The 72,089-nt window shown below is 40.0% G+C and overlaps 1 protein-coding gene and 1 long non-coding RNA gene across 3 annotated transcripts; one reads left to right on the plus strand and one right to left on the minus strand.

The window, feature by feature from the left end:
* Nucleotides 1–19,108: 19,108 nt before the first annotated feature.
* Nucleotides 19,109–27,352, minus strand: LOC18440949 (sulfite exporter TauE/SafE family protein 1-like). Its single transcript, XM_088860094.1, is given in 5 exon segments — nt 19,109–19,535; nt 25,756–25,905; nt 26,065–26,199; nt 26,425–26,720; nt 26,723–27,352. Coding segments are annotated over 5 exon segments (1,356 nt in total). The 5' UTR covers nt 27,219–27,352; the 3' UTR covers nt 19,109–19,256.
* On the plus strand, nt 19,532–23,869 carry LOC148783219 (uncharacterized). Of its 2 annotated transcripts, none has more exons than XR_016050571.1 (2): nt 19,532–19,731; nt 23,473–23,869. It is a non-coding gene; the product is annotated as an uncharacterized LOC148783219 (long non-coding RNA). The 2 variants fall into 2 exon arrangements; XR_016050572.1 differs by lacking the exon at nt 23,473–23,869 and adding an exon at nt 22,442–22,752.
* Nucleotides 27,353–72,089: the final 44,737 nt, after the last annotated feature.

Genomic DNA, 72,089 nt, shown 5'->3' on the forward strand with positions numbered 1-72,089 from the left:
TCCCCCAATGAATCCATTCCTTTCATCATCCTATATCATTTCCCAGTGAGTCTCACCCGTGCTCACAAAACGGCGAACCATCCTGCCACCTATACTCGTCGTAAGCTAGTGGGTCACAACTTTCCACATTCCATCCATACATCATATATCTTTCATTGGTAGCCTCGTGCCATCTCCCCAAAAGTGAGCTAAAACCACTATCATACTCACTCCATGGCCTCTACCAACTGCCATCCATCTCCATTATGGTCCAGTTATGTGATCTTAAACTGTAGTGCATGTCCTGGCCGCATGACATTAAAAGGCTTCGCACAGGTCCCGAAGGCATGACCCTAAACATGCCTTCACAAAAACAAAAATAGCGAGCATGGTCTATACCTTAACAAGAGAACGCCATAAGTAAAAATGACGGACGGGCATGGTCACGAAACCATGAGTAAAAGAGTTCCATGAATAAAAATCGAGAACGGTCAAAACTTGAAAGGCTATCGTGAGTAAAAATGGAAGAATGAGGGTGGACATGGCCGGAAGGTCATGGGTAAAAGAGCCCCAAATAAAAGGAAGTTGGTGAAAACCGTCTCTACGGCACCGCTTCCCAAGTTCAAGTAAAAATCTGCAAAGGACACTTGGACTAATAAACAGGTTGATGTAGCGTTCACCTCAACAGGTGGCCTCAGCCCACATTCAAAATAAAAAAAAAATTCCTGATGTCGCAATACCCGGGCTCCAAAAATACAAGCTTCAAGGAAAAGATTCTGACAGCCTGAGTCCAGTTGAAAAAAAAACTCGATGGACAAAAGATTCGCCAAGAAAGCAAGACAAGTCTCATGAAGAAGAGCATCATTCCCAGGAAGTTATAAATACACTCCACAGTGCTGAAGACGCCCCAAGAAAGCTAAGTCAGCCATAACTTTGGACCTGCTATGTAACAAACTGCACAGCAGTGGGTAGGGGTCATTGTACCCAAAGCTGGTCATGTCGATAAACTGAGTACCTTACCCGCTAAGGAACAATTGGTGCACAACCAGATGAGAGCCGACAAAAGGCTCTTCAGCAAAACAAACAAATAAGAACGTCATTCTGATAAACCAAAGATGCCCACGAAGGTAAGAAACCGACAAAGCCAAGGTCAAACCTGCAAGATATTTCAGGGTGACGCCTCTTCATGAGGCCGCCTCGCCAAAATCCCTCTCTAACCGACAAGCCCAGACTCTCAAGACTAGTTAACAAAATGCCCACGACTGGACCCGGCAGATTGGGATCCACAGAGGTACCGTGCTTGTCAATAGCAAACCTGGTGTAGCAGCAAATTACACCAAGCAATGGCCCATTAGCTGTCTATTCAAAGACAAACAAACCCAGACCAAATGGGAACAACGCCCGTCGACATGGCACTCAATTGCTGACAGGTCTGGTTCTTACTGATGAGGTCCGTACAAAATCCTTGGCTTCTGAATCACAAACAGTCTGCACGAGGGTGAGGACGTCGATAAGATCCCTAAAAAATGTCTCTTCTCCCCCTAAAGTCTCCATGGATGGACCCTCGAATAATGCAGCCCAACGTTTGAGCATCCTAGTTACGCCATTGCGTGAATCTCCTCGGCGTTCACGTGGTCCTGTGGCTAGGAAGAAAAAAGGAATAAAGCTGAAGGAAATTTTTTGAATGTTGTCCTTCTCGCTCCTCTTGAAGGGCAACATTCGGTGCGACAAGCTGTTTGAACACATTTTTAAGCACCTTGGTCCCCGATGCAGAATAAAGAGGAAGCACGTCAATAAAGCCTACAAAACAATGAAAATTTTGAAAGTCTCATAATTTCCCCAGAATTGCTCAAGATCTTCATCAGCACTCCAAAAAGCCACCTGCCAAGTTTTATCGCAATCAGATATGTCTAACGCAATGAATACAAAGAAACAATTTCGAAAAAATTAGCCTCTAGCACCTTGAAATGGACCCCGTAATTAGAACTATACTTTTGGTGTGTCAAATTATTATGGGACCATCACCATTGGATTCGAAATGGTTGAAAATTATGGGTACTCCAGAATAAAGTTATGGGTAAAATTTTGAAAAGGGGTAGGTCGCATATTATTCCCGTGTGGCCACCCTGCATTAAAACACCATTAAAGGTGGTTGTTTTTACAGTATATGAAGTGAATTTTTGGGCCTATATCTCACTTTTGGTAAGCATGTTCGTCTCATCAAGACGAGCATTTCGATATGTGGTATGCCCCGTGAAGATACCCGAGCAGGGAGAAAAAGTAGAGAGAAATTGCTGACCCGTGAAGAAAGTTGCGAAAAATTCAGCAGCAGCATGCCCCACTCCGGAGGCCAAATCATGACGCTCGTATTCCCGATCTACACAAAACAAATTTCATTATGTGTGTGAGGTCCATGGCTATCTCTAGTCTGATCCCTGCATCTGATGAACGGTTGGATTTCACATACAGAGCTGCCGAAGCTGTTGTAAATTTCAGCCGCCCGCCAGATTTCAAGATTCCTGTCAAAAACTCAAGATGACGAAATCTTCATCCGGACACAAAATTGAGCTGCATTTGTTACAATGTAATCGTGAAAGCATGCTCAGTATGATTCAACGAAGAAACTAAAGAAAAACATTAAGAAATGAGCACACAATCGATCCAAAGTTTTCAAGATTCAAGCAAATTTCAAGTTTCATGATCATGGCTCAAAAACATGATTCATGGCTCAAAGTTAGTATCAAAAAGATCGCCATGTCGAGCCCTACAAGAAAACAATCATCTTTTGATCAAACGGGCATCAAAACGATCCCAGATCAGTCATGGAAGATCATGTAAGTTATTGATCAATAGCAGGGACTGTTCTAGAATTTCACACATTATTAGGCAGGGGAAAAACAGTCCTTTTACACCAATTTTTAGAATTTATTTTATTTCAATTAAATTTTAATTATCTTCAATTCTAGGTAGTTTTTAGACGTCCACCCATGTTTGGGCCCAATTCTATATAAGCATATAAAGCCAAATTATAAAATCCCCTTGGGTTCATTCTTAAAGATTCAATAAAGACTTCATTTTTACTGAAGCTCGTGGGTGTGTCCTGGAGAAAGAGAGAGGAGAGAGAAGAAAAGGGTCGATACCTTTCGATAAGGTAATTTTCTCTCTCCTCCCCTCTTTCTCTCCTTCCCTCTTTCTCTCATCTTTATCTCTTTCTCTCTCCTCTTCTCTTCTCTATCTCTCTTTCTCTCTCTTCTTCTCATCTCTATCTCTCTTTCTCTCTCTTCTTCTCATCCCTATCTCCTTTATGTTCTTCTTCTTAAAACACAGCCGGCAATGCCTAGCGTCAAGTGTGTCTTTCTCTCTCCGCTCTTCTTAAAACACAGCCGATAATGTCTAGCACCAACTGTGTCTTTCTATCTCCTCTCTTCTTAAAAAAAACACAGCCGACGATGCGTAGCGCTGACTGTGTCCTTCTTGCCCCCTCTCTTTCTAACACAACCAGCGATACCTTGTGCCGACTGTGTCTTCTCTCTCTCCTTCTTGCCCCTCTCTCTCTAACACAACAGGTGATACCTAACAATGATTGTATCCTTTCTCTCTCCTTGCCCCCTCTCTCTCTAACACAATCGATAATACCTAGTACCAACTGTGTCCTCTTTCTCTTCTTCTTCTAACACAGCTGGAGATGCCTAGTGTCGACTGTGTCTTCTTTCTCTTCTTCTTCCAACACAGCCGGCGACGCTTAGCGTTGACTGTGTCCTTCTCCCTCCTCTCTCCTTCCTTCTCTCTTCACTCACACTCTTCTCCCTTATTTCTTTCCCTTCCTCTCTTTCTTTCTCTTCTCCTCTTTTTCCCTTACTTCTTATTCTCTCTTTATGATTTGCATGCCTTCTGTTATCCTTTCATTTGACTAAGAGGGGTTGAGATTAGCCTTTTATGGTAGCCTTGTCTTCTAGTCGTAATGTTGTTGCGCTAGAATCATTGTGCCTACTTTATTGCCACGACAGACTAACCATCGCGTCTAGCTAGCCAGTATCGGTATTGACGTCTAGTAGTAACTCTGTTGAGCCGGTCTGAGTTATCGACCCTGTTTTACTACCACATCAAAATAATTACCTGCCAGCTTAGTCATTGTGCTGATCTCCTTGCCTAGTCAAATTCTTTTCTCCCCTATCTTTCTTCTCTCATTATTCTTTTCTTCTTTGAATGTGTATGCATGTGTGTATTCATCACGAAGGCAAGGTGAGGTCTACTGACCCACTAGTCTTATAACCTTTGCCATATATGTGTGATTGCAGAAAATTGGAGAATACAAGCCAAGGGAGCCAATTCTGAACCAGTTTTACAACTGGGGGGCTTTCTTCGTGATCTAAGAGGGCTCCCACGCTAGCCAGCCTGAGTAAATCCCGAACCCACCTTAAATTATTTTCTCATCAGTTGGTAATACCTGCCCTTATTCTCAAATGAGGTTCCCGAGAGAGAGATCTCAAAACGTCTTGGGTCTCCCCTGAAACCCGAGATACGTGCTGCCCGATCATCCAGATCCAGAGGGTGAGATCGAGGCACCTAACCAGCCGTAGATGGAAAGGCCTCGAATAAAGATGACCGAAGGAGAAGATGTCTACACGAAGAAAAGTTGAAGCCTTATCCCCTCCACCATGTGTAAAGGAGCTGGATAGTCCTGCCAAACGATCACCATCATCTTCTAAGAAAAAGAAGTGGGCCTGGTCTCAAACGGACCAACCCAGCGGCCCTCAGCCTGAACCATCGCGAAGTAGGGTAGAGGCACGCCTTCCGCCGTATGGCCTCACCGAACCAGTCGACGGCCATGGCGATCCTTCGGCCACTCCTCACCGAGCTCGCTACTCCTTCCCAGCAGCAGAAGAGTAGCCAAAAAGCCTCACACGCCCACGAAAGCTTCAATGATATTCCTTTCTAGCGAACAAATGCGAAGACAAGCCTCCACCACAAAAAGAAGAGGAGACGGCATGAATCCATGGACGTTGGAATCTTCAGAAGGACATCTTACCCCCACGCAGAGAAAACTCGGCCACGCGAAAGCTAATACCGAGAAAGGAACTGTTCCAAGAAGAAAGCCCAAGTCAAAATGCGACAAGCAACTTTCAAAGAAAAAACAAAAAAAAAAGGCCACGAAACCCCAGGTCATAGAATAAAATCAAGAAGATCCCCGTCGCCAAAATCCCTTTTCCGATTATTCACCGAAATCCCAGAAGATTGAAAAGCAAAATAAGCATGTTGGAAAGACACTCTGAAGGACCTGCACCAAGCTCGCAATCAACACAGAATCGCCACGGATCAGAAGAAGAAACCATCGAAGTGTTCATAAAATCTAACCGGATTCCTTCACTCACGAAGTAGGTTGCCGCAGTACGATCAAAAGGGATCAAAACGATCACAAGCAAACATACGACAAGAATACAACAATAGATCAATTGATCTCATGCTACAAGTGCCTAGAAAAGAGCTCTCGAAGTTGACAATGACAGCGGGCTCATCCGGAAAGGACGAGTTTGTTATTTGTGCGAAAGAATCTTTAGGGCATTTTGGTCATTGTACCTAATTTCAGGACTCTATTTTAAATACTTTTAATTGTATTCAGGCTTACTTTTTTAGTATCCACCCACGTTTGGTAAGAACTCTATATAAGCAAGCTTAAGTCAATTGTAAAAGGGGGATTACAATTCAATAACGAAAAAGCATTACGTTTGATTCTGCTTATCTTTTCTCTTAACCCTAGCGTCTCAAGGAAGAGGAGGGAGAAAACTTTTGTAAGAGAGAGAAGTACCCCAACTGCGTGGGTACGCACTTCTCTCCTCTTAAAGATGTTTATCGCTTTCGAAACTTTCTCTCTTCCCTTCGAAAACACGTAATCCCATACACGTGCAAAACTGCACGGACCCGAGCAAACCAAAAGGGTTCAAACAAGCACGCGCCCTATGCTTAATCCCTTTTCCTCACCTAGACAGCCCGACGAGGTCAACGAAGTACCCCACTCAAGACATCCATCGGAATTTAGAATTGAGAGAGGAGAAAATGGCCGATAGCGTCTGAAGAGAGTCCCTGACCAAACAGCATTGGTGAAGAGCCGGAGGGCTTTTATAACTGATCTAAGAGGGCGAGCTGCCCGGACATGTCAACGACGAGGTAAGTGAATCAATCTTCTCCCACCCTAAATCTCTCTCTTTGTTGGTAGCCTATCCGCACTAAAGAAAGCAAGCGCGCCTGCTTCCCCTGATGCCACACAAGCACGAGCCTTCTGCGGTTGTTTGAGAAAGGATCTTCTCCCCACACCCACGTGCAAGGGAACTAAAGAAAATCAAGCCCCGACCAATGTACACAACAGTAACTTGTTAATTGAAAACAACTACGACAATCCAGTCATCTCAATCATCCTCTTCACTATGATCGATCGCTAGACACATTTCAGTCTACATCTCGCAATAGCAGGAGATAAGTTAGTTGAGAGAAAGGGAGAGAAATCAAACTTTAGTAGCAATAAATGTTATCTTTTTAAGGCGAAAATACTGAAAACTTACTGGAAGGGGTCCTTGTAGCAATAAATATTATCCTTGTTATCTGTGGATAGGGAAAGAAATAGAGATCAGCCACGTAAGGACACTTTTAAGGGTAACATGAGTAGACAATACAATTTCTATTTATGAGCTTCTTAATTCCATGGAAAGGTTGGTACTTGGAGCAATAAGCAGAGTTTAGCCTAGCAGTGAAAAAGCCAATTATCGACCATGTACCCCTCTCCATCTTATATGCTCATATGTCTAAAGCATCTTCTTCAAGACTTTGGTTTTCAATTCGTATAATCATTTAATTCTTAATGATAAAAGCTTGGTCCCTGACAGGGCCAGAGCCGGGCTTGGATCTGCTCAATGGGACAAGGTCTGGGCCAGGGCCAAGACTAGCAATCTAGATAAAGGGCGCCGCCCTATACTGTAGAAGTAGGGTGTATAACTAAATTTTGTTGAAAAATGCACTGGTTGAAAACTTTATAATAGTTTGAAAATCTATTTTTACCTCTAGTTATGAAATTTATAATTTTAAAAATGGTACGGATCGAATAGATCTATAAACATTAGAAAATTTTGAAAGTAGCCAGTCTAGATAAATTTCTTTTTCTCCTTTGAGGTTTGTTGCCGGGTTCTCGAAATCACATCCCCAAAATTTGGGATGTATAAAAGATATTATTAGGGTATGTTTGTTTTTCTAAAAGTATTCTTTTAGAAAGTATTCTTTCGTATTTTGAAAAAGTTATGCATTTGTTTCACACTTTTCATGAAAAGTTCAGAAACTAATCTTCCAACAAAAGTTCCCAATCTTTTTTAAAAAAATGAAAGATTAAGTTCCTAAAGGGGGTAGGAACTTAATATTTCATAACTTCTTTTGTTGATCATTATTCTTTATGCATAATATAAATACATAATATTAACATTATTAATATGATATATTATAATGTAATATAATATTACTATAAGATAATATATAATTTATAAGTATGTAATATTTATATTATTATCTTATATATTATATTATATTATATTATATATTAATATTTATATGGTTAATATATATATGTGATCAAACACAGTACCAAGTACTTATTTACATCTTCCAGAACAAATTTTCAGAAGATTTAAAATCAGTCAACTTTCCAGAAGATATCTTTCAGAGAAACAAACGCGCTCTTAGTGTAACATTTGCCCAAGTGAGTAGATAGATAGTGTATAAAATATCTCTCTAAACAAGCATTTTCTTTCTAAAAACCCAATCTCTCTTCCACTATCGCTAAAAACCCAAGCTCTCTCTCTAAAAATCATTCTCTCTCGAGAAACCCATTCTCTCTCTAGAAATCCAATATCTCTTTTCCTCTCTAAAAATGAATTCTCTCTATAGAAACCCAATCTCTCTTTCTCTATCTAAAAACTCATTTTCTTTTTTCTCTCTGAAAACCCATTCTCTATCTAGATAATCAATCTCTCTCTCTAAAAACCAAGCTCCTCTCTAGAAACCCAATCTCTCTCTCTCTAAAAACATATTCTCTCTTAAACCCAATCTCTCTTTCTCTCTCTAAAACCATTCTCTCTCTAAAACCGAATCTCTATATCTCTATAAATCTCTCTCGAGAAACCCAATCGCTCTTTCTTTCTCTAGAAACCTATTCTTTCTCTATTGAAACATAATCTTTCTTTCTCTCTCTAAAAATCTATTCTCTCTTTCTATCTATAGAAACCCAAGATTTCTTTGTCTCTATAAATCAATCTCTCTTTCTCTCTCCCAAAACTCATTATCTATCCTATCTCTTTCTCTCTCTAAAAACATATTCTCTCTCTCGAGAAACCTAATCTCTCTCTAAAAATTCATTCTTTCTCTCTCTAAAAACTCATTCTCTCTTTTTCTTTCTTAAAACCCAATATTTTTTAAAATTTTCTAAAAAATATTTTAGCATATGTTTTATTTTTCTTACTATAAGCAATAGAAGTTTGAACAGTAAAACAAAAAAAAGGAGGCGATGCTTGGGGGGGGGGGGGGGGGGCGCTGCTTCTTAATGGTCATGTTAGGCCCAATAGATTCATTTTTTGGGTCAGGCGCAAGCCCGGTCCCAATAGATTCTTTTCGGGGCCGGTCGGACGAGCTTTAAAATAATACATATTTCGGGCGCTGGCCGGGTCTTACTGGGCAAACATATTTTTGGGTTTGCCAAGCCTCGGGCTGGCCTAGTTCGGTGGCAGCCCTACTTACACCCCCACCCATGATTATTTTACAAGAACTTAGAATCATACCTATGTGGTTATCATTCAAATTTCTTAGATTTTGAATATTTTTTATGGAAATTAATTTTAGTGGTACCAAGATTTTCTGAATCTTGTTATGAATCAATCGTGAGAAATTAGTTATTTTTAATTAAATAATTTTTAAAAAATTATTTTAACCTCCATGTACTAAAAATAAATAGTCTCATAGTATATAATCCCATCTCCACTCCTGGGAGTACCCTTAAAAAAAGAAGCTTTCCCCTCTTCAACCATTTTTTTAGTTGAGGAAATGATGTGGAAGCATGTTTCTCTCTATAAGAATAATGTGTTAAGGGATTGAAGTGGAAGAGAAGGTATGTCTCCCTTCCTCTTTTGCCCTTTCTTTCTTTCTTTGTTTTTTTTAAGTGGTTTGTGTTGCGGGGGAACTGTGGGTTGGGTGTTGGGTGAGCTGAACATGGCGAGAATGCTAACAAGGAAGAGCGAGAGAGAATATGGAAGTTTTATATATTCGGAGAAATAAGAAATAAGGGTATGGTTTATATCGAGCCGAGGCTCTAAACAATCAATATAAAGCACACCTTCAAATAGGGTCGAGATAGGTAGTATCAATGTTAGAAATCTTTGTGATAGCTTTGAAGTATACTTTCATCTTTAATTACAAAATTTAAAGCTTCAAAAATAGCATAGATCGATGAGACTTGAAAATCTTGAAAATGAACGGTTAAAAATGCGTTACAAGATGCACTAGTTGCAAAACTTGAAATCCATTTTTTTCTCATGTCCATGCATCTTAATGTCGAGATGATCAATTTGAAGATATTTGAGCATCAAAACAACCTTTTCTAATGAAATTTTTTAGGTGGGCTCTAATTTGAATATTTAGAGCCTTGGCTCTATATAAACTTTTTCCAAGAAATAAACGACATGAGAGAGAGAAAAGATGTAATTATCATTTGGCAATTACTTAAGGAATCAAAGAAATAAACTATGAAGAGCATTATACTACGCTCCAACGAGAGCATACTACCCATCTACTCCCTCGGAGATTTTCTGTGATTGAAATCTTGGGATGCATCTAATTATAGCTAGATGATTATTTAAATTTGGATTTTGAGTTCTTGAATATCTTCATCATTCCTTTCAAAAAGTGGATAACTATGGCAATGAGAGTCAAAATTTTTTTTTTTTTTTTTTTTCTTTGAGGTTGGTTGCTGGGTTCTAGAGATCACGACACTAAAAATTGAGATGTAAAAGATATTCCTAGTAAAAATTTTGGCCAACGGAGTAGATGGATAGTATACTCCCAAAGAAGCAGGAAATCTTTTGATAAATATAGAAATATAGTAAGTACATGAGGTTTATATATATATATATATATATCGTGGCGGGGTGGAAGAGGAAATATTTTTAACCGTTGCAATTTCGCACGGAAAAGGAGCCAGTTTCCCATGGAATGAATGAGAATTTTAGGGGTGTCCATGATATTTTCCAATTTAAATTTATCAAAAGAAATTTAAATTGTTCATAGAAGTTCTTTGAAATCTCTACAAAAATGCTACCACTTTTTCTTATTCTTATAATTACTTAAGCAAATTTATTATTTAAGTGGTTTCTCATATTTTGAAATTTAATGAAATTTTTCTTTTAGAATTTTTAAAATACTATAATTTTTTCTCCAAACTTTAGTGATTTAAAATAAAAATTATTCTCTTTGTTTAAAAAATAGCAGTTGTATTTACACAAAAAAATCGCTTCTTCTATTTTCAACATTGAACTCTCACCTTTTTAGGTTCTTTTTCATTAGTTATGTATAGCTACAAGTGCAATTTTCCATAAAACGATCATTTGAGGGATTTATGCTTTTTAATTTATTTAATTCAATTTATGACAATAACATTGGCGGGGCCAGTCCGCCATGCAAAAAATTTGAATCGAGTCACCCCGATTCTCCCACGTGAGAATTGGTCCATAACAATAAAAACAATTAAAAACTAATAACAAACAAAGTAGCAAAAAAAAAAATGTGCAGAAATTGGCCCTTTCGACTGGTCTGGATTGTGCTGACGAAACCGTGTGCTGTTAATCCCAATGAAAATAATAATAAATAAATAAAATTGAAATCGTTGAACAACTTACTCGAATTTGTCCTTAAATCACACGAGGGACCTAAGATTTCATACCAAATCCTATAGACCAAGCCATCCAGTGACAGGCTACCTTGAGAATCCTCTCCGTGAATCTCCTTCACCTTTTTTCTATCCTTCTCTATCTACTCTAGAGGGGTTAACCTCCTTTTATAGAACACTTTTATTTAGTGACTCTCACATTTATGGTCTATAGGAGTTAAGATCCAAATATAACTTCTACCTTAATTCCCGTAAGTGCAGCTAATTAGAATTAACAAGTTGTCACCAAACTATTAATCCTATGTAATGAGCTAAATCTGTCATTAATTCACTAATGACTCATATAATGGGATGTCATCTAAGCATTCCCACAATTTACAAGGAATCCAAACACACCATTGAGTTTTCCCTCCACTGATACTAAGTTTTTTCCTCCAGTGATACATCCTATTAAAGCTACAAAATGGATCAATATATATGGCATTGACTCATGTTAACCACATGGGATTTCACATATACTTCAATATGGCTTTTATATCATTATTGAAAAATAATGAATTTTTGACAGAAAAAGGGCCTGATAGGCCACATTTCCAACAGGTGCCTCCTTTAGAACGATAACAATTGGTTGTTCCCACTAGTAACAAGGTTGGTCTAAACTGATTCATAGTCCATATTGGTCATTCCCAATCCAGATTACCAAGTCTTGAAACACTCTTTAAGAACCTGATAAATAATTCTTAGAATCGTAGTAGTTTCAAGTTTTATCTTCTTAATTTTGAATAATTTATGGTTACTACGTGTAGCGTTGAAGAAGATACTACAAAACACCTATATATATAGAAGATACTACAAAACGTCTATAGACGAAAATGAACAGTAATTTCACCTACCTTCACCACCGTTCAAAGTTCATCACACGATCACGATTGTCAGGCAGTATTTCATTTTTAATTTTTTTTCTAAAAATCAAATAACCTAAAAAACTCCTCCCAACGCCTATAGGCGAAAATGAACAATGATTTCGCCTACCCTTATCGTCATCCAAACTTTATTGTACGGTCACAGTTGTCCGGTAGTGTTTCAATTTTCATTTTTTTGTTACACTATACAGTCAAGTAATTTGGAGCATGTGTACATCTTAGTGAGGCGTACTTAATAAAAATATGAAAATAACCCAAAATTTTATGAGGGCATTTTGATCAATTTATTTTTTACAAATTATTTTTTTATATTTTTATTTGGCTCTCCTCACTAAGATTTCCACGCGCTCCAAATTTCAGATCATTTCGATAAGTAAAAACAAAATGAAAATTGAAATACTACCGGACAACTGTGACTGTGCAATGAAGAATGAATGGTGATGAGGGTAGGTGAAATCGATGTTCATTTTTTCCTAGGGTGAGCCCATGAGCTCATGGAACAGTGTAAGCTCAACAGCCCAGATTGAATCTGGGCCGATTTGACAGTCAAGATTGTATATCGGTAATATAATTTTAATATTTTTTATATAAATCTAAATAGTACTAAATTTAAGGCATAAACTCTTCTTATCAACTTGCACCTAATAAAAATATTAAAAACAATAATTCACATAAAATACATTGACCAAAATACCTCCAAAATTTTTCAAGGGTATTTTGGTAAATTTCATATGTACGAATTATTTTTTTTATATTTTTATTAGATTTGAATGTTCTTGAAGAAAAGACGCTCCAAATTTCAAATAATTTGTATGTGTAGAAAAAAACAAATTAAAATTCAATTACAAAATACAATTATAATCATTGGATCTGTCCATATTCAATTTGAGCCATTGGGCTTATACTGTTCCATGAGCTCATGAGTTGTATATATATATATATATATATATATATATATATATATATATGTGTGTGTGTGTGTGTGTATGTGTGTGTGTGTGTGTGTGTGTGTGGAAAAGATAATGTCAGCCCACGGGTTGATAGCTATAGTGTCAGCCAATGGCCCAGATTGAATATGGGCCGATCTAACGGTCACGACCTCATTTCATGATTTTTTTTATAAATCTAAATAACTTGAAATTTGGAGCGTTTATTATTCAAAAATAGAAGAATCTAACAAAAATATAAAAAAAAATAATTCGTAAAATATAAATTGACCAAAATACACCTAAAACGTTTCAGGGTTATTTTAGTCAAGTTATATTTTACGAATTATTTGTTATATATTTTTATTAAGTGCGTATTGATGAGAAGAATGAATGCCTAAAATTTCAACTGATTTGGATTTGTAGAAAAAATATAAAAATTCAAATACGCCGTCAAATCAGCCCAAATTGAATCTAGGCCACGACTAACATTGTAACAGTCATCCCTTGGGCTGACAGAATCCATCCATTCTTATATATATATATATATATATATATATATATATATATGGGCAGTGATTTTATGCAACGGTTGTATCATAGTATAATGCAACTACACTACTAAAAAACCATCTTTGTGGCATTTGTATGACCCAACATTTTGCACACACACTCTTCTTAAGTCAATAATCAATCCAAAAACAAAAAAAAAAGTTCAATTTGAACTCTAGATATAGTCAAAATGAGTCCTCTCTAAAAACGAATCTAGACCGTTCATTTGGTGAATTTCAAGATCTTAGCTTTATAAACTAAAAATCATTTTTTTCTTCTTTAACATTGTCCATCTAATGATAATAAAACCATCCAAAAAAATTGAAAATGAAAAATTCCTTCTAAGGCATCTCACCAAAATGAATGGCCTATATTAATTGGGCTAAAAAAATACTTTCTAAGTTGTGTTTTTAAATATTTCTTTTTTGTGATTATCCATTAAAATGAAAATAGTGTATATTTCAAATTTTGGATCAAACAAATGGCCATACCATAGTTTTTGAAGGTTTTTGTATCATATTACAATACAACTGTTGCATGAAATCATTGCCCTATAGGCGAAAATAATCAGTGATTTCGTCTACCCTCATCAACGTCCAAAGTTCATCGCACGATCACGATTGTTCGGTACTGTTTTATTTTTCATATTTTTTTTACCTATCATAATGATTTGAAATTTAAAACATATATGCATCTTAGTGATGCACACCTAATAAAAATATATAAAAAAATAATTTACAAAAATAAAATTGACCAAAATATCCCCAAATCTTTTCGAGGGTATTTTAGTAACATTTTTTCATGTAAAATATTTGTTTGATATTTTTCGTAGATACGTTTATTTTTTATGAACATACGCTCTAAATTTCAGATCATTCTGATTTATAAAAAAAAAATGAAAAGTAAAACACTACCAAACAATCGTGACCATGCGATGAACTTTGGACAGTGATGAGGATAGGCGAAATCATTGTTCATTTTCTCTTATAGACGTTTTGTAGTATCTTCTATATATATATATATATATGGAAAAATATTTTGTATGCCCATAGGCGTATTGCTATAGTTAACGCCCATGGCCAAAATTGAATTTGGGCCGATCTGACGATTACGGATATTCGGTGGTACTTGAATTTTAATTTTTTTTGTTTTACAAATCCAAATCACTTGATGAGACGAACACACGACTAAAATTTCAAGTGATTTGGATTTATAGAAAAAAAATTAAAATTCAAATATGAAATGAGGTCGTGACCATCAGATTGGCTCAGATTCAATCTGAGCCATTGGCGTTTACTGTAGCAGTCAGCGAGTGGGCGTACAGAATCGAGTCCCTATATATATATATATATATATATATATATATATATATATATATATATATATATAGGAAAACAATACTTAATTCCTTTAGGCAAAAATGAACTGTGATTTCGCATATGTTCATCACCATCCAAAGTTCATCGCACGGTCACAGTTGTTCAGTAGTGTTTTTAATTTACATTTTTTTTTCTATAAACAGGAATGATCTGAAATTTAGAGTGTCTATTCATAAAAAATAGGAGAACCTAAAAAATATATAAAAAAATAATTCACAAAATATAGATCAAAATACCACCTAACATTTACAGGGGAATTTTGGTCAATTTAAACTATATGAATTATTTTTCTTATATTTTTATTAGGTGCGCTTCACTAAAATGTACACACGCTCCAAATTTTAGATCATTTCGATTTGTAAAAAGAAAAAAAATTAAAATTGAAACACTACCGGACAACTGTGACCGTGCGATGAACTTTGGACAGTGATGAGCATAGGCGAAATCACTGTTCATTTTTACTTATAGGCGTTGGGAAGATTTTTTCATATATATATATATATATATATATATATATCTAAGGATAATCTAAACTTCACAACCCCTCAAATTACAAAGGTTAAAGGTAGAGAGATCTGTGAAAGGAAGATTTACTAATTTATAGTTTATTTTTTAAAAACAATTACTTTTATTCATATCTTCATCATTACGTAAGGCCAATTTTGTAAATATTACTATCAGACAAAAGGTACTTTTGTCATCTTAATAAAAGGTAAAGTTGAAATTTTTGCTAAAAGACAAGGACACTCTACAAACAAAATTCTAGGACATTAATTTCTAAAATGCCATTATACTTTGTAAAAATTGCAAATTTGTCCTTTCTTAATGGTTAAATAACCTATTAATATAATGTTTTAAACAAAACGTAATCATCTTTTTTATAAATACACCCATTACACCCCTTCTAATTTAACCTTTGTATTTTGAGGGGTTTTTTAACTCTAGACAAACATATATATATATATATATATATATATATATATATATATATATATATATATATATATATATATATATATATATATATATAAAAGAAAAATAAGATACTACAAAACACCTATAAGCAAAAATAAATAGTGATTTCGCTTACCCTCATCACCTTCCAAACTTTATATATATACGAAAAATATTGATATTAGCCCATTAGCTCATAAGAACATATGAGCTCAACTGGGCCAGATTGAATCTAGATTAATATGACAGTCATAAACTCATTTTGTGTTTGAATTTTATTTTTTCTATGAATCCAAAGTACTTGAGATTTTAGGCGTCAATTTTTCTCATCAAGGCGCACGTAATAAATAAATTCAAAAAATAATTCGTAAAAACTAAATTAACCAAAATACCCCCAAAACAATTCATGGGTATTTTGATAAAATTATTTGTTGCAAATTATTTCTTTGATATTTTTATTAGATTCTCTTATTTTTGAAGTACACACACCTAAAATTTTAAGTTATTTGGATTTGTGGAAAAAAATTAAAATTAAAATATGAAATGAAGTTGTGACCGTCAGATTGGCCCAGATTCAATCTGGGTCGTTGAACTTATATGTTTATAAGAGCTAGTGGGCTAAGCTTAGTATTTTCCTATATATATATATATATATATATATATTCAAACACAAAATGAGGTCGTGACCGTTAAATCGGCTCAGATTCAATCTGGGTCGTTAGGCTCATATATATATATATATATATATATATATATATATATATATATATATATATATATATATATATATATATATATAATTAATTCTGTCAGCCTACTGGCTAACAACTACAGTATCAGCCAACAGCAATTTGGGCCGATCTGACGGTCACAACCTTATTTCGTATTTTCATTTTATTTATTTTATACAATTTCAAATCACTTGAAATTTTTGGCATTCATTCTTCTCATCAAGGTGCACCTAATGAAAATATAAAAATGCCAATTCGTAAAATATAAATTGACTAAAATACCCCCAAAACATTTCGGGGCTATTTTGATCAATTTATATTTAACGAATTATTGTTTTTATATTTTTATTAAATTCTTCTACTTTCTAAGAATAGACATTCAAATTTTAAGTGATTTGGATTTTTATAAAAAAAATTGAAAATTGAAATATATGTGTGTGTGTGTGTGTGTGTTGGGGGGGGGGGGAAAGATCTTGACAGCCCACGGGCTGACAACTACATTGTCAGCCAACAGCCCAGATTCAATCTGGGCCAAATCCAATGGTCACGACCTCACTTAAAATTTGGGGTGTCTATTCTTAAAAAATAGAAGAATATAATAAAAATATAAAAAAAATATTTCACGAAATATAAATTGATCAAAATACCCCTGAAACATTTCGGGGGTAGTTTGGTCAATTTATATTTTACAGTTTATTTGTTTTATATTTTCATTAGGTGGGCATTGATGTGAAGAATGAACGTCTAAAATTTCAAGTGATTTGGATTTGTTAAAAAAGAATGTAAATTCAAATACAAAATGAGTTTGTAACCGTCAGATCAACCTAAAGTTAGAAGGGGTTGTGATGAGTGTATATATCAAAAAGATGATTAGTTTTTATTTAAAAAATTAATTTAATAAGTAACTAAACTATTAAGCAAGGGCAAATTTGAAATTTTTACAAAAGCACAATGACATTTTGGAAGTTAGTGTTCTAGAATTTTATTTGTAGAGTGCCCTTGTCTTTTAGTAAAAATTTTAACTGATGACAAAAGTACCTAATGTCCTGTAGTAATATTTACAAAATTGCCCTTACTTAACAATAAAAGTATCACAAAAACTAACTGTTTTAAAATTTTTTTTATAAAATTAGTAAATCCACCATTCACAACTCTCTCTATCTTTAACGTTTGTAATGTCAAGGGTTGTGATGTTTAGATTATCCTATATATATATATATATATATCGAGGAAAAGTCTTCCTAATCCTTATAAGCGAAAATAAATAGTGATTTCACCTGCTCTCATCACCGTCTAAGTTTCATCGCATGGTCACAATTATCTGGTAGTGTTTTATTTTTCATTTTTTTCTATAAATCAGAATTACCTGTAATTTGGATAATACGTACATCTTACTGATGCGTATCTAATAAAAATATAAAAAAAATTATCCGTGAAAAATAAATTGACCAAAATACCTCCGAAATCTTTCGGGGGTATTTTGGTAAATAATTTTCATGTAAAATTTTTTTTTATATTTTTCGAAGATTTCCCTATTTTTGATGAATACACGTTCCAAATTTTAGGTCATTCCGATTTATAGAAAAAAAATGAAAAATGAAACACTACCGAACAATTGTGACAGTGTGATGAACTTTGGACGGTGATGGAGGTAGGTGAAATCACTGTTCATTTTCGCCTATAAACGTTGCGTAGTGTTTTCCATATGCTTCTTGTCAAAATCGCTAGTTTATGACCGATTTTAAACTTCCACCATATTTTAGATTATTGGTAATTGACAACCATCTTTACTTCCCTATAATGTGTACAATCAAAGTAACGCGCACCTGTAAATCTTACTAAAAGATGCAATTCTGGTGCCGTAAGCTCTTATAAAGACTTGAAAATCAATTTTCGTGACTAACTAGAAAAGGATGTAGTTTTTATAAAGTTGAGGCCCTAAATTAAGGAACACCTTTAAATAGTGTTGAAAGATGTCATTTCAATATCAAACATCTTTATTATGGCCTGAATTTACGTTCTTCTCTAAGTATAAAATTTAAAGCTTCGAAATAGGGTCTATGAACACTTGAAAATATTGAAAATCGGTTGTCTAGATAATGCATTAAAAAATATAATATTTCCAAGTCTTGAAATCCAACTTTTTTTTATGTCCATATATCTCAAAGCCAAGATGATCAGATTTGAGAGATTTTTAACATCGAAACAACTTTATCTAACGAACTTTTTAAGGTGCCCGCCCCTTTTTTTGATTATTTAGGGCCTCAACATTATATAAAACTTTTTCATTAAAAAAATTATAGCTAAAAAACTGGGAAAAATCAAGCATATATATAAACACTTGAACATCTTGGAAATGGGCGGTCCAAATAATATATTATATGTTGTGCTATTTTAAAGACTTGAAATACTTTTTGTTTTTATTCTTTTATTTTTTCATATTCATATATATTGAGGTCAAAATTATTATTGGAAGGCTTTTCACTTCTTGACACATTATATAAACTTTTTTTTTTCATTATTTTATGAACAAATGTTTCATGCGGGCTAGACCGCATTTCTACAATATGCGGTATAAAGCGTCCATCTTAAAGATGGATGCAAATAGGTGGTTCATCTAAAAACAATTATAACTAACGATATAAATGTTATCTTAATATAATTATTATTCCTAGCTTTCAATTTTTTTTTCTTTATAATCATGATCTTCATGTTAAAAATTATATATTCTTTAAAAATTAGGATCAAATTATATTTAAAAAATATATTTATTGCCAAGCCTGCGTTTCTACTTGTGGGCCAATACATGTATGGGCTTGGGCGCATGCTAACCGTGTCCATATTTATATACTTGTAACGCATGGAAATCACTTTAATAACTTGGTACACTAAGTTTCAGCTCAACTTGGCCCACTTTGTGGGAAAAGGGAAAAGAGAACAAGGTGGTGATTAAGAGTGCTTATTGCCATGCCTGTCCCAACTGAAAATATAATGAGTGAGACCCTCCCATACTTTTGAATGGCACTTTGTACCAAAAGGAGTCCCAACAAGGAAGAGAAGAAGCACATGGCAGCAAAACACAGTGCATGGTCTAAAGGTTGAAGGCCAAGCAACAGGTATAGGACCGCTAACATGGAGGAAGAGAACAACACCATGAAAGAGCATGTGGCCGCTGTTACCTGCTCATCAAACAAACTTTAGCATAGTGTTTCGTCACAACAACAAAATAAGTATCTTTGTACTTTTTTAAATATCTTTGTATCACGATCCTTCAACAAAATATTTCTTCCCAATGACAACTCTTTATCCTCGTGTTTATTTTTGGGTCTAAGGAGATTGAAGAAAATGCAGAGATAGCACAGAGGATTGGGTCAGGTAAAAGGGCTTATGAAAATTAGAATAATTCTGGCAAGTTTTAGAAAGCAGTGAGGTCCTCTACTCATTATGCTGTAAAACCGGTAATTATTGGTGAAATTTTCTTTCTAAATAAGGATGAACTTCAATCCTGGAGAAAAATACTTTTTACTATGGAATACTTTTCCTCAAATTTTTCTTCCAACTACTATAATTTTCTTTCTTGTTTGTCTCGAACTAAATCAAATTCAATAAAATATGGCTAAAATATTGTACAAAAAGTTTGGGCGATTGCATCCAAAACTCGCCCTTCGTTTAGTTATTTAATTGAATTTGAACTGATGGATAATTTTCGTTTAGTTATTTAATAGAGAAATAGCTTATTAGAAGAATGTGATTTGTTCCATCAAACATTTATAATTTTTATTATTTCTAACGGATTATTTGCCTCACTCCTGTGGACATAGCCCATATGGGGATGCACGTTAAATCTTGGTGTCCGGTGCTTGCTTTTATTGCTTGTTTCTTATTCCCACTTCTCCACATAAGCACACCAAGTGTTTGATAATTAATCCCAAGGGCACAAGCAGACATACATATTCCTTTGCATGTATACACAATGTTGCAAGAGAGCTTTTCACCATAAGCCTAACAAGTGATATCACATTTTTTTTCACCCATGTCTTTGATAAATTCAATCATCCGAACACCGCTGGTTACTTGTAAAATGGAAATCAAGTGAGGCATTGGTTGTAAGACGAGCAAAGGGGTGTCGTCCAAACTACATATCATGTCAACCATTGGTATGGGGAAGATTCTTTGGAAATATCTTGTTGTCTGTACCACCGGTGGAAAGACACTAGATCCTTTGTGACCTCTGTGAACTGCTAGTGAGAAATTTAACAACCGATGAAGTTCATGGGTTGACTGACCTAGTGGGTCACACAGTGCGAGACTGAAAGCTGGTCTATCTATAAACCATCGGCTGAGACGACTTAGATCAACATAAAACCAAAAGTGAAACCCTTAGAAATCAAGGAAAACATGGATACGGGCATTGAAAGATTTTAGGAAGCGAATATAACTAATAAAGAAAAAGATAAGGAAAGGGAAACAAATCAAATGACAAGAAATACTTGGGAAGCCAGGATCTCGATGCAACAGTCAGGGTTGGGGTTCGTATAAGACGAAAGAGCCATGAGTCTTTTCTCCTCAATCTTCAAAATTTGCTGCTCTAGATCTGTCTTGAATTCTCTAAGGAAGTTTTACATCTAGGGTTCTTGCTAGGAAGGATGTTCTACTCCTAAGATACTAAAATTTGCTATGAAATTAGGGTTTGATCTCCTAGGACTTTCTAGGGTTTAGAGTTGACGGGTTTCATAGCAAAAAAGCTGCTTTTGACGACCCTAATTGGTCAATTTGTAAACAAAATAACAAAAAAATCATATAATCGACATTACGTGGTAAATCTGGACCATATGTCCATCAAGGTGGGGCACGTTGTTGGGCTTATTGCCCCAAGTGACATGGTCCTTGTTGTTGGACCCTTTCTAGTCCGGCATCCCACCGAAATCTTTGTAGTTGCTAATTTTATAACATTTTTTGTTAGTTCATGCCCTTTACGGACTTTAGTTCAGCAATTTTGAACATTTTCTCTCTTTTTAAACTTGTGACATGCTGCTTTTGCGTGCTAGTATCCTAAAATGGGTTATATAGAATATTTAGGGAATATCCTATGGGTGGACTATGGTTAAAGTATGGATTATTGATCAGTTTGTCTTATGATTCATTAGGCTAGTGTGCTTGAAGCTTTAGGTAGTTAGAAATAACACCAATTTTGGTGACGTGTCTACAAGCTCTGTAAAGAGGGGGAATGATGGTTGACGGAAGCAGAGATGTACGCATTAAAATCAACATTAGGATGAAGCTTATGCTAAAGATGCTAAATTCACATATGTTGCATTATGATGTGCTTCATCTTAAATCACCTTTATAGATGATGCTTTAAAGCAAGTATTGACGAACTTGATGAAATTGAAAGACTATGTGTTTCAGATCTTTCAAAACTTTCATGCTATTGTGGAAAAGAAGACAAAAAACCTATCAAAGTGACTTCAAGGCAGGAGGATTCCACCTATAATGCTTTTAGAATGTACTGTGTCAAGCATGACATCAAACGAGAAGACAAATGTCTTCTACCTACTAGGATAATGCTGCAATAGAATGAATAAATTATACCATTATAAAGTGAGTTAGGAGTATGCTATCTAGCCAAGTTTCCAAAGCCATATTGATGTGAAGTTGTTCGCATAATGTGCTATCTAATATATGGATCCTGATCATTCCTTTAGATGATTTATGAGAGAGTATGGATTGGAAGAAAATCTCTTTTTCACATAACGTGATCAGGACTAGAGATGTGGTCTTCTAGGAAGACCTAACTGTTTAAAACTTGAAGAAGTCAAATAAGCCACAATATCTTCAATAACATGCAAGGCTTCATCTTGGCAAAGTTGCTAGAAGTAAGAAATTATTGAAAAATAAGTGGGCATTCATATTGACGACTGAAGAGAAAATATTACAACTAAGGTAGCTGTCAAGATTGGTTTGGATAGGTTTCGATGAAATGTTTCTCTTATAGTGAAACAACTAGACATGGATGCAAGCTTGTCTTAATTTTGATGAAAAGTTTCTCTTAATTTTGATGAAATATTTTTCTCTTATTTGATAGGCATGGATGCAAGCTTGAATCTAGAAGTTGAACAACTAGACATCAAGATTTCCTTCCTCCATAGCCACCAGGAGATATAAATATATGGAGCAGATAGAAGGATTTAAAGCAAAAGGTAAAAATCAAATGGTTTGCGGGATGAAAGCGTATATGGGTAGAGACAAGATTGCTAAAGACGTTTGATTCTTTCATGTGGAATCATCAGAGTCAGAGAACAACATTGGATCATTGTGTGTTCTTAAAGAGATTATTTGAGAATGATTTTATCATTCATCTTACAATATATAATGGACATGTTTATTTTTTGTTAAGATAGTGACAAAAATAACAGGTTAAAGCTTGAGCTAAGTAAATCATTTTCCATGAAGGAATTAGGACCTGCTCAATAAACTTTAGGCATCAAAATCCCTCGTAATAGGCTGGAAAGTTATTGTTGTCATAATACAAGAATATTTAGAAAGTGGTCAAAAGGTTCAAGATTTATTAGGCATAGGCTGAGGTTTGTATAAGGTTGCGTGAAAGTGCACCTATAAAATTTACTTAGATATGTCGTTTCGGAGTTGAAAACTTTATGATGGCTTCGAAATCTCTTTTTATCCTCAGTTACAAAATTTAAAATTGCAAAAATAGTATAGGTCGAGCAAATCATGTAACATTCAAAAATCATGAAAATAGACAGTCTAGATAACTTGTTACAAGTTGCACTATTTTTTGATTTGGAATTCATTTTGTTTCTTCATGTCCATTCATCTTAATGCTGTGATACTTAAGGTTGTGATGATCAGTTAGAGGGTTCTCATATGCCGGAACACTCTCCACTGTAGGATTTTTGTGGTGCACCTTACTTCAACAGTATAAGGTTGCATCCTTATATAAAATTTTTCCTGGTGTAAAACATATTGGTTTTCCACTTGGTAGTTGCCTCAAGCAATGTATCAAGTAGAGCCCTTCAAGTGAGATGGAGAACGAAGAATTGTAAAACATTTTCTATGCATGTCTTACGAAATTAGATATACGCATTGTTTGCGCAGGGCCAAATCTAGCGCATTGAATTTGCATGATGAGCAGATCCATAACCAATACAAGCAACGACCATTGGGAATCAATGAAGTGGATGGTAAGGAAACTCAAGGGATCATCCAATGTTTATTTAAACTTTGAAGTATGAAAACATGTGCTATGACGCTACACATATTCAGATATCGCTGGAGATATTGATTCCAAAATGTTACTCTCGAGATACTTGTTCACTTTTGTAAGGGAGTTGTATCATGGAAATTAAATTGTAGAAGTGTGTGGCATTATTGACTGTTTAGGCAAATATATTGTTGTAACAAAGGAATGTAAGAATTAATAGTTAGGCAAATATATTGTTGTAACAAAGGAATGTAAGAATTACTATTTAGGCAAATATATTGTTGTAACAAAGGAATGTAAGAAGATGTCATAGATGAAGAGATTTCTTCTAAGAATTGAACGTGAAACAAAACATCTATATCATATATGGGGAGAGTAATTGTACTATCCACTTAAGCAAGAATGCAAACTTCAACTTTAGGACAAATTGCATTGATATGCATTACCACTATATTTGGGATATCTTTTAAAAGAAATTATTAGGGAAAATTTTGCTTAAAACCCCCAAATATGGAAGCCTAACTTTTCTACGTTATTTTTCCTTAAAACCAATCTTTTAGCTAATACCCCTCAATACAAAGAGTTCTGTTTTCTTAAAAAAATACCCTTCTTGTTCATAACAAATCATTTTCGGATCCCAATAAAAGGAAATGCCGGACCACACTTATACAACGCCGGGCTGCTCACGTTAAAACGCCAGACCACACTTATACAACGCCGGGCTGCGCACTTCAAAACGCCGGACCACCACTTTAAAATGCCGAACTGCCCCTTCAAAATGCCGCCACTTCAAAATTCCAGACTACCCTTTCAAACTTCTAGACCGCTATTTCAAAACGCCAGACTGCCCATATCTCCAATAGCACCACAATGAAATGCCAGTCCGCTCGTTCCAGCAAAATAATTGCCTCTTCCAAATACCGGACCATCCTCTCCAGCGAAAATGATTTGTTATCTAAAAGAAAGGTATTTTCATCAAAAAAATGAATTTTTTTTTATTAAAGCTATTTGCTAAGAAGCATGGGTTTTTTGTGGGGAGGGGAGTTGTTGAGAAAAGTTAGATTGGGGGTAAAGTGCTTAAAAAGTCTATATTTGGAGGTTTTACACAATTTTTTCAAATTATTATAACTGGAATAGATCCAGCAACAAGAATATTTGGCACATGATGACAAAGACTTTAGCCAAAGATAAAAAATTAGCATTGTTGAAGCATGACTGGCATAGGTGCCATTAACGGCAAAGCCATTTATAAAAGCAAACCCTACATCATGAAACTAGAGTGGGAGATTGTTAAAAGGTATCTCACGAACAGAGGGATCCCAATGGAAACTTTCCATCGGGTAATAGGCAAATTGGGCATGTCACCCAATAACATTGGGGCCAAGTCACTGTGAAGCCTACTTAACCACATCATGAGAACCTTGGTAAACTATTATTGAAGCCATTTGAGAAGAAGCCCACCCAAGGGAGAATCTAGGGATAGCCTTTAGTGAGAGAGAGCCTTTAATTTTCTCGTTTTTGGTAGATTATTTGTCTCTCTCCGTGGACGTACCTCAAAAGCGTGAGCTAAGTTGAATCTTTTTGCTGGTGCATGGTATTATTGTTTATTTTTTACTGTCGACTTTTTTATTAACACACCCAAAGTTTAATAATCGATACCATTAGGGTGAAAGAGCTTATTTCCATAAGCTCTAACAATTTTAACAAGGGTGTTGTTTTATAAGATTCGAACCTTAAACAATCCAATTAAGGCATACCTCCAAATATTCCAGTGCGTAAAATTTTCTTAGAATTATTTGAAAATCTATTTTATATATAATAATAGAATTTTAAACTTCAAACATGGTTAAAATCAAGTAGATTAATAAACATATGAAAATCTTGAAAGTAGTAGGCTTAGATTATGTATTACAAGATGTACTATTTATGGGATTCAAAATATTTTTTTTCATCATATTCATATGTCTTGGTGTCAAGATGATCAATTAGAGGGTCTTTCAATATTAAAACAACCTTTTTCCAATGGATAATTCTACATTTTAAAGTTGCAACCTTATAAAAACTTTTTCCTTTTCACAATGGTAAAATCAAACTAGAAAAAATGTAAAAAAATGCTCAACCAAATTAATAGACATAATCTTCGAAAAATAAGAAAAGAGAATAATATTGAAATTTACCTGCAGTGAAATTCCGATTTGGAGAAGAGCAGGGTTTATAATCATTCCTCCTCCAATCCCAAATAACCCACCCAAAACACCCGATGAGAATGCCACTATGGGAAACGCAAGATTTGGGGATTGTCTCCCCTCCAAAACCATCACATCGTCCTGTTTATCCATAAAAACCAAATCAATTTCCTGGAATTTCCTAAAAAAATGACTAATCAATTCAATCTCATAAGAAACAAAAACCAAAAGGTAGAATGGGAATAAGCACTAAAGGAAAAAAGAAGAATGGGAATTCCTCCAGGAAATCTCTCTCTTTACCTGTGGGTTCACATGGAGATGTTTTGGCCTCTCATTCTGCAGTAAAAACCAGAGAGTAAATACTAGAGCGAGGGGAATTTGAAGTGCTGAGATAAACCAATATGCTACTCCACAGGGCACTATGGGGATTAAACCCTGTCACAGAAGGTAATAAAAAAGTTTATAACCCCCTCTCTCACGTTCAAACACTCAACCGGAACACTCAGATAATGGGAGGAAAAGAAAAAATCTTAAACTCTTCAATCGAACTGAGAGAACCATTGAGTTCAATTATAAATCAACCAAACTTAAGCCCACCATAACAAAAAATATGAACACCCCAAGAAACAAAAAACTTGAAAGTAGTATAAATCAACTTACCTGGCCATGTCGATCTCCTTGCCATACATGCAGAAGGAGGAAACTCACCCACACAGTAACCAGAACCTCCAATTTTTTTAAAGGAAGAACTCGGCCCACTTCTCTCTCTTCCGCCAAGAGCGGAGTCTGTGGCCCTTCGCCATTGACTGGTGCAACATCATCAAGAACACATCCATCTTCATTTTCCAGCAAAAGCAAAGCACCACTCTCTCTATTCCAACGACACACACCCACCTTGCAGGTCGCGAAAGTACAGCATGTCAGAAAAATCCCCAAGAGAATAGTGACGAGCCACTCGGGAACATAACATTGCAGATCACCCCTAAACTCACACCTAAAAGCATGCATGGCTCTGATAGCATGGCTATATCATAATCAGTTAGAGGTTTGTCTCTAAATTTGAGGTGCCTTTGTGATAAACTGTAGATAACATTGGCTAGAGAGCCACCAGTTACCATGAAGGATGATATAGCAGCTGATGTTTTCATGTTCAGTTGAGCTACCAAGTTTAGAATCGGTACAAATAGACCCCCTCCACCGATTCCTCGGGCGCTGGAAATAGAGGCAGCAGCCGAGATTAGTAGTGCCGCTAAAATTGTCCGGATTGAGAACATTGGCTGTGTAATTTGATTTTGTTTCAATGGTGGTTTTCTCCATTGAAAGAGCTTGTTGAGTAAGAGATTGAGAGAGAATGGTTCTTGGGGTGTTTCAGTAGTTGCAGATGATGAATTTAGGACGATGATGAAAAAGAGAGAGAAGGATAGAAGCCATTTTAGATCGACAGAGTTCTTCATTCTTCGTTTGGGAGCTATTTGGGTTTCGAACGAAAAATATAAAAATAGAAGAAGACAATATAGACATTTGTTTGAAGGCGATAAGATCGAACCTTTCACCAAGGCCTCATCGTCCTCGAATTGCAAGGACTTCATCAGACACGTTGCAATCAAAGGATAGAATATCGTACAAATGACCGGTTCACCGAAATATTATCTGAAATGTCTAGCTTAGGCCCAAGTAAAGAATTTGAAATATTATGGGAGCTCAACCTATTTTTTTTCTTTTTTTTTTTATATTTATTTATTTATTTGATTTTTTGATGAAAAAGCATGGGACAAAAGTATTTATCTTTAGTACATAGTCGTCACAATTAATCTTGATCATTAAATATGAAATTACGTAGACATACCCAAATTTTTTATGCAAAAATATTTCCTATTTCTACCGAAATATACTATTCCTTATCTCCCTCAGGTATAATACATACTAGGAATACCATTTATATCTTAAAAATTGGAAATGTTATATCTACAACCCGTAAAAATAAAAACATTATGAAATAAACTCTCTATGTGCTAAAAATAATAATAATGCCTCAAGATAGAATAGTGACGGTCCAATTTTTGAGTGCCAAATATAAGAGTCACAAAACTCAAGACTCAAATTTTTTTTTTTTTTTAATCATGTAGTAGTTCACGTGAGTTCCTAAAATTTTAGAAAAATAATCTTTCTAAATAGATGTTTTGCACGAGGGAGTAAATACATTGTATGCTCACCTGAAAACCTAACATCGGTGCTCTTTTTCGAAAGGCTTCTCCGTCATTTACATTAACGGGCATTGAAGGTCAGCTGTTTTTCTTTTTCAGGGTGAGAATGGTTCTCCTAAAATAAGCACAAGCATTAGTCCTTAGGAATTGCGTTTTACGTATTAAACGGCACTTCAGGTCCATGATAGATGATTAGAGAATAAGATTTCTCGAATATTTAACACTTCACTTAACTCTTTTATTTTAAGTTCAAAATACCGACAAAAAAAAATACCTGATGTTAATTTTGAATACAGATGTTATATTGACTTGGTCAAAGATATATATGATAGAGCTCTAACTAGTGTATGGACAAATAGTGGAGAGACAAGTGAGTTTTCAGTGACAATAGGTCTACATCAATAGTCAACATTGAGTCTGTACCTCTTTATCTTAATTATGGACGATTTAACTAACCACCTACAAGATAAGGTACTGTGGTACATGTTATTTTCTGATGATATAGTTTTGATCAATGAGACTCGGAACGCCGTCAACACGAAGTTAGAATTTTGGAGGGATGCTCTAGAATCTAAAAGTTTTAAAATTAGCCAGCTAATTATGGGGATAATTTGGTCCTTTTAAAATCTTGAAAGTATTTTCTTTTATATTTTTATATGGTGCACGATGGTGTCAAGTCTAAACATCCAAACTTTCATCTCGATCTATTGTCTAGAGAAAAGATTAAAATTCAGATAGTGACATGTATTTTGAACCATTTGATAAACATCTAACGATTGAGATTTCACCTATATTATCAAGGATTGTCTACAAAGCCCTTTATCATTTGTACAAGGAGATCACAACTATTTCCACTCATTAAATATCAAATTGGATGGTTTGGGTGTGTCACAAAGTTTGAGATTTCATTTTTCGAATTTTATGTCTAATCAATGATACTATTACAACCACCCATTTTGAAATTTAATGGGTAAGAATGATGGTGACCTCTATGTATAAAAGGTAAATTGTCTCTACCATATTACTATTAATTAAAAGTGCCAACTTTTGGTAGTTTTACCCTTATATATAATACAAATTACATTCATAAAATAAATATAAATATAGTATATATAATATATTATATAATATAATACAAATATAAATATATATAAATTTATTTATATAAATATATATTATCAACAAATATATATATTATGAAAATATATTATACTATAATGTAATATACAATAATATAATATATGTAAACTAATATATACTATAATATTATATAACATAATATTATGTAATACAATATTGTAATAATGTTATATATCATATTATATTAATAATTTGTTGAATGGAATCATATGATTTAGATAGTAGTGTGGCCCCCGGCCTAGACAAAACAATTTCTTTCATTTACTCGTACAAATGAAACTTTATGGGGCAATTTCTTTCATTTACTCGTACAAATGAAACTTTATGGGGAATTTGTTGTAGGAGCTCAAACAATAAATGTTCTGCCATTTTGTCGCTCCATTATAAAAATATAATGTATCATATTATAATTCTATATTATATTAATATATATTATCTCATGTTATATAATATGATAAAATATAAAATAATATATTTAGTTATATAAAATGTTATTTATATACTATATATTAGATATTATTGAAATATTTAACATATTATTTGATATATAAATAAAGAGTAATGATCCTATGAGACCCTCCCACACTCATGTGTGTAGGACTCCAAAATATTACCATTGAATTTTGTATAGATCTCTAAAAAAGTTACCACATGGATGTGGGATTTGACTTTTTTAGATATCTGTGCCAAATTTAATGGTGATCCTTTGAGATCCTTTACACATGGGTGTGGGAGGGTCTCACAAAGTCATTTCCCATAAATAAAATATTATACAATATATATTATATTGTAAATAGTAAATAATGGATCTGCACGTATGAAATACAATTTTCACATGAAAAATAATTTTGAGAAAATATTTACGCACAAACCAAACGTGGCTTAGGAGGCTAAAAAGAAGAATCATTGGGATTCAAAATACTACATCAAAATTACAAAGAGACATAAATCGTATATCAAAATTTGTACCATAGCAACTACATAAGTCACAATAATTGGGAAAAATGTTAGAAAGACCTGATTACAATTAAACATTGAGTTTCAGATAAGAGAAATAAAATAAAAAAATATACTGTAAAAATCAAGATTTTGTGATCACTATTAAACCAAGAAGAGGAAACAGATGTTAGAAAAAAAAACGAAAAGGGCGGTATTTACTAGAAAATAAATTTTACTTTCTTATTCTACAATAACACACTTGTAACTAACCATATTACACAAAGGTTGATCCTGACACCTACCTGGCATAAAAGGACAATTACCTTTTTCTTCTTGACAGAAATCTATCAGCCCACCACTCCCTCTCTCTACACTGGTTACCTAGATGGAAGCGTACCCACTCTTTAAATTGGATAGAAGCCTACCTCCCTCTTTAAACTAACGAAACTTTGGTGGTACTAAAGTTTTAACCTCTATTCTCACCAATGAGTTAAAAAATTGACTATTTGTAAAAGGGTGTAGTTTCTATAAGGTTGTAACCGTAAACAATCCATTTAAGATGCATCTCTAAATTTGATCATCATATATAATTTTGGTGTAAAAAATTCTTAGGATGATCTTAAAATCTTTTTTCATCTCTAATTATAAAATTTGAAACTAAAAAATGGATAAAATCAAGTAGGTCTATAAACATATGAAAATCTTGAAAATGAACGGTCTAGATAATGTGTTGCAAGATGCATTATTTATGGGACTCAAAATCATTTTTTTTTCATAGTCCTACATCTTGATGTCGAGATAATCAATTAAAAGGTTTTTCAACATTAAAACAACTTTTTCTAATAGATTTTTACGGTGCACATGTAAGTCTACATTTTAAGGTTGCAACCTTATATAAATTTTTTCTGGCTAGAAACTTGTTATAGAACTTACCCTAAAAAAGAAAAGAGAAACAAAAGCCCATCTTTCTCTATCTAAAGAAGGATGTCGTCCTACCTCACTTTCTCTCTCTCCAATGAGCTCCACATGTTAAATTATCTTTCTCTCTGCTTTGACATGTGACTGCTAATGAAGGGAGTTATTTGAGCATTAGTTACCAATGGGCATGCTCTTGGAGTACCAGTGAATCAGCGCTCAATGGGGTTATTAGATTCTTGTGACCAAAACCCCAAAAACAAAGGAAGTTCTATGAACTTTGGTTGAAGAAATTCTTGACCTGTTAAGACCCATACGGCAAATGTCTGTTGTGAGGTTTTGGCCCTTGTTTAGAGAGAGAGAGACAGATTTGGGAAGTCCTCCATTTAGGTACATAATTTTTGTATACAAAGAGAGAGGGAGGGGGGTTCGAAAGAAACTATGGAGAAAAAGGACAAAACTGTCCTATTGTTGAATGATGGATAGAGAGAGGGAAAAAGTAGTGCCACATATATAGCAACTCTCTAAGTAGAAATTGTATCCCAAACCTGTTTGTATCTAATTGTATACTATGTCTACATAGAAAATGTATCCCATAGTTTTAGCAAGTATTGGTTGTACAGTCTCTATAAAAATATCATTGTATTGTAATACCAGTAATTCAATGGAATAAAGAGAAAAGGTTTCTCTCACATGGTATTAGAGCAAGGTTCTTTTTTCTCTGTCTCTCTGGCTCCGAAGGCGCTCTACAACGGTTTGCACCTCTGATTTCTCTGTTTTCCTAAGATCTCTGTAATCTCTCTCTGGGTCTTCTCTGCAATCTCTGCAACCTCCGTAAATGTCAGCAACCTCTCCCTTTCTCTCTAAATGGCAATCATTGGCTATTGAGTCTCTCTCTAATAGAAACCCACTACAGTGGTCATTGAAAACCAGTTTCTTTCTCACTCTAACTGCATGCCATCTGTTTATCAGTTTCTCTCTAAACGAAAAACCAGCCTCTCTTTCTCTCTAAACACCAGTCCATGAGATCATTGAAAACCAATCTCCCTTTCTCTCTAAAAGGCAAACCAATTTCTTTCTCACTCTAATTGCATGCCCACTTTTTCTCTCTCCCACCCTGAAATTTCTGTATCTCCCTAAAAATCTCTGCAGTGAGCACCACTTTCCCAAAATATTTCTGTTTCGCTACCCTTTTTTGTTCTCCGTCTCTTTGTCTCTCTCAGACCTCTTTCTCTCCATAGAACTCCCACTTTCTCTCTCTCTAGAAAGCTATATTTTTGGCCGATCCACTTGGTTGGCTCTCTGGTCTCCGAACCTCGTTCTCTATAAATATCGGTATCTGAATACCATTGTTCGGGTTCGAAACCATTTGCTCAAAATCGCCATTCATGCAATACAATTTGAATAGCACCGTCCAAAAATACCAGTAACTGAATACCACCGTCCAGATCTGAAACCGTCTTCTCAAGACCATCATTGGATTCTTGTGCGACAAGAAGGTGGGTATCGGGTCTCACCTCTCTACAAGACCTCAAGTCTCTCTGCTCTTTTCTCTCATAAACCCTTGTAACTCTCTTTTCTTTCTAAAAATCCCTTTTCTATGAAGTCTTAAAATTCCTCCTTATTCTTCACATGCTCTTCCCTGGCTTCCACTCTTTCTAGCTTAACATTCCTCTCTCTTCCCTCTTTATTGCTTGTGTTTCCATATTATTGAGGAGTGTAAAAAGTAGCTTAACGTTCCTCTCTCTTCCCGCTGCTATCTAGCGCACTACTAGAACATCAAAGAAAGACCACCTTATTACAGTATACCCTCATTTGCATTCCTTCTAATCGAAAAATCAGAGTCCTTCCAACTTGTACCCATCAAACTCAATGGTACCAATTACACCTTTTGGTCTTCATTTATGCGAAATGTCATTCATGGAAAAGGTCTCCTCGGATATATAGATGGGACCCATGAGAAATCTACTGAGCCAGGAAAAATAGAAGAATGGGGAATAAATAATGCTCGCATTATAACATGGTTGATGGGCTCATCTGAAAATAATATAGGGATCAACCTAAGCACTTTCAAACTTGCTCGTGAAACATGAAATTTTTTTGAGGAAATTTATAATCAGACTAATTGGGCACAAAAGTACCAGTTAATACAGGAACTTCGCTCCTTCAGACAGGACGAGCAGTCAATTCAGGATTTTTACTCCTCCATGAAGTCACTTTGGGATGCTCTAGCAATGATGGAACCTGCAATTGAACAGGGTCCTAGCACATAAATAATCACCAAATCTCGAGAGGACTTTCAAGTTATTGAATTCTTAATGGCACTCCGTCCAGAATTTGAGAGTATCAGAAATGGCCTGATCTACAGAAGCTCTCTCCCTACTCTAAATCAAGCTACTTTTGAGCTAATTGCAGAAGAAACCAAGATCAAATCTCTTAACTCAAGTTTTAAAAGAGACACAGTTTTTGTGGCAACTCGACCTCAGAGGTCCAATGTGCTTAAACAGAATCAGCGTAATTTGTATTATCTTCTCCCAAGAACATGCAACCTGTCAGATGACCCAGAGTCGGTCAAGGTACTGTATTCATACTGATGTGTGGGGTCTTACACTTATTCCATCTAAAGGAGGGTCCCGCTATTTTGTAACCTTTATTGATGATCATACTCATTATACATGGGTTTTCTTTATGAATATCCATACTCATTACCCATGGGTTTTCTTTTGAGTCAGTTGGGTCACAACTGGCCTCAAAACCCACTCCTTTCTTTTCAGGTAACTTTGTTTCTACCTCTTGGCTGCTTGACTCAGACGCTTCTCACCATAAGACCTCCAATGAGTCAATCCTAGTTGATTATAAGCTTTTTTCTGATACTATCTATACTACCAATGGGGCCACTATGAAAGTATAAAAAATGGGCTCTATATCTCTTATCTCTGACCCTTCTGGTAACTTCAAAATTTCTAATGTTTACTATGTTCTTTATCTTGCCATAAATTTATTATCTGTTGGTCAGATTACTCTTTTTAATTGTAATGTTGTTTTTTCATCATCTTCTTGCTACATACAGGATCAACAGTCAGGGCAATTGATTGGGACTGGGTGTAATGTTGGCAATTTGTACTACTTGGACTATCTGCATATGGCAAATTCTTCTGTCTGTGTTGTTTCTATTGTTGCTGACACATCCTTGTGGCATCACGTCTTGGTCACATCTCTGCTTCTCGTTTATAGTCTTTATTTTATCGTAATGTGCTTGGTACTGTTAACAATAAAAATTTTGTTGATGCCCAACATTGTGCAATTTGCAAATTCGCTACGTCTCATGCTTTACCTTTTTCTCGAAGTACTTGTGTTTCCCTTTCTATGTTTAATCGTATTCATACTGATGTGTGGGTCTTGTACCTATTCCATCTAAAGGAGGGTCCTGCTATTTTGTAACCTTTATTGATGATCATACTCATTATACATGGGTTTTCTTTATGAATAGTCGCACTGAACTTTTTAAATCTTCACTTAGTTTTATTCATATATCGAAACCCAATTCTCCACTAAAATCAAAGCCCTGTGCTCAGATTTTGGAGGGGAATATGTCAGTGGGTTGCTTCAACAATTTTTGGCTAATCACAACATTCAACATCACAAAACCTGTCGTTATGCACCGTAGAAAATGGTATTGCTGACGTAAAAATCGTCATATCTTAGAAACCACAAGATCCATTCTTTTTTCTACATCTGTCCCAAAAGAATTATGGGCAAAAGCTGTTTGTACCTCAGTGTTTCTCATCAACATCATGCCATCCTCCATTTTATTTGCTGAAACACCTTTCCAAAAATTGTTGACACGATCACCCGATTACTCACTCCTACATGTATTTGGCTGCACTTGTTTTGTTTTATTACCCCCATCTAGGAGAGATAAGTTGTCTCCAAAGTCGATCAAATGTTGCTCTATTGATTACCCTGATCATAAAAAAGGATATAGGTGTTATGACCCTATGTCAAAAAGACTTCGGGTATCCCGACATGTGGTGCTTTCTGAGCACATTCCATTCTTTGCTAATAACAATAATTCCTCACCTTCTCACCTTTCCTATTTGGTCCCCTTCTCTGCTTCTGTTCCTCATTCCTCTGGTCCTTCCACCTATGTCACTCCTTTTGAAGTCCACGAAGAAACTCCACCATCTTATGCTGACAGTCCTGATCAGAATCCTACACCTGCTAATCATCTACCACTCCTTACTCTTAGACGCAACACCCGGATATCTGTTCCACCTTCCCGACTTGCTGAATGTGAAACCTTCTTACTTCAACACTAAGTATTCCTTGTCTCTGTTGATTCTTTTTCTGAACTTGCCGGTCGTATTTCCGCGGTACGTCAATAGGATACCCAATCCCTTTCTGTAAAAGGCAACGAAGTTGTTGTTGCTCCTGTGGGTCGCAGCAAGGCTACCCCCACATTCCTGCACCACCTCAGGTCTTTATGTTTAGATACTCAACACATCGAGGAGGAGACCTTGGGGCCCCCACCTCTCTCACACATCCTAAGGCTCGTGGGTCATCCACTCTAGCCACACCTCGAGGCAACCCTTTACCTAGATTAGGCGTTCAGGATCAAGCCTCCTTGGGCCAAAACCTATACACATTCGGCATAAGCATACCACCACTTGGGGTGGCGTTGTTCCTGCGCTGACCCAAGTACACGGGGAGACGACCCCCTCATCTTGCCTCTCAACACACACTAGTGCACGATGTAAGAGACAAGCTCCCTCTATTTCCCTTACAAACACATGCTTGCGATTCTCGGACTCCTAAGGCCAAAACGGCTGTTGGAGTCTGGGTCGACTCCCAAGTCACCCATGATCCTTCTTTTAGGGGCGCACACGCATCGCCTTCCCGGACTACTGCTCGCTCCTGACTCAGACATCATCATAAGCTGATCCAGCATGCCCCTTCTCCTTCGGGCGAGTGCCTTGAGCCTTGATACTCAAAGACCTTTCCCAGGAGTACAATCTTGTGCCAGCCCAATCAGCCTGGTCATGTCTTTGAAGCCCATAAGAGAGCTCAGGGAAAACTCTTGACGAGAGATCAAGTTCTTCGTCCTCTACGACCTAGGTTGAACCCAGTTCTTGGTCCGCACCAATTGCTTCATTTGGTGGAGACGATTCTTTCCTGGGCAAGAAAAGCGAGCCAGCCACAGACTCGATCGCAGTTCTGACGTGAGTTCCATCAAAGCCTCAATGTCAAACACGATAGGGGTCTGCAAATGCTGACCAGAGTGGCCACTCAATTAGTCGGGGCAGCCAGCTCTGATGACCCACTTCACAAGAACCCCTTCTACCCGCTTCAGATGACAAACTCTAGAGAAGAGGTGCTAGAATCCTATACAGTGTCAGCATCATAAAAGATGGCCCGACCACCCGGCAGCCACGGTCCCAAGACCCTCGAGAACTGGTCCTCACGGGTTATTGTATAAGACTTGAGTTCAGTCGGAGCATGCTGGGCCCTTACTGACCGATCTGCCGCGCACGACCCGTCAAGCTCAGAAGTCTTTGACTGCACCTAAGGCTGATCTCCCTGAAGAAACGGTCATTGTTATGGTCGTGAATGAACCTAATGACAGTAAAAAAGAAGGCATGGAAAGGATCGAACACATGGTGCATGCCATGATGGAGAAGATAGATCGCATGGAAAGCATGTGGCCTGCAGCTGATTTGTCCCTCAATGCGGCCAATTCCCATCCTTCTGAAGACACAACTCAAAAGAAAACTCCCCCACCGGCCCCGCATGATGGTTCTATCCCTCGAATGGTTTCACAGGCAGACATCGACGCCATGGTAACGCATAGCTTGAAGAACAAACAGATCCGAGGAATGCAGAGCACGATACTTTACCAAAAGCCCTCCTACATTGATTAGGTTCCATTTCCCATGGATTACCAAAAGGGGAAGCTTCCCCTGTTCATTGGTACAACATCCCCACACCAGCATATTGCACATTTCCAGGCGGCATGTCGAGAGACAACGACTGATGGGAGACTCCTCTTCCGTCAGTTTGTTGAAAATCTTGATGGCCTGGTCTTTCAGTGGTATGCTCGGCTTCCCCCAAATTCGTTACACACTTGGGAAGAGATGGAACAATTGTTTTAACAATGACTTTATGACATTCAGAGAGAGGTCCAAGTAATTGAGCTTCTCACCTTGACCCAAGAGCCGGACGAGCATGTGGACCAATTCATAGCCAGATGGAGAGATTTGGCTGCTTACCACGTCAATCCTATGTCAGAGAAAGAAGCAGTTCAAACCTGCATACAAAACACGCAACCTGAGATTACCCTACTTGTTGAGGCTGCCAATCCGACCTCAATGTCAGAGTTGATCTCTAAGTCAGTTCGCATAGAGAACTTGTCACATCACCATGGCGGGTCACGTCAGCAGTCTTCGAGCTCAGGAAACAATCGGGGCGATAGTAATTCTTGGACCAACACCCAGGCCAATCAGCAGAAAGGGGTAATCAGTGCGACCGTCACTGTTAGTGATATGAAAAACGCTGCCACTCAAACTTTGGACCTCTTCAAAGGGGTAGGCCCAACAAAGACGCAGACAACACCTCAGGGAGGCAATCAGCAGCAGTCATACAACCGGCATGCAAACCTTAATCGAAGCGACTATTGGGACATGAAAAAGAGCAAGGTTTATCCTTTCGAAAAGGAATGGGTTCCCGCACTACTCCGACTATTACTGGAGCAAACTATGATTGAGTTGCCTGAGACTAAGTTTCTTGATCAAGCTGGTCTCGATACGCTCAAACTACTGTGCTTATCATCGGAGGATAAGCCACGCCATAGAGGAATTCTACACACTCAAAGACCTCATCTAATCTCAAATACAAAAGGGCCAAATAAAGCTCGCAGAACTCAAGAAAGCATTCGGGGCAACTGAGGCTTCCCACACGACGACAATACAGGAAGAAGACGAAGGCCCACGCTCTTCTGATGAGCTTCCATCAGATCTCCTTCAGGCTTTGTTCAGTATGATGCTCCAACAAGGAATCGTCACACCAAGGCTGGTGAGGCAGCCCAGGCACCTTGCTCAGGGAACTGAGAACCACTAATGCCCGTACCATTAGATATGGGGCCACAAATGGAGCAAATGCTATGGGTTTGAAGCCGTGGTTGCGAAGAAAGTGTAGAGAGATCACATTTCTTACGTCATTATATAAGAGCACCCTCAAGACACTACTCCCATCCAAGAAGACATCTCAGTACGGGTCCCCCCATGATGATACTTCTGATCCCTCCGACCCCTCTACTTCCTAGCCATGGAAAGTTTATCATAGGCGAGGTAGACATAAGTCCTTAAAGAGAGAGGCAATTCGTCAAGCTAGGGCTGCTCACAAACCTAGCAAGATGAATCAAGCACCTCCAAATGGAACCAGGAGGAGACGGGCGCCAAGGGCTGCTCGTCGGAAGAACAAAATTCCTCAACCACTGGTCGAGCAAGAATTTCTCAAGCCTCTTCCTCCATTGCCGACCTTGCAGGACTTCATCCCCGACACCATCTTCCTAACTCCCTCATTTCATCAAGAGGACATCTCTGGGCTATCTTTTACTCAAGGCACGTCCAATAAGGGTGACGACGCTAAAAGCACCCCCCAATGTTCTAAACTGGGGAAAGACTCAAAAGATCCCATGCACAAGTCCAACTCTGGTGATGACGCAAAAATCTGCTCAAATCGGTTCGAGGAGGGAGATGACCTTAAAGGTCCCTCATCTATTAACCCCTCTTCTTCTTCTTCTCCTTCCTCCTCTATATCTGTTGCAGGTACGATCCGAGAGTTTCCAGACTTCGAGGCCCGTGACAGAGAACTCGAAGGAACCAATATAAGCGGGTCGCACCAGAAGCGGTTGAGAAAGACACTAGCCCAGGCGGCTGGATTCTTGATAGTCGCTGACGCCCTGACGACTCGAGACAGGACAAAGCCATTCTCTTCTACTAGGAGATGCAGAAAGTTAAAGCCAAAGAAACCCCAGTGGACTCCTAAGCCTGACTTTGAACAAAGGTTGAGAGAATCATGAGGATAGAGCTTCTATTCCCAGGAAGTTGGTCATATGGTGCAAATTTCAGAAGCATCACCGAGCATAGGGCAAATGAGCTTGAGATCGGGAAAGACGCTACAATCGTCACTCAGAAGCCAAAGGTCGTAAAGTTTCCTAGTCCATCACTCCTTCCTCACCCAAATACCTCAACCAATCCACCAATCCTCAAATTCCTAGGGACACTTCTGGTCTAATACACCCAATTACCTCCTGAGTCTCAATCTCAAACCTCCACTACACTAAAACAAATCCCTGTCACCCAATCCACCCAAACCTCCCAAGCCATGCCGTCTGCATAGCAAAGTCAGCTAGCAACCCAAAATAAACCTCCTCCAACTAAACCTAACCCTCAACCTATCATATTATTTAGACCCATGGTGGATACAAGGGAACATCGAGTAGGTCCTCATGAGGCACTGGCTGTCCACATAATCACTGAGTCAAACCATCCCACGTACTTCAGAGTGAATTCCCTCGACCGGATACATCGACCCTGATTGAAGTTGATCCTTTCATCGGCAAACAAGATGAGGATGCAGGTGCCATGTTCCATAGTAAAGCTTTGCCAGAAGAAGAAATGTCAAGAGTATGAATGTCTTCATTGGAGGTTAATGAAAAGCCCTCCAAAGCCAATGATGAGGAGTTGCAGGGGGCCTTAGAAGAAGGTGGTCAAGCCATAGCCGATGAACATGCGGAGATAAATCTAGGGGATGAAGCCCACCCCAGGCTTACTTTCAGAGGGGAAAGAGAATTTTACGGCCTTCTTGCGAGCAAACAGAGACATCTTTGCCTGACATTACCATGAGATGCCAGGTTTCGATCCTCAATTCGTAGTCCACCATCTCAGCATCGATCCATCCATCAAGCCAGTTAAGCAAAAATCAAGGAGGTTCAGACCTGACCTCGAAATGCAGATCGATGCCGAGATAAGCAAGCTCCAGCAAGCAGGCTTCATTCGTGAAGTCAAGTACCCAAAGTGGTTGGAAAATGTTGTACCAGTCAAGAAGAAAAATGACCAAATCAGGGTTTGCATTGACTTTTGCGACCTGAATGCAGCTTGCCTAAAGGATGACTTCCTGTTGCTGTTTACGGAGAGGCTCAGTATCTTCACGGCTCATTGCCAGACGTTCTCCTTCATGGATGGAAACTCCGGGTATAATCAGATACAGATGGCTGTAGAAGATGTGGAAGCCACTGCATTCTTAACTCAAAAAGGGGTCTTCTGCTACACGATGATGCCTTTCGGGTTAAGAATGCCGGTGCCATGTATCAAAGAGCAATGACAATCATCTTCAAGGACATGATGCATAAGGAGGTGGAATGTTATGTGGATGACTTGGTGGTGAAGTTCGGAAGGAAAGATGCTCATATGCGAGACCTTGAAAAGGTGTTCGAAAAGTTACACCTTCATCAACTCAAGATGAACCCGCTAAAATGCGTTTTTGGCATGTGTTCAGGAAATTTCTTGGGGTTCATTGTTAACACTGAGGGCTAGAAATTGAGCGTGTTAAGATCATGGAAATAAAGGAAATACCACCACCAACTACATTGCGAGAGCTGTGGTCCCTCCAAGGGCAGCTGGCTTATATCCACAAGTTCATCTCGAACCTCTTAGGTCGCTGTAAGCCTTTTACACACCTGCTAAATAAGGATACCTCATTCATCTGGGATGAAGCATGTTAGGAAGCATTCATTGACATCAAGTAGTATTTACTCAATCCTCCAGTACTTTCCACACTAGTGTTAGGAAAACCTCTCATCCTGTATGTGACCGCTCTTGATGAGTCACTCAGGGCACTATTCGAGAAGAACAATGACATGGGGAAAGAGACCACGCTATACTATCTCAATCGCAGGATGCAAGGGGCTGAAAAGAATTATTCCCCCATTGAGAAGATGTGCCTCGCACTAATCTTTTCGGTACAAAAGTTTCGCCACTATTTGCTTGGTCACGAAGTACGGCTTATATTAAGAGCGGACCTTGTTAAATTTCTTATGACATGCCCATGCTTGTCAAGATGCCTTGCTAAATGAGCATTATTGCTGATGGAATTTGACATCACATATATACTACAAAAGGCTATCAAGGGTCAAGCCTTGGCCGATTTTCTAATAGGACATCCGGTCCCAGCAGAATCTCCTTTAAATCAAGTGATCTTCTTGATGAATATGTATTTTGTGCAGAACTTGCCCACGCGTGGAAGATGTACTTCGATGGGGCCTACCAATCTGACCAGGGAGGCGCTGAAGTAGTGTTCCTAACTCCACGGGGGGGTATAATTCCTCTATCCTTCTCTCGCTAAAGCTGACTCACATAATGAGACCGAGTATCAGGCTCTCGTAATTGGAATGGAGATCACCCTAGATCTACACTTGGAGTTGCTCGATATCTACGGCGATTTTGAGTTGGTGATACGGGAGCTCAAGGGGTATCTATGATGTCAGAAAAGACACTCTTTAGGCCTATCATGATATTGTAAAATCATATATGGCTCAATTTGATGATGTGTCCTTAAGTCACATCCTTAAAAGGTTAAACTCACACGCTGATGCACTCACAAAGCTCGGAGCCACCATTCAATTGTCCTCACCAGAGTGGATGTAGATGATGAGAGAATTCTCTTCCGTGAGTGCCCACCTTATCCATTTGGGGCACTTCTATTAGCCAAAGAAGTTTGGCACATAGTCAAAGCTGATGTTCAAAAACATCAACTAGAGTTCTTCGATCCAATATGTGCAGAAATCGAGCTGGTGGATGATTAGAGAGATTCCATCATTAACTTTATAAAATATGATAGATTGTCTGAAGATCGTGGCAAGCACAATAATATGCACTAAATGTCTATCAAGTACACCCTCCTTGAAGGAGATTCACTCTTCGGACGGTCTTTTGACCGTAATCTCCAAGAGGCAAATAAGGTGATGGAGGAAGCACACTCAGGCATCTGTGGAGTGCATCAGTCCGGCCCTAAGCTCTATGAATGGATACACAGATTGGGGTATCATTGGCCCTCGATGGCTACTGATACCTTAAACTACGCCAATAGGTGTCAAGTGTGCCAAATGCATTCAAGCCTTATTCATCCGCCTCCAGAACCCCTACACCCTACAGTAGCATCGTGGCCTTTTTCACGGTAGGGTATGGAAATTTTAGGACCTATCGACCCTCCTTCTGCAATGGGCCATGTCGTTAATGTAGCGGCAACTAACTACTTCTCCAAGTGGGCTGAAGCGATCCCGCTCAGACAAGTTCCTGGGGCTACGGTGACCAACTTCGTGCGACATCACATCATGTACCGGTTTGGGGTCCCTAACTGGATTATATCTGACAACGGCCCTCAATTCAGAGTTCATCACATTGATTGCTTGGTTAACCAGTTCGGTTTCAAGTGGAAGTACTCAACTATGTACCACCCTCGAGCGAACGGCTTAGTTGAGGCTTTTAACAAAACTTTGTGCAACATTTTAAGGAAGTCAGTATCAAAGTCAAAGAAGAACTGATATGAGAAGCTTCCTGAAGCGCTATGGGCCTATCGCACCACCACATGGAATGCCACCGATTCCACTCTTTATTCCTTGGTCTATGGGGGTGGACAATCTTGCCCCTTGAGATTCAACTCCCATCATTGCGCGTCACCATACATCAAGGCCTGACTGAAGACGAATGAGTCAGAGCTGGATGCACTTGACGAAAAGAGGTTGAAAGCTCAACAGAACCTCAAACTCAATCAGGGTAGAATGACGAGGGCCTTTGACAAGTCAGTCAAGATCCACTCATTCGCTCGTGGGGACCTGGTTCTAGCCGTCAAAAGGATGATTGTCATGTATGGGTGGCATAAAGGGAAGTTTGAATCTAATGTGGGAAAGATCCTTCATAGTCAAGAAAGTCTCGCCAAATGGGGCTTATATACAGGCACAGTCTGATGGAGAAGAAGAAATGCCCCCCATCAATGGGCGATACTTAAATAAGTATTATTCTTGATATGCTCTCAAAGGATTCAATGTGCAATCGAAAAAGAGTTAAGAACAATAGAAAAGAAAAAGGAAAAGAAAAGGAAGCAAGACAACTCAACAAGTCTAACTCTTTTTATTACATTAGAAGAAGTTACAAGTTACAATCAAAACTCATTATCAGGGAGATTACAGATATATATTGCTCTTGCACAGAAAACCATGGAGTTCACAGTTGTGCGGAAGGAGTTGACTTTCAATAGATTTCATAAGCCTGGCCTTACCATTGGTCACCACTCTTTGCTTACCCAAATCATCGCCATGAGCAATAATTGCCGTGCATGACTCAGCACTGTGCATGATCATCGTCGCGCGTGACTCAGCGCTGTGCTCGATAATCACCACAACCATGTGTGACTTTCCGCCGTCCATGAAAGGATCACTGAGCGAGCAGCTACTGCCACACGTGTTGTGTTGCCTGCCATGCTCGACTAATGCCGCGAATGACTGTTGCTGCTCACGACTATCGCCTCGCATGTTCACTTGCGACTTTTTAACTGCTCGCGACCTTTTGGTTCCCTATTCCGCTTTGGTCACCTGTGTCCCTTCAGATCCCGGTGACCTTTCAACTCTCTAGGCCCTTCATCTCCCCAGTGACTGTTCACCTTCCTCATACGTGCAGACGATGACCGTTCTCTTTTCCAGTGACTGTTTGCCGCCTGTGACTGTTCACTACCCTGCAACCTCTCAGTTTCTCTCTGGGAAACTTCCCTACTGATGGACTTTTATTCTTCCTCCACACCATTGAAAAATCACCGAAAGCTTGCGGCAGGACATTGCTAAACCCTCAGTCCCTGTCCAGGTAACCCAGGACCACTGACAAAATCCCAACAGACCCTGACAAACCTCCTATCTTCTTCAATGGTGATACTCGCCTGGCCACCCCTTTGTGAATGTTCCACTAAAGTTCCTCGCTGCTCGCCGAACTTTCAGCAACTACTTGTGAGCCTCGTGTTCTCGCCGGAGTTCTCACCGAGAAGTCTCTCTCTCTCACATTGCTAAATCTCTCTAAACATTTTACCTTTGGTTAAACGGTAAAAAGGGGTTTTACCCCCTTATATAGCTGCTACTTCCTCAGAGTATCCCTCACAAATTGAAAATGCCAGTCAAGTCTCTAAAGGCCAAATGACGATGGCCCAAATTGGGTCGGGCTCAGGCTCGAAGCCCAAACAGAGGCTTACTGCCGCCCTTGTAACGCTGACCAACAAGCGTGAAATGGATCAGGGTCGGGTTGGGCCCCAGGCTAAAGCCCGAACTCTGACTAACGCCGTCTGCGACCAACGCCACCTGTGACTAACGCCGTGCATGAATGTCTTTGACTAACGCCGCGCGTGACCAATGTCATTCATGCAACTGCCGCCCATGCTAACGCCTCACTTGTTACTGCCACCCACGATAACGCTATGCATGTCTGAGCTTGACCACCGTGTTTTTCCACTACCCTCAGTGGGGTTACACTTGTGCTCTGGCTATCATCCCCACCAAAGCTACAAGCATGCCACAACCCTTCATCCCCAGGAGTCACACTCGCCTCTTAATCCCCAGTGAAGTCCACTTCCGTTTGCCATCCCTCGTCCGACCACCATCCCCATCTGAGCCCTCTGTTTGTGTACGACCTTAACCATTTTTATCCTCAAGGAGTCTGATTGTCAACGACCCTAAAATATAGCGGAGGTCTAGTTGCACGACCTTAAACTGCATGGTTCGTACTGCATGGCCCTAAACTACACAACCATGGTCTGTGTTGCATGACCCTAAAATGAAGTGTAGTGTTCTAGATGCACGACCCTAAACTACATGGTCCAAACTATACGAACCTAAACTATAGCGGAGGTCTAGTTGCACGATCGTAAACTGCATGGTCCGTACTGCATGCCTAAACTGCATAGCCATGGTCTATGCTGCATGACCCTAAAATACACAGCAGTGGTTTAGATACATGATCCTAAACTGCATGGTCCAAACTATACGATCTTAAACTGTAGCAGAGGTCTAGTAGCCCAGTCAACATTCGGTGCGGGGTGAACACGTAGCTTAGTCATCCCAACAAAATAGTCCACGCAAGGGCGAGGACTTTGATAGGATCCCCCAAACAAACAAAACAATCCACATGGGGGTGAGGACTTTGATAGGATTCCCGAAACAATCGAAACAATCCACGCGGGGGTGAGGACATTGATAGGAACCCCCAAACAAGCAAAACAGTCCACAGGGGGGTGAGGAATTCGATAAGATCCTCCAAACAAACAAAATAATCCATGAGAGGGTGAGGACTTTGATAGAATCCCTCAAAACTTTCTATCTATTTATCTTCTTCTCTATTTCTCTATCTCTTTCTCTACTTCTCTCTCTATTCTTCTCTCTTCTTCTCTATTTCTCTATCTTTTTATCTATTTCTCTCTCTATTCTTCTATCTCTCTTATTCTCTATTTCTCTGTCTATTCTTCTCTCTCTTCTTCTCATTCTATCCTTCTATCTGTCTTCTTCTTTATTTCTCTATCTCTTTCTTTCCCTTTCTCTCTCTGTTCTTCTATCTCTTTATCTATTTCTCTCTCTATCACCCATCTCTCTTTTTCTTCTTCTCTTCTCTTCTCATGACATGCATGGTAGTGGCAGCACCTGCGTGCACATCTCTCTTTTTCTCTTCTTCTCTCTTCTAATTACACGGCAGTGGCAGTGCCATGTGTGTCCCTCTTCCTCTTCATTCTTTCCCTCTTCTTCTCTCTCCGAACATGTACGGTAATGGCAGCGCTGTGCATGTCTCTCTTTCTCTCTTCCTCTCTCTTTTTCTCTTCATCTATCCCTCTCTTTTCTTCTCCTTCATCTGGGTGAACTCGTAGCCCAATCAACATCCCTTCTTCGGTTCTAGGTGAACACGTAGCCCAGTTATCATCACAAGGCCGCCACAGGTAGCGTCCGATAGGGTGAGGATCTAAAATACTAATCCTTCCACCTCACAAACAGTCCACGAGAGGGTGTGGATTTTGATAGGATCCATCAAAAGTTTCTTCTCCCCCAAAGTATCCACAGATGGACCTGTGACAAATGCATCCCAAAGTCAGAGCATCCTAGTGACGGCATTGCATGGATATCTCCTCGACATTCACGTGGTCCTGTGGCTAGGAAGAAAAAAGTAATAAAACCAAAGAAATTTGTTTGAATGTTGCCCTTCTAGCTTCTTTTGAAGCACAACATTCGGTGGGGCAAGCTGTTTGAAGACATTTTTCAGCTCCTTGGGTTCCTGATGAGGAATAAAAGAGAAGCTAGTCAATAAAGCTCTGATTTATAGTGGAATTTTTTACGGAATCAGAATTTCCTCATAATGGATGAGAATGTTCCTAAATACTTCAAAAGGACACCAGCTTAGTTTCATCACAATCCCACATGTCTAAGGCAGTGCAGACAAAGAAACAGTTTCGGAAAAATCAGCCTCTAGCACCCTGAAACGGACCCTGTAACTGTAACCCTATTTTTGTAGCATCAAATGGTTGTAGGACCATTTCCATTGGATCCAAAACTATTGAAAACCCCTAGGGGTCAAGTTTAGGCTTAAACAAATGTTCCAGGACAAAGTTATAGGTGAAAGATCGAAAAAAGAGAGGCCGCATGCTATTCCCGTGTGCCCTCCCTGCACCAATCTTCACTAAAGGAGACTGGTATTCATAGTTACAACCAACAACTTTGAAGACCCATATCTCCCTAGTGTCCAGTCGGATCACGCTCAAATTTGGCGAGCGTGTTCGTCTCGTGACGACGAGCGTTTTGATATGTGGCACGTCTCGTGACGACGTTCGAGAAGGGAGAAAAGCTAAAGAGAAGATGATGATTCGTGATCAAGGTTGCAAAAAAATCAGCAGTAGCACGACTCACTCAAGCGGCCATATCACGACTCTCGCAAACCCTATCGATGCGAAACCAGTTGCGTTGCGTGCATAAGGTCCAAGGCTATGTCTATCTCGAACTTCGCGCATGATGAACATTAAGATATGGCGTACGAAGATGTTAAAGTTTCTATAGAATTCTTGCTGTCGAAATCCAAGTTCCGGCCAAAATCCCAAAATCGCGAAATCTTCGTTCAGGCACAAAATCGAGCTACATTTGTTACAACGCGATCGTGGCGACATGCACAGTGCAGTTCAGCAAAGAAACCAAGACAATACATCAAGAAACGAGTACACTATCGATCCGTAGTTTCCAAGATTCGTGTAAATTTCAAGCCACGTGATCATGGCTTAAAAACACGAACTGTGACTCTAAATTAGTATCAAATTGATCGTCATGCCGACCCCAACAAGAAAGTGATCATATTTTGGTCAAACAGGTGCTAGAGCAACCCCGTATCAGCCTAGAAAAATTGAACACGTTCCATGGTTGCAATAGGGACTATTTTAGAATTTTGTGTATTGATGGGTAGGGGCAAAATCATCATTTTGCCCCATTTTTTATATTTTTTTAATTCAAAAAAATTGTAATTATCATCAATTAAGTTAGATTTTTGGCATCCACCCATGTTTGGGCCCAAGTCTATATAGAACATGCTATACTTCATTGTAAGGGCCCTTCAATTGATGAATAAAATTCAGAGTTAAGTTTTGAGATTGAGGGCCACGTTTAGGAGATAGAGAGAGGAGAGAGAAGAAAAGTCTGGTCCTCCTCGGTGAAGGTAACTTTCTCTCTCCTCCTCTCTTCTTTCTCCTCTTCTTTCTTTCTCTCTCTTCTTTTTTCTTTCTCTTCTCTTCTCTCTTTCTTTCTTTTTCTCTCCTATTCTCTCCTTCTTTCTCGCTCCTCTTTTTGTTTTTTTTGTCTATCTTCTTTCTCAAACATGCACGGCATTAGGTACTATGGTGCATGTCTCTCTTTCCCTTCTTTCCCCTGTTCTCTCTGCTCTCTTTCTTCTTTCATTCTCCCTCTTTCTTAATCTTATCTCTTTTTCCTAATCTTCCCTTTCCTTTTCTCTCTTTCCTTTCCCTTCATCTTGTAGACACCTCATTTTAAATCTGACAAATTCTGTGGTTTCTTGAACCCTTAGGACTACAGTTAATCTAGTAAACTCAAATCCATAGTACACATAGCCTACCTTGTGATTCGGAACCAATTGGCCTGCCCAAAATCCTACAGAAACCTTGTTTGACCCAAATTTCTGTAAATGCCCTGTTTTACCAAAAAAATCATTAAAAATAGTAAAAAACTTTGTTTTGACCCAAATTTTCTTTGAGAGCTTCACAAGAGGCTGAGGAAGAAAGAAAAAACAAAAAAAAAAAAAAGAAAAAAAAAATTGAATTTTGATAATTTTTGGTTTGGGCGATGCAACCCGAGATTCGGAACCCTCAAAAATGCGTTTTTGACTTTCGACTAAGTTTGCTGGTTGGTTATGGGAGGATATTCTCCCTAACAAATTCCCCCCCCCCCCCCCCCCCCCCCTTTTAGCATCTTTTCGGGACCATTTAGAGGGGGGATGGAGAGAGAAATAGGGAAGAAGAGAAAAATACAACATGCTAGAGAGAGAAAAACCCTAGCAAAGGAAATGAAATAGTAGATATAGACATGGAAAACCTGAGGGAGAGACGGAGAGAAAACCCTGAAAATTGAGTCAGGAAAACTTAACCCCCTGAGAGGAACCCCAGATCCCTTAAGACACAGACCTTAGGACACAAAACCCTAAATCAAAGCCTTCACACCATAGATACTTACCGATCAATATCTGAATCAGAATGGCAAAAGGTACCGGTTCTGATACGGGCGAGCCCTTGAGGGCTCGGGTATCCTGGGCCAACTAGCCTGGCCCGGTATTTTCTCTTCTCTTTTTCCTTTTCTTCTTTTACTATTCTCTATTTTATTTTGATCTACATATTGTTTTGAAAATCATTTTTTGAAATTCTTTGGATCACGCTGGCTCCGCCACAGATTTGAGAGCAGATCTACTCGTTTCTGGGCAGATCTGATCTCATATCTGAATTCAATTGTTCCCAATTTCTCTACCATTGCTTTTTCATTTCATTTTAACCAGTTTAAAGTGTCAGATCATAGTGATCTACCTCCTCAGATCTCTCTGATTTTTCACGGTAAACAGTTTGGCGCCCACCATGGGGCAAATCGAGCGTGATTCGAGCATCAAAATTTCAAAAATCTCATAATATTTTGAAACTTTGCAGGCATGTTTTAGGTACTATTTTGTGACTGTTCCCAAATTTTATGGTTAAAATAAAATATTTAAAAATACAAAAAAATAGTTTTTCTGTTAGATCTACAGTCCCCCCCTGTCGCATTATTTTAATTTATTTTCATCAAAAAATATTTTATTTGCTATTTTTACAATTTTAAAGTAAGTTTATTTTATCAATATCAACAATAAAAAATATAAAAAATAAAAATAATAATTATTTTGGGTGACACAAGGCGTGTCGCCCCAGCGACACTGAGCGTGTCGCCTAGACGACACAGGGCGTGCCGCCATGGTGACACGGACCGTGTCGCCCAGGTCTAGGGTGAAACGCTCTCTGGTTCCCCCCGTCACCCAGTTCAAAAGTCTTTGAAATTTTTCAGGCGGGGTCCTTGGTCTCTTTTATGGCTGTTCACAAAATTCAAAGCAAAATAAAATTTTTAAAAATACCAAAAAAAATATTTTGCTTGATACAGGTATGTTCTATCTTATGTTTCTCTGTTTCACTTTGTTTTAATTTTATTTCATCAAAAATTCTGATTTTTCTGCTTCTACAAGTTTCAGTAGCCTTATTTCATCAAGACCAATAAGATAAAAATAAAAAAAACATTTTTATTTTTTTAGGTGACACAACCCGTGCCGCCCTATCACAGAGGTCCCAGAAAATTTTTGGGACCCCACAGGCCTGTTCTAGAGCCTTTTTTGTGCTTTTTCACTATTTTTTTGCTTAAAATAAATTTTTAAAAATATAAAGAAATGTTTTGCTTTAGATAAGTCTGTCTTGCTCCTGACTTTTTATTTTTTATTTTAGGTTGTTAATTTTGACTGAATTCCTATTTTCCCTGATTTTATCATGCTTAGTTTAACTGCGTTTCATCAAACTCAAAAAAGATAAAAAAAATTATCAAAAAAAAAAAACCGATTGAGGGTTGCTTGCACCCTCCCTGAACCGTGTCCCGTTCGAGTTATCCTCGACTCGGGTCACACTCGACTTAGCACGAACTGTGCCTAGTTTCTCTGCTTTGACCACACATTTGTAGGCGTTCCTCACCCCTCCATCTATATTGTGCCTTGAGCGAGTTTCGCCTCGCTGCGCGCATCGCTAGGCTCGATCAACGCTGAGCACTCACTTGTTTTCTTTCTTATTGTGTGCCTGTGTGCTTGACTTTATTTTCATTTTCATGCTTCTTTACACACTCTAGCACACACCAACCAGGAATCTCGAAAAACTGGAAAACAAATTTTTTGAAAATCCACATTAACGGCCTGAGGGGAACCTAGCATTGAGAGCTGAGGCGGTTGGGATTCGCGTAACTTTAACTGTGAGTGCCTATTCGTAATCCTTTGCTTCAAAGCAACTCCACGTATAGTAGGACCTAGTGAACATCCTATAACAGGAGGCCAGGACCTACGTGGGGATCTATATCACTCTCAAGACAAGACTACCCATAATCAGACTAAGTCAAATGTTTCATGTGCTTGCTTGCTTATTCCTGATCGGTTAATCTTAGATTCCAGTCCGGACCCACTTTTGGTTCGAGCTGAAGCTTCTGGGTCTAAGCCCAAGCTTGTACCTAGCCTTGCCAGGTTCGAACCAAGTTCACACCCAGGTCTGAACTTAGGCCCCCTCTTGGTCAGAGCCGAAGGCTCGTTCCGAGCTCATCTTTGATCCAGTCTAGGTCCACACCTGGTCTGATCATTAAAACTCTTTGGGTCCAAGTCCAGGCTTGTACCCAGCCTTGCCCAGGTCCTAACCTAGGCCCCCTTTTTGGTTCGAGCCGAAGGCTCATTCTTAGTTCAATCTTGATCTAGTCTGGGTCCACATCCGATCTGCGTTGCAAAACCCTCTAGGTCCAAGCGGAAGCTTGCACCCAGCTCAATCCAGGTCTGAACCAGACTCACACCCTGGTCCGAACCTAGACCCACCTTTGGTCTGAGCCGAGACTAAGCACCATCTAGTCTAGATCTTAGTCTAGGTTTTAGCCTAGGTCTAAGCGTAGAGTTGCCTCTAGAGCTAGATTAGGCTTACCCTAATTTAGGGTCCGAACCAGAACCCATTGAGTCTAGCAAGTCTAGGTTCTACTCTAATCTTCTCCTAGGTCTTAGTCAAGGTTGGCCCCTAAATCAGGTTACGTCTACCCTAGACTGTCGAGTCTAGATCTTACCCAAGTCCGATTCTAGAACCCTGCCAAGGGCAATCACCATGTCAGTTACCCAAAGAGATTATGGTAATCGCCCCACAGCGGACTCTAAACTGAACCTTCCCAAACCTATGGATCAGAATGCCGCAATCCCTTGGGATTAAGGCCAGAACTTGGGCCAATCCATTATCTATCATTCAGGTCTTCAATTAGAATCCAAGTCCCAAGGATCCACTCCTAACCCTGAGCTCTGTATGGTCCGAAAAGTTGGCTCCACCCTAAAAACATTGAATAGCTAGGGTGTTCGGTCAGGAATTGTCCTACAGGGAACCTTACGTAGCCACAGTTGGAGCTATCTGACCTTAGGCAAACAAAGCAGGAATAGTGCGAGGGAAGAAGTTCATGTGGCATCTAACGTCAATTCCCACAACTCGAACCAAGATAACTCCGAGATGCAGCGGTCTTAGACCCAAGACCCACTTAGGTCTAGGAGATCCACTCCAACCTCGAGCCACCACAGTACCGCTCACGATGTTCTTAACACTGTACGGAGAAGAGGCATCAATTTAGATCATCCCTTAGGCGAGATTGACGTCCAAGTTGCCCTTAAAAGTCTGGTTGACTTACGTCACAGTGTTCATGCCCCAACTCACTGGTCAAACCCCAAGCATAACCGAGTCAGCCAATTCTTCAATCGGCCCCCTTAGTTCACCCGGTCCAACAAACTGTGCCATTTCCGCAATCGATAGTGACACCTATAGGTCAGTATGCCCCTCATGCACAAATGTATCAAACTGTCCCGGTGACCGTGACTTGTCAACCTCAGGCCCATACAGGCCCACATCTACCCCATATCTCAACTTACCAATCTACACTTGGGAACCCACCGATAGGTGGGCCTACTGTCACACCAAATACTCAACAATAAGGCACTTTAACAGTGATGCAGGATATGCTCGTAAGAATGGGCATGCATGATATTCTACCCCAAAAGTCATATGTTCAAGAGACCCTTGGAGGCATGGAAGACCTTCCTCCCAGAGTTTAAAAACAAATTCAATGAGAAGAGTGACTCAGATATTCACGTCAATGTGTACCTCCTCTCCGTTCGAGCCTTGCGAGACAAGCTTAACCAGTTGAAGGCCCTGTTTTCACAAACTTTGACTTGTGAGGCTTTAAACTGGCATCGGAGAATAATGACTGCTCAACCACACCTAACTCCAAACGAAATGTTCAACCAGTTCGTCTCTCATTACCATGGGTCGACACCAAGATCTCTCTCCCTAGGCGAGCTCAGTGCAACGAAGAAAAATCCAAGAGAATCCTTCGAGGATTTCCTTGGTCAATTCAGCGAGGCGGCAGTTCGGGTTGTAGAATGCCCATTAACAAACCCAACCAAAATCTCTATGGCCTTGGAGAATGCTGCTCCCGAACACAGGACCTTTTGCTGCCAAGGTCTTATCCCCCACTGCTTCGACTCAATGATCGAGCGGGTGGCACGACATGAAAGGGCGAGAGGGAAACCCCTCAGTAATAAGCTCGATAACAAACCCATCATGACTCCCTAGAATAAAAATAAGAGCAACGATAAGGGAAAATCTTTCGGTCAGGTTAATGAAATTGTCATTAACGGACCGACTCAGGGTTTAGCCACCCAACACAATAATAGTAATCAAAATCGCAGGGGTCAGCCTAAAGCTAATGCTCAAAATAACAATTGAAGGCGAGAGGACAACTTCACTCCTCACCAAGAACCGTTAGAAAAAGTGTTGGAGTTACTCTTGAAGAAGAACACGGTTCAACTCCTGCAACCATCTGAACCACCATTTGAGGTAAGGATAAGAACATATGGTGCAAGTGGCATAAAAACCATGCCCATGATACCCAAAATTGTTTTTACTTAAAGCGGGTGATTCAAGGGTTGATTAATAGAGACGACATCATCGTCGGACCTAGAAATCAACCTGTTGAAGAACCTACTCAAAAGATAGGTATCTTCACAAACCCTCTCCCCAAAAATATGGCCACAATGACCAAAGAAACGGGAGCTCCGATGAAAGAATGGGAGCCACTGTGTGAGCTCCAGGTTGGCAAAGTTGATTCCTTAACCCGAAGCAGTCGAGTGTTCAAACCCATCCAATTGATGGCGGACACTCTTGATGAAAGAATGGGAGCCACTTCCGTAGCCAAACCACCAGCAGGGGTTGCGGATCATGAACCTAATGAAAGAACTCAAGGATCCATAACCTCTTATGATCTACCGACTCATCTCGAGAAGATCCAGGCTCAAATCTCCATCTTGGAGCTGCTTGTAAATTCGTCGGCACATAGATCGCAAATCGAAAAGGTTCTTGCTAAGACCCACATCTTGAGTAACATACAACCAGATGAGTTATGTGGGATGATCAACGAACTAATGACACCAACGCCAATCATATTCACGAATGATGACATCTCGACTATTGTCAATCGCTTTCACGTCCAGCCTCTTCATATCATTATTTTCATGAAAGGATATGAGATAAGGAGAGTGTTGGTTGATAATGGGGCATCCCTAAATATATACCCTATGAAAATGGTGAAGCAGATAGGTAAAAGCCTGGATGACTTCAAGCCGTTCCAACTAAACCTAGATGACTTCAAGCTGTTCCAACTAACTATCGCCGCATACAACAGGACCAAGAGGCAAGCTGAAGGCATATTGCCTCTCACACTTAAGATCGGTCCTATTATCATGTCTTAGACATAAAACCTCATTCAACATGCTGCTAGGCAGACCATGGCTACATGACAACCTCGTAGTGGCCTCAGCACTGCATCAATGCCTCAATTTTTTGATTAAAAATGGCATCGCGAAGGTATGTGCTGAACCCCCTTCCTATTCCAATTCTAGCATACATAACGGGAAGTTAGCCGTAGAGGCCGAGCTTGGAGAAATCTCAGTCACTTCCTTCGAGCAAGTTGATTGTGCCACCTTACCTCTAGATGCTGGCAAACCTGTTCCTCAAATTTTGCAAACATCTACATCGATGGAGGACATTATCCAATGCCAACATTGACACGGTCTCGGGTCCCTCGAAGCTTAGCACATACTCCTCTCCCAAGGCTTCCATCCAGGCCAAGGCTTGGGGAGTCAAGGGCAAGGCGTAACGGAGGTGATTTCTGAATCACCCCAAGCCAAAACTGAAAATTGGGATCAAAGAGGACTCGGGTGTTCTCTCACTTTATTTCAAAGCCGGATGAAGCCTTCAAGCTATCCAAGGTTTGTATCCAGAGGCATTCAAAGCCTCGATCCTCTCAATGCCCGTCCCTCAAAATGGGCACAGGTGATCATTGATTCCCCAACAGGGGATAGTTCCTCTTCCACATCTCAGCACACACAAGGACTAAGAATTGAAGACCTATTTGCTGACCTGGATCTAGAGGAGGTGTGCACAGTTGGCTCTAACACAACCAAGGGTGCTCATCCACCAACACCAACCTAGGGATAGAATTGGTCGATGATTCATTTATCTTGAGAATCGCTAGAAGCATATGAGTGGCAGCTTCAAGTCCCGGTGCCAAAAATCGGATAGGTGCGGGGTGGCCATCTAACTACCCTAAGCGTTCGGTCCCCAACTTTTCTCTCGCGAGTCCCATAAGGGACACCTCTTACGACATTTCAAAAATCGTGGAAAATTCAAAACATGATAAAGTTGATAATAATGAAAAAAATTTAAAAAATGGTGCTCACTCAAGATAGCCCAATAACGGTGCATAATGCCCAAGATGATGAATTGAATGACCTAGATGAAGATCAAGAGAGTCAAGAGTCTGAAGAAATCTCTCAACCTGAGGAACTTACTTCCCATGTTGAGCAATTCAAGAAGAGGTTCGATAGTAACCGAAGGGCTATCATCGAAGAGAGGATTGACGTAAACCTAGGAATTGAGAAGGACCCAAGGTTAACCAAGATTGATAGCTCCTTATCTTCTGAGGAGCGGGAAATGTGATTTCCTTTCTCAAGGAACATCGCGATGTCTTTGCCTGGTCATATGATGATATTCCAGAGCGAGATCCCACATTGGTGCAACATCACCTAATATTTAATGAAGGGGCAAAGCCTATAAGGCAGAAACTCCGTCATCAAAAGACCCACTTTATGCTCAAAATTAAAGAAGAAATTGACAAACTGCTCAAGGCAAAGTTCAATTACTGATAATGGTTGGCCAACATCGTGGTCATACCCAAGAAAGATAGGAAGATCCGATTGTGTGTCGATTACAGAGTGCAAGACAAGTGGGTCGAAGGGACCCAGCCTTGTCTTAGGGCAATGCACGTTCATATGAGAAAGTGATGAAGTGTAGAGTTTGGTGAAATATAAAAAAGAGAAGAGAGCTTGATGTAGGGGTGAGCCGAAAGGAAGTCTGCTAGGGCTTGACCTTTAACTGCCTTCTGTGGTACATATGTGCTATCGAACTCCATCGGCAATAGTGCCCACTTAACCAAACGTCTTGACAAGCATGGCTTGGACATAAGGAACTTGACTGGGCCTGCCTTGGAGATTAACTTGACCTCGTGGCCGAGCAAGTAATGGTGGAGCTTCTGTACTGTAAAGATCAAGGCTAGGCACATTTTTTCCATGGGAGGGTAATTCTTCTCGGCCCCTTACATTCTGTGGCTGAGATAATAGAGCACTGTCTCTCTCCCTCCATCATTGTTTTGCTTCAGGAGTGCCCCGAGTGACTTGTTAAGTAGGGTCACGTATAGGATGAGAGGCCTTCCTAACACTGGCGTAGAGAGTACTAGTGGATTCAACAAGTACTTCTTGATGTACTCGAGGGCAGCTTGGCACACTTGATCCCATATGAAGGGAGTGTCCTTCGTCAGGAGGTGTGAAATGGGTCTGCATCCCCCTGAAAAGTTTGAAATGAACCTCTGAATGTTGGCGAGTACTCCTTAGAGAGACCGCAGCTCATGGAGAGTTGTAGGAGGTGGCATAACTTGAATTGCCTTGATTTTGATTGGCTAGATCTCCAGCCCACGGTATCTCACGATAAATCCTAAGAATTGTCCTAAGCGTATGCTGAAGGCACATTTTAAGGGGTTTTTCTTGAGCTGGTGACATCGTAGCCGCTCAAACACCTTTTTAAGGTCTTGCACGTGAGTAGCTTTTGTTTCAAACTGTACCACCAAATCATCCACATAACACTAGAGCTCCTTATGAATCATGTCCTTGAAGATGGTTGTCATGGCTCACTGGTACGTGGTGCCAGCATTCTTTAGCCCAAAAGGCATCACAGTGCAGTAAAAGACACCTTTTGGAGTCAAGAACATAGTGGCCTCCTCATCCTTTGGTGTCATCCTGATTTGGTTGTAACCAAAATAACCATCCATAAAGGAGAAGATTTGGCAATGGCTCGTGGAGTCAACCAGCATCTCAGTGAATGGCAGGGGGAAATCGTCCTTGGGACAGACAAATTGCAAGTCATGAAAGTCGATGCAGACCCTGATTTGGCCGTTCTTCTTGTTGATTGGGACGACATTCACCAACCATCTTTGGTATTTGACTTCATGTATGAATCCAGCTTCCCTAAGGTTGTTCACCTCAGCATCGATATGCATCTCGAGGTCGGGCCTAAACCTTCTTGATTTTTGCTTCATGGGTTTCATGGTTGGATCAATACCGAGGAGATGGACAACAATCAGGGGGTCTAAACCGGGCATCTCATGATAATGCTAGGCGAAGACGTCTCGATTTTCTCAAAGGAGGGAGATATAACTTTTTTTCTCTTCCAGGGACATCTTTTCTGAGATGAATGTTGGCCTTGGGTCGACCGCATCCCCCTGGTTGGTATCTTCAAGCTCATCAGTAGTAGCCTATCCGCCCTCTTCCCACTCTTCGAGAACTTCCTAGAGTTCCTTATCGGGGGATTCACAAGGGTTTTCTTTGATCTCTAATGTTGCCACCATGATCCTGACATCTCGGCCTCTAGGAGGGGCACAACGGGGGAGAGCACTGGTCTCTAGCTGGTCTAGGCGATGGAAGGGTCGACTTTAAGCCGGGGGTCTATGACCTCATGATTGGGCTCAATCGGTACTTGACCTGAGTAGGGCAACGCCTCATGTACTTGGATCATGAGACAGGCCTTGTGAGAGCAGGAGCTCAAAGGTGGTTCGGTTTTCGCCCATTTGCCAGGGCATCGGTGGCTGTCAAGAATCCTGCAGCCTGGGCTAGTATTTCTCTGAGGTGTTCTTGCTGCGGTGTGGTGAGGTTGGTGCCTCCGAACTCTTTGCTTAGAGTGTCAAAATCTAGGCTCCGTTGAGTTGTACCTTCAAAAGGAATAGAGGAGGGGGAAGGAGAAGAAGAATTAGAACGTTTCGGGTACATTTTTACATCGTTGCTGGAAAAGGACGTTTGCAAGGGGTATTTAAGGTCATTCCCCAACTTTGACCATTGTGGGGTGCTTTCAACATCGTCACCCATTTTGGCTGACTCCTAAGATATTGATAACTCAAGGCCATCTGCTTGATTGGACGATAAGATGAGGTGAGCTGCGCCTGGGATGAAGTCCAGGAAGGTCGGTAGCAGAAAAAGGGTCCTGAGGAATTCTTCATCTACTAGTGGCTAAGAAGGATGATAACTTCGGTGGGCTGACCTAGGTGCTCGCCATCTCCTTCGAGATCCCTGAGGGGGTGTTGGGACTTCCCTATCAAGATGGTGAGTGGCCCTAGCGTGGTAGACTGCCTCACGTTTTAGGGATTTTAGCCTACATTGCCTATGGTAGACTTCCCAAGGTTGAGAGGCCGAGGGCTCTGAAAGGTCCAATGCATGCTCAAGACGGGTTTGTAGCGGAGCTTCCTCTTGAATAGGAGCGAGGGCTTGAACGTGTACTGAGAGAACCTCACAGACGATGTGGCCTTACTGGACTTTCTCTGCGACTATGGTCTCGAACCCACTATACTCGTTTAGTTCGTGACCCCACATTTGGTGATAGGGGCACCAAAGTTTTTTCGTGCCCCGGGTATGACACTTAGGTTGTCGGACTAACTTGGGGGTGAAAAGACCCTACTGGAGCATTGCCTCAAAAAGGGCCTGCAGGGGGTCTTGCTCAGTATTTTGCTGGGCTTGCATCAGGGGGTCTTCTTGCACAGGTAGAAGAGGAACCTGAGGGTGTCTTGCCGAGCTGCCCTGAACTTCCTGACACTGTTGCATATTTTTTACCAAGAGTTTATGGAAGCCAGTGCACTAGCTGATGGTACGTGCACCAGAGGTTCTTGGTCTGTTGGTACATGCACCAGAGGTTCTTGGTCCTTGAAGGAAGGAACTTAGGCTGCCTTGTCGGCTTTGGGGTGGCGATCCCTTCTTCGAGCATTATAGAGAAAAATGCACAAAGCATTGTGGGTGCCTCGTTGTCCTCTTGGATCGTTACTATGTGAGATGCCTCAGCCACCCCGAATGCCTTTTCAACTGTTCAAGCTTTATCTGGCCTTTGTTGATAAGGGCCTCGATATTGTCGTTGAGCTTGTAGCAGTCGTGAGTGGGGTGGGCTACTCTCCTATGATAGGCGCAATACTTCTTATTCGACCCTTGCCCCGGCGACTCTACAGTGGTGACCTCTGGCAGCTTGATCATGTTTGTTCTAACAGCAGTTGGAGCAGTACAGGGGTCCACTCCGTGTCAAAGGCGTAAACCTTATTCTTGTGCTGGGTCCAGTAGTCATTCCACTTACTGTTTTTAGGAGGCGAGACCACACTGTAGGACTACTGCTTGCCCCGGGTCTGAGACGTCTGTGCTTTAGAGAGGTCAAGAGTTTGGGGAGCAGCACCTTTGATGGTAGCCACAGTGACAGCCACGCTGATCACTGCCTTTTGATTACCCCGATTGCTGGAGCGAGAGTTTTAGCTGAAGGATTGCTGACAAGGGATGTCGTGGTGGTTGAACAATCCCTTGATACGAACTGCCTTAGAGACGATTTCTGACATGGAGGGTGGATTGGATGCCTCGACATGTAGGGAGATCTTGGGAAGCATGTTTCGTATGCAGGTCTAGACTCCTTTCTTCTCGGTCATGGGAGTGGTGTTAAAGGCTGCCAACTCTCTCCATCCGGTGATGAACTTGTCAACCGGCTCACCAGGGTCTTGCATCAAGGTGAGGAGCTCGATGGTTTCAACGTTCCTTTGGACTTCATAGAAGCATTAGTAGAACAACTGCTCTATTTCTAGCCAAGTGTGTATCGAGTTTTGCGGCAGCCGAGCATACCACTAGAAGGCTGGACCTTCAAGAGTCCTAACGAATTGGTGGAGGAGGAGACATCCGACAGTTGCCGTCTCTCGGCAAGCCTCTTGAAAGTCGGTCGTATGCTGGTGAGGAGACGTGGAACCATTGAACTAGGGGTGTTTCCCTTTTTGGTAGTTCAGGGGAAACGACACCTGGTCAATGTACGAAGGATATGACTTTTAGTAGAGTGGCGTCTCCTGCATGCCCGGGACCTTGTCCTTGAGGCTATGGGCCACCATATCATTTATGTCGATTTGGTAGACCCCAAGAGAAGAGGAGCTGTCTTGGGAGACAGGAGGGGAAGTCTGTCTAGGAGCTGTGTCCTCACAGGTCGGGGAATCAGACGAAGAAGGGGACTTAGAGGCCTTTAGGGGCTCCATCTTTTTGAGGATGGCTTGCATCATTTCCTCAAACTGGTTCATTCGCTCATCCTGAGAGTCGTTCGGGTCATTGATCACCATGACACTGACCATTTATCCTGGGAAGTCAGAGTCAGGTGATGTAGCGAACTGCCGAGGCTGGCGAGTCATGTGTGGCAAGTCAGTCTGGAGGGGCTCAGCTTGCCTCGACTGGACTCGGGTTGTGTATGCCGATCTTGTGAGGACCAGTTCTTGACGGTCTTGGGACCGTGACTTCTAGGTGGTCATCGTCGAACAATATTCCTGGACTTGCTCAGGCATTGGAGTTTGAACAGGGAAGAAGGGATTACATGGCAGGAGGTCATCAGTGGTGGTGACCTCGACTGACTTGGAGGTTTCCTTGGTCAAGATCTGCAGGCCTCTTTTTTGCTTGATCTTGAGGCGACTGTGGAACTCATTCCAGAACCGAGCCTGAGACCTGGACTGCCCCATTCTTTTTGAATAGGTGAGGGCCATGTCTATGAGCTGGAGCAGGGATTGTGGCCCAAGGATGGAGGTCAGCTTGTGTTAGGGCCCAAAATATTCCAGCGTATTGCTTTTCACAGGCGAGTAGACGACACAGGAGAAACGCCACGCGTGGAAAATAGTGCGTGATGTGTTACCACCATGCACAATTAAATAGGGTAGTCCAAGGGACTACCTCTTTTCCTTCTTTTTCCTCTCCCTTGTTCACCACGTGCCCCCCCCCCCCCCCCCCCCCTTTGTTTTCCACTTAGTTGTGGCATGCAGCCACCCCTCCTCTCCCTACCCATGTTAAACCCCCACCTCACTCCAAATGCTACACCCTCTCTCCCTCTCTCTCTCCCTCTCCCTCACTACACCCTCCCTCCCTCTCGCCCTCTCTCTCTCCCTCTCCCTCTCCCTCATGCCACCTTCTTTGGCCTTAGAATTTTAAGGCTTTCCATTCAACCACCATTAGAAGCTTGGGTAAATTTGGAGGTCTCTTGGCACAGGTAAGTGGATTATAGGATCCATGCTTTCATAGTTTTTGTTTAAATGCAAACATGAGCATGTACGATAGCACACTAGAATAAGCCCTGATTTTCCAGGACTGTACCTCTTATTTGCATGATAGATTGAGCCTTAAAGGAATTTTTGTTAGCCATAAAAATTGGTAGGTAAACGCCCTTGTGAATGTGGTTTAAGCTGAAAATAACCTTGCATTAATGGCTATTATAGTTTGAAAGTGACTAATCACTCTTTGAAGTGTGCCAAAATTTGAGTAGAAAATTCTGTAATTTTTCAGAAAGAAGCATGCTCTGTAAATTGAACTTTTCATTGAATTATATACCTAAAAATGAGTTAAAAACTAGTTTAAATGAAAGCTATGTGTTTCTACTATTACTTTTCTGTTTAATCTTAGTTGAAATTCTTTACGGATTGAGAGCTATGTTTCTGTTTGTGAGTACATGTCACTATTATCAAATTTCAGCAGATTTGACTCACTGTTATGAAGTACAAATGACAGACACTGTGGTTATCATGTATCGTTCAAATGGTTGTGGTTATGAGTCATTTGTACTTCATAACAGTGACATTCTGTGATTGAGGGAGGTTCATACTCACTCTAAAAGAGCAATTGAAAAGAAGTAAATTTCCCTTATAAGTTTGATGTTATGTCTCACCTTGCACATGCATATTTATGATAAGAATTATAATGACTTCATAGTCATTGAGTAGATCATACATCTGCTATGCAACGATATGTTGAACATGGATTGATTCTTTCGTAAGATGATACTGAAATGGCATACTTATGATACCATGAATGTTGCTGACCTTCTGAAATAAGTGAATGTTTAAGCATGCTTGTATTAGGTATGATACCTATATAATTCTGATTCTGTCCACTACGCAATGGGTCTTCCATTGGTAGTAGATGCTGTATATCTGTTATCTGATTCTGCTTATGATTTTGGTTATGATTCTGGCCACTACGCAATGGGCCCTCCATTGGTAGTGTCTAATGTATTTATCTGATTTGGATTCTGATCCCGACCACTAAGCAATGGGTCCTCCAATGGTAGAAGGTACTGTAACTCTGATAATTGCTTGTTATGCAATGGGTCCTCCATTGGTAGTGGGGTATACTACACCTAGAGTCCTATGATAGGATATGAGTCGAGATGTAATTGTAAATGACTGGGAGGGTCTCTCCCCCCACTCAGTTACGGGCACAACATATTAGGTCCTCCAATGGTAGTGTAACGCCCCTTCCCCCCATGGTACCAGGGGAGAATAGTGTCTTGTAAGGCTTCAGCCTATCATAAACCTCAAAGTGTGCTTGGAACTGTGTGCCTAAGTGAGGATATTACGAAGTGGGGCCACCACTTGTCATTGTCCTCCTTCCTGAATAATGGTAGAAGTCACAAGTTACAGGACTGGTTTAGCCTGGTCGATGTGACTTCTACTTCGGGAGTAGGCTCTATTAATTTCTGTCTGTTTGAACTGTATACCCTAGCCAAGCTTCTGACTGTGTGATAGTGATATATGTATGTATGACTATTTAGTTCATGAAACCTGGAAAGCCTTGAGATCTGAACTTTTTCTGCTCACTCTGTCTGTATCTATTAGTGTATGATTGTATTATATGATCTTGCATGTACTGTGATAGTTGTGGGTCTGTTATCCTTTAGGAGTGCATCTAGGTTGGAATGCAAGGGTGCTGAATTCGCTTACTGAGCGTTTAGCTCAAACCACTCTTTTCCCCTCAGTGTAGAGTGAGATCTGATAGCCTAGTGTGGACAACTGGAATGTGGTTGCAGTCTTTTTGAAGCTTAAAGTTCCTGTTGGTGACTCTTTTGACGATAGGTGCTTGGTGGATGTGTGAAATTGTATTTTGAAAAATTCTGAAAATTTTGTGATCAGGCCTATTGTGCCTCGAACTTGTTGTAACAGGAAATTTTGGAGTCTGAATAGATATATAAATGGTGTTGTTTAACTCAGTTTTGGATTTTGTTTTGTATGAGTTTTTGCTTTATTTCTTTGTTTGATTTGATTCCAAATTAAATTATGCGTTGAGCCACTCCCACCTGAGTGACATTTGCGACCTCTATGTTTGCGATCTCGCACTTTGTTGCCCTCTGGTATGGGACGGCGGGGGTCGGGGAGAGGGGTCATGACTGTTATGGTATCAGAGCAGCCAAGTTAGGCTTCTTGGCTTAAAGAATTGTAGAAGTGTCTTTAGAGTAGTTTCCGTGTAAGTTGATGATTGGGTGCGACTATTTTAGGTTGAAGATGCCGATAATAAGAGCTAATGATATAAGCTCCAGTCACAAAAATATTGATGCCCTCGGGGAGTTTGTCCGGAATTTAGGGGCTATGATGCAAATGATGAAGGAAGCTATGCCAGCCCCATCTACTCCTGCTCTTGACTCAAATGATAGCAGTTTGATAGAGAAATTTCGTTGGTTGGCTCCTCCAACCTTCTTAGGGCTTGGGGGAGTAGATAAGGCTGAAAGATGGAAAAGAAAGATGGAGAAGATATTTGAGGTACTGCAATGCCTAGATAAACAGAAGGTTAGGCTGGGGACCTTTATGCTAGAAGGGGACGCTGAGCACCGGTGGGGCTCAATGAAACAGTCCTGGGCAAAAACAAGAATGGAAGCAAACTGGGGAAACTTTCTTGAAGCCTTCCACGAGAAGTACTTTCCTGATTCAGTACGGGAAAGAAAAGAAGTAGAGTTTATCGAGCTGCAACAGGGAAATTTAACTGTGGAACAGCATGCAGCCAAGTTTACGGAGTTATCAAAGGATGCACCCAACATCATCAATACCGAGGCGCAGAAGGCGAATAAGTTTGAGAGGGGCCTTAGGTCAAAGATAAGAGGGAATGTAATATCCAAAAAATTGAAGGTTTTCTCCCCTTTGGTAGACTTAGCTATGAAAATAGAAAGGGGCTGTGAAGGATCCCGCGTTGGGGGAAACTGGAAGATGAGACCAGCTTAGTTTGGAAATTTGAGGAGGAAAGCTCGCCCACCACTTAAGAGGAACCTTAGGGGAGGAGAAAATCAGAGGGACAGGAAGATCCAAAAATCATGGCCAGGCGATGTAAGAGAGTGTCGACGCCCGACGTGCCCACACTGTGGGAAGGATAATCATTCGGCAGCCTATTACCGAAGGAAGACTGGGGCATGTTTCAGATGTGGCAAGCCGGGCCACCAAATCAGAGACTGCCCAGTGAGGGAACATGGAAACCGACCCAAGACTCAAGGTCGGGTATTTGCTCTCACTGAGCAAGAGGCTAAGGCATCAACTTCAGTTATCAGAGGTACGCTCCCTGTCAGTGGTTGGGAAGCTAAAATTCTGATTGACCTTTGATCCACGCATTCTTTTTTTGCACCTCACTTTGCATGCCACATAAATGTTAAACCTGTATTGCTTAACTGGATATTGGTTATTGGTACACCTATGAGGGAGTCTATAGAAACTGATACTGTTTATAAACACTGTGAAGTTTTGCTTGAAGGATGTATTTTGCCTATAGACTTAATATTGATAAACATTCAGGATTTTGATGTAATTCTGAGCATGGACTTGTTGTCCACGTATTATGCTACAGTAAATTGTTATGATATAACTGTGACCTTCAGACGCCCAAATTTGCCCGAGTTGAATTTTGTTGGTATTAAATATGTTTCCCCTATACACCTTATCTTGGCCCTTCGGGCTTCCCGCCTATTAGCCAAAGGATGTGTTGGGTATTTGGCATATGCAGTGGAGAATCGGGATGTCCAGTCCAAGTTGGAGGAGATATCAGTGATGAGGGAGTATTCGGATGTTTTTCCCAAAGAGTTGACTTCTCTACCTCCAGTCAGAGCGATAGAGTTTGAAATAGATGTGGTTCCTGGTTTTCCTCCATCTCTAAAACCCCTTATAGGATGGCCCTAGCTGAATTGAAAGAATTAAAGGAGCAATTGCAAGAATTATTAGAAACGAGTTCATTCGACCGAGTGTGTCACCTTCGGGTGCACCGGTCCTGTTTGTGAAAAAGAAAGATGGATCTGTAAGACTTTGTATGGATTACAGACAGCTGAACCAGATCACTATAAAGAACAAATACCCCTTGCCTAAAATTGATGACCTTTTTGATCAACTACAAGGGGCCCAAGTATTTTCTAAAATTGACCTCTGATCGGGTTATCATCAACTGCGGGTCAAGGAAGAGGATGTCCCTAAGACCACATTTAAAACCCGGTATGGCCATTATGAGTTCTTGGGAATGCCATTTGGATTAATCAACGCCCTGACAGTCTTTATGGATTTGATGAATAGGGTGTTTAGGCCCTTTCTGGATGATTTTGTGGTGGTCGTTATAGATGATATTCTGATATATTCAAGAAACCTGGAAGAGCATGAGCAATAATTCAGAACGGTCCTCCAAACCCTGAAAACAGAAAAGTTGTATGCCAAGTTGGGGATGAGTGAGTTTTGGCTCCCTAGCGTATCCTTCCTTGGGCACATTATTTCTAAGGACGGGGTCGTAGTTGATCCTGGTAAGGTTGAATCTGTTCTGAAGTGGGGAAGACCGACAAATGTGACTGAGGTCTGCAGTTTTATGGGACTGGCCGGATATTATAGGAGCTTTGTTGAAGGGTTTTCAAAGATAGCTCTCCCTTTGACCCGCCTAACTAAAAAAGAGGTGAATTTTGTATGGTCAGCTGATTGTGAGAAGAGTTTTCAGGAACTGAAGAGGAGACTGACTACGACCCCGATACTGACCTTGCCGGAAGGAAACGAAGAGTTTGTGGTATATTCTGATGCCTCACTTAAAGGGCTTGGATGTGTGTTGATGCAGCGAGGAAAGGTCATAGCTTATGCCTCCAGGCAGTTAAAGCCGTACGAGCAAAACTACCCTACTCATGATTTAGAACTCACAGCGATAGTTTTTGCTTTGAAAATATGGAGACATTACCTTTACGGGGCCTAGGTTAAGATATTTACGGACCATAAAAGCCTCAAGTATCTGTTTTTCCCGAGAGAGTTGAACATGAGGCAAAGAAGATGGATGGACCTACTGAATGATTATGATTGTATCATCAATTACCAATCGGGCAAAACTAATGTAGTAGCCGACGCTTTGAGTCGGAAGCCGGTGGTATCAATAGCACATCTGATGGTTCGACAAATGAAATTAATAGAAGATGCAGTGGAATGACTCCCAAATCCGCCCCTTGGAAATGGGGTAGGAATGACCGCTGGTATAAGGCTAGAGCCCCAGCTCTTTCAACAAATTCGTAAGGCATAGAAAGAGGATCCTCATTTCATGAAACTCCTCGAAGAAATAAAGCTGGGGAGATAATTTCTCTTTTAGCAGTGATGATCTGGTAAAGTTCAAGGATCAGATATGTGTTCCAAATGATGACGGGCTATGTTAGAAGAAGCACACCACTCCTGATATACTGTGCACCCAGGGAGTACCAAGATGTATTAGGATCTGAAGAAAAATTTTTGGTGGAATAATATGAAGAGAGAAGTGGCACAATTTATCTCCAAGTGCTTGACATGTTAGTAGGTGAAAGCTGAACATCAAAAACTCGCGGGACGGTTGCAACCCTTGCCAGTACCCGAATGGAAGTGGGAGCACATCACCATGGATTTTGTTTCTGGCTTACCTAGGATAGGTGTCGGGCATGATAGTATTTGGGTCATTGTGGATTGGCTGACTAAAGCAGCTCATTTCTTACCGATCCGCACGACTTATACCTTGGATAGACTTGCCCATTTGTAGATTAAAGAGATTGTGAGGTTACATGGAACAGCTCTCAGTATCGTGTCCAACAGGGAACCAGATTTACTTCAATATTTTGGAACAGTCTGCAATCATCCCTAGGGATGAGACTTACTTTTAGCACTGCTTTTCACCTTCAGACTGATGGACAAACAGAAAGAACAATTCAAACTCTGGAAGACATGTTGAGAGCTTTTATTACTGACTTCAAAGGAAGCTGGGAGGATCATCTACCTCTGATTGAATTTGCTTATAATAATCGCTTCCAATCCAGTATTCCTTTTGAAGCTTTGTATGGGAGGAAATGTAGGTCCCGTAGAGAAGGCTGTTAGGGCCAGAAATTGTTCGAGTTACCTCAAAAAAAAATTGCCTTGATTCGGTAAAGACTTAAGACCTCCCAGAGTCTACAAAAACGTTACGCCGACAATTGAAGAAGAGACCTCGAGTTTGAAGTAAACGATCGAGTTTTCTTGAAGGTATCACCGACTAAGGGTGTTTTGAGATTTGACTAGAAGGGAAAGTTGAGCCCATGGTTCATTGAGCCCTTTGAAATTTTAGAGAGGGTTGAAAGTATGGCTTATCGGCTTGCCTTGCCACTCGAGTTGGCACATATTCATGACGTGTTTCATGTATCCTTGTTAAGAAGGTATCAACCGGACCCATCCCATGTCTTGAAATATGAGCAGATTCCGATCAGGGAAGACTTAACGTATGTTGCGTAGCCAATTAAGATTATGGATAGGAGAGTGCAGATACTACGTAATAAAGAAATTCCTCCTGTCCGTGTTTTGTGGCAATACCATTCTCGGGATGAGTCAACCTGGGAATGAGAGGATGATATTCAGAATAAGTTCCCCCATTTATTCGATTAACAGAATTCTGATTTTGGGGACAAAATCCTCTAAAGGGGGGGATGATGTTAGGGCTCGAACTTTTCCAGCGTATTGCTTTCCACAGGCGAGGATGATATTTGGGATAAGTTCCCCATTTATTCGATTAATAGTGTATTGTTGTTCACCACGTGCCCCCCCCCCCCCCCCCGCCCTTGTTTGCCACTTAGTTGTGGCATACTGCCACCCCTCCTCTCACTCCCCATGTTAAACCCCAACCTCACTCCAAATGCTACACCCTCTCTCCCTCTCTCTCTCCATCTCCCTCACGCCACCTTCCTTGGCCTTAGAATTTTAAGGCTTTCCATTCAACCACCATTAGAAGCTTGGGTAAACTTGGAGGTCTCTTGGAACAGGTAAGTGGATTATAGCATCCATGCTTTAATAGTTTTTGTTTAAATGCAAGCTTGAGCATGTATGATAGCATACTGGAATAAGTCCTGATTTTCAAGAACTGTACCCCTTATTTGCATGATAGATTGAGCCTTAAAGGCATTTTTGATGGCTATAAAAATTGGTGGGTAAACACCCTTGTGAATGTGGTTTAAGCTAAAAATAACCTTGCATTAATGCCTATTTTAGTTTGAAAGTTACTAATCACTCTTTGAAGTGTGCCAAAATTTGGGTATGAAATTCTCAATTTTCCAGAAAGATTCATGCTCTGTAAATTGAACTTTTCATTGACTTATAGACATCAAAATGAGTTAAAGACCAGTTTCAATGAAATCTATTTGTTTCTACTGTGATTTTTCTGTTTAATCTTAGTTGAAATTCTTTACGGATTGAGAGCTATGTTTTTGTTTGTGAGTACATGTCACTGTTATCAAATTTCAGCTGATTTCAGAAATATCATTTCTGTTGTGCTGATGTTTTGCTTAGCCAAATGATGTCCAAATTACTCATAAACATAGCCATTTCAAAGATACACGCGTTTATTATGAGTTTCATGTTTTAACCTGTCCAAATTCTATATAATTTGAGAGTTGTGTTTCAAAGTATGTGGTCATGTATTTGTTGACAGATTGCACAAAACGTAGAAATATTGTACTTGTTTTCATAAGTTGTAAATAATCAAATGGGGTTCACTTTTCTTCAAACCAATTTTATTTGAAATGTCTATGTGTCCTTTTGAATGCATATGTTCAAAGCATTTTGCAATTATTTCTAAATCAAGAGTTATACATCAAATTATGAGAATATGTCATTTATGACCAAACTCAGCAATTTCCCGAACTATTGCTTCGGTTACTTTAAGATTTTGATGGACCAAATGGGGTCCAAATGCTCTCAAATTACTATCACATGAAAGCTAAGAATGTTAACGTGTAAGTTGGTTTTGGAATTATATTGAAATTCCATGTAAAATTGATGTTTATATCCTAGATTATGAAACACACCCCAATATGACATTTCAGAATCTCAAGACACTATATTAGCCCTGAATTGGTCATGCTCAATTAAACTTCATACATTTTGTGATTGAGGGAGGTTCATACTCACTCTGAAAGAGCAATTGAAAAGAAGTAAATTTCCCTTATAAGTTGGAAGTTATGTCTCACCTTGCACATGCATATTTATGATAAGAATTATAATGACTTCTTAGTCATTGAGTAGATCATACATCTGCTATGCATCGATATGTTGAACATGGATTGATTCTTTCATAAGATGATACTGAAATGGCATACTTATGATACCATGAATGTTGCTGACCTCTTGAAATGAGTGAATGTTTAACCATGCTTGTATTAGGTATGATACCTATATAATTTTGATTCTGTCCACTACGCAATGGGTCTTCCATTGGTAGTAGATGTTGTATCTCTGTTATCTGATTCTGCTTATGATTCTGGATCTGATTCTGGCCACTACGCAATGGTTTCTCCATTGGTAGTGTATAATGTATTTATCTGATTTGGATTCTGATCTTGACCACTAAGGAATGGGTCCTCCATTGGTAGAGGGTACTGTAATTCTGATAATTGCCTGCTACGCAATGGGTCCTCCATTGGTAGTGGGGTATACTACACCTCGAGTCCTATGATAAGATAGAATTCGAGATGTAATTGTAAATAACTGGGAGGGTCTCTCCCCCCACTCAGTTACGGGCACTACATATTAGGTCCTCCAATGGTAGTGTAACGCCCTCTCCCCCGATGGCACCAGGGGAGGGTCGTGTCTTGCAAGGCTTCAGCCTATCATAAACCTCAAAGTGTGATTGAGACTGTGTGCCTGAGTGAGGATATTACGAAGTGGGGCCCCCACTTGTCATTGTCCTCCTTTCTGAATAATGATAGAAGTCACAAGTTACAGGACTGGCTTAGCCTGGTCGATGTGACTTCTACTTCAGGAGTAGGCTCTATTAATTTCTGTCTGTTTGAACTGTATACCCTAGCCAAGCTTCTGACTGTGTGATAGTGATATATGTGTGTATGATTATTTAGTTCATGAAACATGGAAAGCCTTGAGATCTGAACTTTTTCTGCTCACTCTGTCTGTATCTATTAGTGTATGATTGTATTATATGATCTTGCATGTACTGTGATAGTTGGGGGTCTGTTATCCTTTAAGAGTGCATTTGGGTTGGAATGCAAGGGTGCTGAATTCGCTTACTGAGCCTTTAGCTCATACCACTCTTTCCCCTCAGTGTAGAGTGAGATTTGATAGCCTAGTGTGGACATCTGGATAGTGGTGGCAGTCATTTTGAAGGATAAAGTTCCAGTTGGTGACTGTTTTGACGATAGGTGCCTGGTGGATGTGGGAAATTGTATTTTGAAGAATTCTGGAAATTTTGTGATCTGGCCTGCTATGCCTTGAAATTTTTATAACAGGAAGTTTAGGAGTCTGAATAGATATATAAATGGTTTTATTTTACTCAGTTTTGGATTTCGTTTTGTATGAGTTTTTGGTTTATTTCATGGCTTTCTGTGATTCCAAATTAAATTATGCTTTGAGCCACTCCCACCTGAGTGACATCCGCGACCTCTGTGTTCGCGATCCCGCGCTTTGTCACCCTCTGGTATGGGACGACAAGGGTCAGGGAGCAGGGTTGTGACAACTTGGGTTCTTGTCTTAGAGGTCTGAAGCCTCTTTTCGACATCAAGCCGTTGTCTCGAATTCCTTTGTGAGGCCCGAGTGTTCGGTTGACCCGGGGCTAGCTCAAGATGGTACTCTTAGGGAAGACCTTTGGGTATCAGGGATCGAGGTGCTTGCCAGCCATCGGGGAAGCGGCAAAGGAAGAAGCTAGTTCTTGACTCCACCTGAGTCTTGATCCGAGAGGGACTTGCAAAGATGGTGTGTGTGCACCTTTAATGTTAGCTGTCCAGGTGACTTGGGGGTCAGCTGGGGCTCGATCAATGGGTTTAACCTGAGGAGGACGAGATCTACGAGCTTGTGTTTGTGAGGGATGAGGTGGGAGCTTGTCTTTCACAAGGTGAAGCTGTGTTTGCCGGGAGGGAAGACCGAATGGTCGACCCTCCTGTGCTCAAGGTGGCATAGAGATACCGCTACCCCGAGCAGTGGAAAGCAAATTCATCGCGCATGTAGGGATTGGCTTGAGAAGGCCTAGCCCTGGATGCAAGCTCAAGGCAACATGAGGGTTGCCCCGAGGTGTGGCTCGAGTGGATAGACCATGATCCTTTGAGTGTTTGCGAGGGGTGAAGGGCTCATGCCCTTTGCCTCAGTGTACCGACCCTTTAGGTGTGGAGGCATGAAGTAGTGAAGGAGCACAGGGGGTCTAAAGAAACCTGATATTCTCTTCTCATCTCTATCTTCTTTTGTCAACTGGTGAGACCTAACGCCGATTGGTCTTTTCCATCTTCTTCTGTCAACTAGCGAGACCTAGCGCCGGTTGGTCTTCTCTATCTTCTTCTGTCAACTGACGAGACCTAGCGTTCAGTGGTCTTCTATATCTTCTTCTATCAACTGGTGAGACCTAGCGTCAGTTGGTCTTCTCTATCTTCTACTGTCAACTAACGAGACCTAACGTCGGTTGGTCTTTTCTATCTTCTTCCATCAACTGGCGAGATCTAACGTCGATTGGTCTTCTCTATCTTCTTCTGGAAACTAACGAGACCTAGCGCCGGTTGGTCTTCTCTATCTTCCTTTGTCAATTGGCAAGGCCTAGCGTCGGTTGGTCTTCTCTCTCTTCTTTTATCAGTCGGTTAGGCCTAGCACTGGTTGGTCTTCTCTTTCTTCTTCTGTCAGTCGGTGAGACCTAGCGCCGACTGGTTTTTCTTCTCTTCTTCTATCAGTCGGTGAGACCTAGTGCTGAATGGTTTTCCCTTTCTTCTTCTGTCAGTTGGCAAGACTTAGCGCAAGCTAGTTATCTTCCTCTCTTCTCATTTGAAACAGTCGGTGACGCCTAGCACAAACTGCTTCCTCTCTCTCCAATCTCTTGAAACAATCGACAATGTCTA

This window comes from Amborella trichopoda, chromosome 2 (genome assembly GCF_054954075.1).
Source record: "Amborella trichopoda isolate Santa Cruz 75 chromosome 2, AtrichopodaSantaCruz75HAP2 v2.0, whole genome shotgun sequence".
NCBI classification, from domain to species: domain Eukaryota; kingdom Viridiplantae; phylum Streptophyta; class Magnoliopsida; order Amborellales; family Amborellaceae; genus Amborella; species Amborella trichopoda.